The 72,089-nt window shown below is 43.2% G+C and overlaps 3 protein-coding genes across 5 annotated transcripts in view; 2 read left to right on the plus strand and 1 right to left on the minus strand.

The window, feature by feature from the left end:
• Positions 1 to 16,022: 16,022 nt before the first annotated feature.
• Positions 16,023 to 21,120, minus strand: LOC112219427 (calcium-binding protein P-like). Its single transcript, XM_024380661.2, has 2 exons — positions 20,692 to 21,120; positions 16,023 to 19,277 (listed from the first exon to the last, which is right to left on the minus strand). Exon 2 carries the CDS (start codon positions 19,265 to 19,267, stop codon positions 17,414 to 17,416), a length of 1,854 nt encoding a protein of 617 aa, XP_024236429.2. The 5' UTR covers positions 19,268 to 19,277; positions 20,692 to 21,120; the 3' UTR covers positions 16,023 to 17,413.
• A 4,585-nt stretch (positions 21,121 to 25,705) lies between these two features.
• LOC112219423 (protein phosphatase PTC7 homolog) lies at positions 25,706 to 48,867 on the plus strand. The gene is made up of 6 exons (XM_024380650.2): positions 25,706 to 26,886; positions 42,218 to 42,397; positions 43,799 to 43,997; positions 45,360 to 45,483; positions 45,599 to 45,728; positions 45,890 to 48,867. The coding sequence occupies exons 1-6, from the start codon at positions 26,685 to 26,687 to the stop codon at positions 45,946 to 45,948; spliced, it is 894 nt and encodes a 297-aa protein (XP_024236418.1). The 5' UTR covers positions 25,706 to 26,684; the 3' UTR covers positions 45,949 to 48,867.
• Positions 48,868 to 55,575: 6,708 nt separating this feature from the next.
• Positions 55,576 to 72,089, plus strand: part of LOC112219422 (TBC1 domain family member 10A) — a 17,413-nt gene continuing 899 nt past the window's right edge. Inside the window, exons 1-9 of one of the 3 annotated variants that reach the window (XM_024380647.2) lie at positions 55,576 to 56,363; positions 68,624 to 68,723; positions 69,024 to 69,131; positions 69,220 to 69,326; positions 69,407 to 69,521; positions 69,643 to 69,708; positions 70,270 to 70,459; positions 70,783 to 70,937; positions 71,217 to 72,089. The exon at positions 71,217 to 72,089 is cut by the window's right edge and continues 899 nt beyond it. In XM_024380647.2, the coding sequence (XP_024236415.1) occupies positions 56,161 to 56,363; positions 68,624 to 68,723; positions 69,024 to 69,131; positions 69,220 to 69,326; positions 69,407 to 69,521; positions 69,643 to 69,708; positions 70,270 to 70,459; positions 70,783 to 70,937; positions 71,217 to 71,624 (1,452 nt within the window). In that variant the 5' untranslated portion in view covers positions 55,576 to 56,160 and the 3' untranslated portion in view covers positions 71,625 to 72,089. The remainder of the gene's footprint in view (positions 56,364 to 68,623; positions 68,724 to 69,023; positions 69,132 to 69,219; positions 69,327 to 69,406; positions 69,522 to 69,642; positions 69,709 to 70,269; positions 70,460 to 70,782; positions 70,938 to 71,216) is intronic. The other 2 variants (XM_024380649.2, XM_024380648.2) reach the window with 2 other exon arrangements.

Consider the following 72,089-nt stretch of genomic DNA (forward strand, 5'->3'; position numbering starts at 1 on the left):
TCACGGAGAGTTGAGTTGTAGCAGGGTGTTGCATTCCCTCTTCATAGAGGTGTGTGTAACACCCCCCTCCCAGAGCCATGGCTCTTCCAGGCAGGGGCTGAAGATGGCAGGGGCAGCAGCTGCCAGGGCACTGGGTGGGGCTGCCATTGGCTGGGGTCACTCGGTAGGCCAAGAAATTGCTACAGGGGAAGTGGGTATGGCTACGACGCAGACTCATCTTCAGAGGACCAGAGATTCCACTATCCTGAAGGTCAAGGGCTTCACAACCAGTCTGACTGGTGTCGCTACAGAAGCGCTGCTGGCCCCGGACCTGGACCCATGAGTAGCATCCTCCTCACACTGGGATCAATGGTGCCTTTCTTCTTAGGGGACTGGATAAGGGGAATCTAGTCATAAACCACTTCCTTGGAAGTGGAGATCATCAGAATTGCTGGGCCAAAAGACTAGAGTGGACTGAATTCAAATAAATGTCAGGGAGGGGGGTTGTATATTATTATGTTGTAAAATCATGTGTCACAGACTGTCAAACTGGACTGTGCTAGATCCTTTTTCAGCTTTATCAACTGTAATAGCTGGATGAACTTAAGTAGCATGCTAAAAATAATGAATATTTTACCATTAACATCTACTTTGCTGTGATTTTAATACTTTTATAAGTCATATTTTGCCATTGCAATAAATGTGTGATCATTGACTAGCTTTTGTATCTGCAAATAGCAAACATACGTTTTTGTAAGCCATATTAAAGTAATTTCAAACTAGTTAATTTTATTTTCTATGAAATTCTTAATCTCACTGGGCACAATACAATGTCTATTCCACGTTGGTTCAATGTATTTTTGTTGAAATGATGTGGAAACAACATTGATTCAACCAGTGTGTTCCCAGTGGGATGGGATTGCAGAACTACCTTATTACTTATAAGGAAACTTTTATTCACAATGCCTGGTTAATCTACTCTGGTCCACTATAGTTTAATTTAATAAAATATATGAAGTTCTGGAAAAGAGACCACCTAAAAATTATCAGTTTCTCTGGTTTTACTATTTATAGGTACAGAAAGGGCAAAAAAGTATTTAGTCAGCCACCAATTTGTGCAAGTTCTCCCACTTAAAAATATGAGAGGCCTGTAATTTTCATCATAGGTACACTTCAACTATGACAGACAAAATGAGAAAAAAAAATCCAGAATATCACATTGTAGGATTTTTTATGAATTTATTTGCAAATTATGGTGGAAAATAAGTATTTGGTCAATAACAAAAGTTTATCTCAATACTTTGTTATATACCCTTTCTTGGCAATGACAGAGGTCAAACGTTTTCTGTAAGTCTTCACAAGGTTTTCACACACTGTTGCTGGTATTTTGGCCCATTCCTCCATGCAGATCTCCTCTAGAGCAGTGATGTTTTGGGGCTGTTGCTGGGCAACACGGACTTTCAACTCCCTCCAAAGATTTTCTATGGGGTTGAGATCTGGAGACTGGCTAGGCCACTCCAGGACCTTGAAATGCTTCTTACGAAGCCACTGCCTCGTTGCCCGGGCGGTGTGTTTGGGATCATTGTCATGCTGATAGACCCAGCCACGTTTCATCTTCAATGCCCTTGCTGATGGAAGGAGATTTTCACTCAAAATCTCACGATACATGGCCCCATTCATTCTTTCCTGGACATGGATCAGTCGTCCTGGTTCCTTTGCAGACAAACAGCCCCAAAGCATGATGTTTCCACCCCCATGCTTCACAGTATGTATGGTGTTCTTTGGATGCAACTCAGCATTCTTTGTCCTCCAAACACGACGAGTTGAGTTTTTACCAAAAAGCTCTATTTTGGTTTCATCTGACCATATGACATTCTCTCAATCTTCTTCTGGATCATCCAAATGCTCTCTAGCAAACTTTAGACGGGCCTGGACATGTACTGGCTTAAGCAGGGGGACACGTCTGGCATTGCAAGATTTGAGTCCCTGGCGGCGTAGTGTGTTGCGTAGTGATGGTAGGCTTTGTTACTTTGGTCCCAGCTCTCTGCAGGTCATTCACTAGGTCCCCCGTGTGGTTCTGGGATTTTTGCTCACTGTTCTTGTGATCATTTTGACCCCACGGGTGAGATCTTGCGTGGAGCCCCAGATCGAGGGAGATTATCAGTGGTCTTGTATGTCTTCCATTTCCTAATAATTGCTCACACAGTTGATTTCTTCAAACCAAGCTGCTTACCTATTGCAGATTCAGTCTTCCCAGCCTGGTGCAGGTCTACAATTTTGTTTCTGGTGTCCTTTGACAGGTCTTTGTCTTGGCCATAGTGGAGTTTGGAGTGTCACTGTTTGAGGATGTGGACAGGTGTCTTTTATACTGATAACAAGTTCAAACAGGTGCCATTAATACAGGTAACGAGTGGAGGACAGAGGAGCCTCTTAAAGAAGAAGTTACAGGTCTGTGAGAGCCAGAAATCTTGCTTGTTTGTAGTGTTGGGGATTAATCAGAATTAGTTGGGTAACATCGATAAGATGTTTTATTTTCATGATATGCTTATGAGTTATATCTCAAGAATGTATTTTGTTGTACTATAGTGGTGGCCATTTGCAATTATCTGTTCTCTGTCAGGACTAAGTTGCTTGGTCCGCAGAGAGGGGAGAGGTCAAGGTGTCATCATGTGTAAACATATCTTTTAAACCATGTGAAGGGTTATCCCTCAATTATCTCTTGGCTCCACTGTGTCTGTATGCCAGTTACTCCCTACTTTTCCCATCGGGGAGATAAGACCAGAATTACAAGCCACTCAACTCATGGCAACACAAAATAGGGTGGCACTTGACATGTTTCTAGCACGTGAAGGAGGGGTGTGTCAAATTATAGGAGATCACTGTTGTACATTTATACCCCAGGGAGATGACAATTTGACTATTGTAGTGGAACATTTGAAAGAGCTTAGGGGTGTTCTCGAAAGGGAACACCAGCCTGACATCAACTGGAATCCGTTAGGATGGGTTCAGTCAGTGTTTGGTGCTTGGGCTGCGACCATTTTCCACTGGTTCATCTATGGTCTAATATTACTGATTGCTCTGTTGCTCATTATCATTTGTGTGAAGAAATTGTTTAATAAAGTGGTTGATGTTGTTCTTACTATGCCCTTGCTTGCAAATGAAGTAGGTGTAGATGAGGAATCTGAGATTGATGGACAACAATCAGGTGAACACAGTGAAATATTCTCACTGGACAGTGTAGAAAGAGAGGGTTCACTGTATATGAATGATTTCCCTGACCCATTCCCTATTCCTGACTATATCTCTGATAGTGGGGAACCCAATTCTAAGCGTGAGGACTTAGAGGGATGACTGTCCTATAGGTTGTAATGAGGCCTGTGTTTAGACACGGGTTCTCTTGTAATTGTGGGAGCATTTATATGTTTTGTTATTTTTATTTTTTACTCAACAAATGTATTATTCTGTATGATTAAACAGGTGCAAGTCTGTATTATGGTATAAACATTGTAAACTCAGTTTCTGAAGGGTGAATACTTACATTGAAGGGATTTGATTCTTTATTATCTTTAAATTTTGATTATGGATTTTTTAATTGTATTATATACTCTGCAACTACTGTTAGTAAGGTGCCACGTTACTATTCTGATTCTTCAGAAGGGACTTAGTCCCTTGAGAGGGGCATGTTGGGGAATAATCAGAATTAGTTGGGTAACATAGATAAGATGTTTTATTTTCATGATATGCTTATGAGTTATTTCTCATAAGAATGTATTTTGTTATTCTATAGTGGTGGCCATTTGCAATTATCTGTTCTCTGTCAGGACTAAGTTGCTTGGGCCGCAGAGAGGGGAGAGGTCAAAGTGTCATCATGTGTAAACATATCTTTTAAACCATGTGAAGGGATGATTGATGGGGAACCAATTATCTCTTGGCTCCACTGTGTCTGTGTGCCAGTCACTCCCTACTTTTCCCATCGGGGAGAGGAGGATGGCAGTGTCTGGAACCATTCTATGTTCCCTCTCTCGTTGCCCCTATCTTGACGTAAAGGCTCACTTTCCTCTCCGTGAGCTTGTCCAGAATTGGTTGTATTTAGGATGGGGTATCTAAAATGACAATTTGATATATATCATTGGGTGGGGGTAATGTCTTGGTACCATTTTGTACCAAGGACGAGATAAGAGCTTTGTTTAGGAGACCAAACTGAACGATAAGTTATAGCCAATTCTGTCTGGCTTAAGGGATATTCCTCTCTGAAGTAAAGTCTTTCTTTGTGTAAGTTCCTAAGACCTGTGGTTTGTCATGTCAACTAGGGGGGCTGGATCTTTGCTATAAAGGATCCCAGTTGCCATTATGTTGACCACTCTCAACTTTTCATTAGAGATACTGAATTGTTGAAAGTCAAAATGCTATTGCAAAAGCTTAATTATTATTAAAGGTGAAGATTAGGCATAACTCTGACTGGTGTGTGATTTGCTCTCTCATCATTTGGTAATTAAGGAAATTTCCACGACATTTGGCGACGAGGATGGGATGTGAATCTTCACTCGGTGACCGCTCCTGACGACCTAGGTAATCGTGCACAAGGGATCCCTCAAACTCGGGATCTCAGGGAGACCACACTTCGGGAACGGAGCAGATGGACCAACCTAAGATCGGAGAGGCAGCGAGCCGAGAGGATACCACATCCCGAACATAGTAAAAAAAAAAGAAATTTAAGAGTTGAGGTGAGCAAACCACACTTGAAGTTGAGTTGATAGGACTTAAGCTTGGTGAAGCCCTAATGGAAGAAGGACCTCATTCTGTGTGTCTGTGTGATTGTCTAAGTGACCCTCAGAGGTGGTGAATTCCAATTATTTTAAATGTGCTAGCCAGGTATGCCCTGGGTTACTCTGTGTGAGTATGTTCTGTGTGGACATCTGACCAGTTCTGTGTGAGCATCTGACCAATCCTGTGTGGGTGATCAGTAAAATTCTGTGTGAAGTACTTAAGGAATTCCTGTTGTAACTGTTTTCTCTCTGTGTGTGTGTGTGTGTGTGTGTGTGTGTGTGTGTGTGTGTGTGTGTGTGTGTGTGTGTGTGTGTGTGTGTGTGTGTGTGTGAGAGAGAGTGTGAGAATGAGAGTGAGATTGTGTGTGTGTGAGACTAAGGAGCCATGGGCGCGCGCGAGTGCAAAGAACCAGGCTTCCGGACCCTCCTACTGGAGCCTTGAAGGTTATGGTAGATAAATGGGGTAGGGATATTCTGGAACAGGTACTTCTATGGCATAGAGAGGGTGGTTTTCCTTTGACAGGGACACTAATTGTGACGCTGTTAGACGAGATAAGACAGAGATTGGTAGAGAAGGAAGGTAAACTAGGAAAAAAGGATCAAATTGACTGGGTGAAATTCAGGAAATGGGAAAGGGAAGCTAACAAACGGAAGAAAAGACAGGACACATTTCGGGGAAAACCCTGTCAGAATATGGTAGGTCAGACTGAGGAAGGAGAAAAGAAGAGGAAAGATGAAACAGTGAGAAGGAATAGGAAGGATGATGATGACAGAGACTGTCCCCCTCCCTACTGTACTCCTCAAACTCTCTACCCAGTGTTGCCGGACCTCCCTCCTCCTCAGGCGCCTCCTGCTGATCCGCTGGATGCAAGACCACTACAACCTGCAGCCCCACCCCCTGTCTCTCCCAACACCACGGTGATTGATAGTCTGGCACGGAGCCTGGCTGAAGTCCTGACAGGGTCTGGAGTGACTCCGGCCAGTCTCACTGGAGGCGCAGTGGGGGGAGTACGCCAGAAGGGAAAAAAAATCAACAATCCTTTTCTCAAGGCTCCTCTAATCAGCTCCAGTGAGGAAAGTGAGGACGGAGGGCACCCCAGCTGACTCCCCCGTTGAAGGACCGTCTACGGGCCAGGACGGAGAGGCGTGTCTCTACCCCCTTCCCATACGACCCAGCATCAGACATGTATCATCAATACCCTCTGATGGCCTGTCCTAACCCTCAGCCTCGACCTGATGATGCTAATGCTGCTGCCGCCGCAGCATGGAACCCCATTGTGTATGTCCAGAGGACGTGGAGACATGATGAAATCAAAGACATTGTAGAGGACCTACCAGACTCAAGTAAGGACGCTGTGAAATATTCAGCAGAGATGAGGGTATTGGTGGGTCAGTACAAACCATCTGCTGCTGAGATAGCCCATATCTGTAAAAAGAAACTGGGACTCAGGTGGGCGGATGTACAGGGACAGTTTGATTGCAACTACCTGTGGGCTGAGAATGGCGCATATCAGGACCAGATAACGGCGCTGCTGACCAGGATTGTGGAGATGTATCCAACTAAGACTGGACTGCAATCAGAGAATGCACTATGAAGAAAGATGAGGGCCTGGAGGCTTTCAGAAAGAGACTTGAGACCTGTTTCAGGCTACACAGTGGTATCAGACCAAACAAACATGCATATGGGGATCTGCTGAAAGACGCCCTGGTGAGGGGTCTGACACCGGGCCTGGAGAAAGCTGTGAGGACTACCTGCATCAGTTGGGAGACTGAGCCATTAGCAACGGTGGTGCAGCACTGCAAGCATGCTGAGAGACAACAAAGTACTCAGAAGGAAGAAAAAATAAAGGAAGAAAAAGTAAAGACACAGAAACTACAGGCTGCTCAGATGACGTTTTACCAGGGAGCAGCCCCAGCAGGGACAGGACGAGGGGGTGGAGTGTGCAGGTGCTACAACTGTGGGAAGCCGGGTCATTTTTCTGCTGACTGCTCTGAGCCAACGAATCCACAGAGGAACAAAGACAGGGGCGGACCGAGAAGAGGGGCCCGAGAGGAGGGGGCAAGAAGAGAAGGAAAAGGAGCACATGCATGGACAGCCCCATTCCAACAACAGCCGTGGCAGCCACCTCCCAACCAATGGCAGGTCGGGCCACCTCACGGGGTCCAGCAACAGCAACAGTGGGGACCACAAGGAGTCCCTCCAGGCAGAGGACAAACTGGAGCCTGGCAGACAGGGCCGCCGGCACAGACGACCCTGTACAATCCAGGACAGGGACAGGAGGAGGAGTATTGACATGATGAGAAGACAGGGACAGTTGTGCTAAAATCCTCAGAGCAACAAGAGCATTTGTTTTTAAAGTGTCACACCCTTCCGAGAGTAGAGCCAACAGTGGAGGCTTGCATCAATGGTGAGTCATTAATATTTCTTGTTGATGCTGGGGCTGCTATGTCTGTCATTAATTGCAAGGCTATGATAAAACCTCCCATGTCTAATGAAATAGTCCAAACTATAGGGGCTTCAGGCCTCCCACTCAGAGAGCAGGTAACTATGCCTCTGCCTGTCTCCTTTTGTGAGGAGAAGTGTCAACATCAACTTCTCTACTCTGACCACTGTCCTGTCAATTTGATGGGCAGGGACCTCCTGTGTAAACTTGGCATCAACATAACATGTGGCCGAACCGGTTTAACTGTTATTCATGAGGAAGAGGAGGAAGTGGGGGAGCAATTGATGTTAATGTCTGAGTGTTGTGACTGGTATTATGCATGGGATGTTGATGATGAGGTGCCCAATATTGCTTGTGTTTTCTCAATGGCCAAAACCCATTGGGGCCACGAGGGCAGTTTTATGTCTGAAGCAGGCTTACATTGCACCTCCAATTTTTCACCATTGACAAGAGATCTCCATTATGAGAAACAATGGCTGTGTGATACATTACAGAATGAGTCAGTGCAGTGTGAGGGTTTATACTGTAGCAGTGATTTCTGTGATTTAGGGGTTAATCTAACCCCTGCACAGAAAGAGCTCTACCTGTTTGAGGATAGCGCACCACACGTGTCCCTGGCAAAATCAGACAGAGTAGAATGGGTGGATACTGGAATTTGGATGAAATGCTTGGTTGATGCTATAGACAGGGAGATGCGCCCTGATGGGTCAACTTATTCACCCAGCACACTGACAAGTTGTTACCCACTCAGTTGGGGAACACCAACTGAGAGGGGTGTGCAAGGTGTTGATCAGGTTTCTTTTTCTACCAATATCATGTTGTTGAGTGAAGACTCACCCCTCCTGAGAGGGGTCCCTGAATGCCTATGGGCAAGGGACAAGTATGATTTTGGGAGAATAGAGGGAGCTGAGCCAATGGTAGTCCCTCCTAAAGATTTCAGGCGCCCGTCTAGAGCACAGTATCCACTCAGTAGGGAGGCAATAGCAGGTATTACACCTGTTCATGCATCCTTGTTAGCTAATGGTGCTTTAATTCCCTGTCCAGAATCACCCTGTAACACCCCTATCTTACCTGTTAGAAAACCTTCAGGTGATTGGAGATTTGTCCAGGACTTAAGGCCTGTGAACGATGCAGTTTTTGCCCGTGCCCCGGTGGTTCCTAATGTTACTACACTGTTGGGGGCGGTACCACCCACAGCAGAGTGGTTCTCTGTGATTGATTTGACAAATGCATTTTTCAGTATTCCAGTGGCACCAGAATCTCAGTTCTGGTTTGCTTTCACGTTTCTAGGGAAGCGATTTACTCGGACCGTGGCTCCAATGGGTTACGTGGAATCCGCCGCAATTTTTTCAGCGGCTTTAGCACAAAATCTGGAGGGTTTTATACCCCCTGAGGGCAGCACTCTGATTCAGTATGTGGATGATTTGTTGTTGTGCTCCAGCTCAATGGAAACTTGTGAAACTGATACTCGTGCTCTGTTGATATTTCTCACTGAGAATGGCCTCAAAGTTTCAAAGAAGAAGTTATAGTTGGTTTCACAGGCAGTGAGGTATTTGGGTCATGACATCTCTCCCAATGGCAGGCAGCTGGGTAAAGAGAGGATACAGGCTATTCTCTCTGTCCCACAGCCGGTTACTAAACGACACATGATGTCATTGACTGGTATGGCAGGGTATTGTAGGGCGTGGTTACCTGACTATGCTGAGGTGGTGCAGCCGCTTGCTGACCTTATTTATGGCCACAAAATGGCTGTGAGTGACAAAATTAAGTGGACACCAGAGGGACTGACTGCTCTGACCAGACTGAAACAACTCATGACTACTTCTCCCTGTTTGGGGCTCCCTGACCATTCTAAACCTTTTAACCTCTTTGTTTGTGAGAAAAATGGTTTTATGTCATCTGTTTTAACACGGGAACATGGAGGAAAGCAGTGCCCAGTTGGGTATTATTCCAAACAGCTGGACAGTGTGGCCAGAGGTCTGGTTTGTTGCTTGAGAGCTGTGGCTGCTGCTACTGAAGCTGTTCTGGCTTGTGCAGATATTGTTGCCATGTGTGAACTCACTGTACACGTTCCTCATGCTGTACATGCTCTTATTTCACAGGCAAAGACGGCCCATCTAACACCAGCTCGAATGCTCCATTATCAGAATGTTCTTCTGACAATGTGTCATGTGACCCTGAAGAGGTGCACTGTGTTAAATCCTGCTACTTTGTTGCCCACCGAGGATGATGGAGAGCCGCACGACTGTGCTGAACTGTTGGAGCTTGTCTCTAAACCAAGGTCGGATTTAACTGATGTCCCTTTGCAAAACGCACATTTGGAACTGTTTGTAGATGGCTCTGCTCAGCGTTCTGAGAAAGGAGAACCATTGGTTGCGTATGCAGTTACTACTGCCTCAACCACACTGGAAAGTGCTAAATTACCCTCCCACCTTTCTGCTTAAGCAGCAGAACTCTTTGCACTCACTAGAGCTTGCATATTAGCTAAAGGCCAGTCTGCTACAATCTATACAGATAGCAGATATGCCTTTGGTGTGGTACATGATTTTGGTACTCTGTGGAAACAGCGCGGCTTCCTGACCTCCTCTGGTAAGGTAATCTCTCATTCAAAACTTGTTGATAACTTGCTAAAAGCTATTTTGCTCCCTTCTGAAATTGCTGTTTGTAAGTGCCTTGCTCATGCTAACTCTTCCGACCCTGTCTCCAAAGGTAATGCTATGGCTGGCTTGGCAGCTAAGGAAGCAGCTGTCTCTTTGGAGGCCCCTGTGTTACAGATGGTTTTACTTCCTGATAATAACCTCTTCTCTCCCACTGATATCTCTGACTTGCAATCCTCTGTAGGTCCTGTTGAGTTGAGGAAGTGGAAACGACTATGTACATATGACCAGGTGCAGAAACTCTGGCTGTTTCCCCTACTTAGCTATGTTGTCACATGGAAGGGACCATGTGTCAAAGGGGGGAGTTGTTGATTTTGTAAATACATTTTGGTTTGCACCTGGGTTTTCTGTGTTTGCTGAACAATTTTGTGCAAAATGTGTGATTTATATGACTAACAACATAAGAAGAGGGATTCCCATGCCACTGTCGGCTCATCCGACCCCTGAAGGACCATTTGAACACATAATGATGGATTTTATTGAACTCTCTCCTTGTCAAGGTTACAAATATTGTCTGGTGATAGTGGATGCTTTCTCCAAGTGGGTAGAAGCATTCCCATGTCGACATTCCACTGCTATGGCAGTAGCCAAGAATCTCATTAGGGAGATCATCCCAAGGTGGGGGTTACCATCTAAATTAACCAGCGACAATGGCTCCCACTTTGTAAACCTGGTGATACAGAACTTGTCTGAGAGTCTGCAGATAGACCTCAGGACCCATTGTAGCTATAGGCCGCAATCTGGTGGTTTAATTGAACGCGCTAATCAAACCCTGAAATCTAAGATGGTGAAGCTTATGGCAGAGACGGGGCTTTCTTGGGTCACTGTGATCCCCCTGGCTCTGATGTACATGCGAGGGAGGCCCCACAGAACCACTGGACTGGCTCCTCATGAGGTTCTGACAGGTAGACCAATGAGGATGATTAATTCTCCCTTCCCACAGAACAAGCTGACACTGATGGGCTGTGACGATGACATGGTAAGTTATTGTACTGCTCTAAACAATGTTCTGAAGGCTATTTTCCCCAGGGTGAAAGCGGCTCTACCCCAGCCACTGGTGGGGATTCTGCACAAACTGCAACCAGGTGACTGGGTGGTGGTGAAAGACCTGAGACGAAAGCATTGGAACCAGCAGAGGTGGACTGGACCATACCAGGTGATGCTGATTACCCCCACTGCTGTTTGCGTAGCTGAAAGGTCTACTTGGATCCATGCCAATCACTGCAGGAAGGTGCCATACTGCCCACCAGACCCTGAGGATGGAGGACCAGAGACGCCGGAAGTCACTGACTAGAGGGGAGGATCAGGCCCATACTCTACGCATCATGTTTCTTGCTCTGGTCTTGAGCCTTCTCATTACAGTTGCCATATGGACAGTGACTCAAGGACAACCGGTCCTGGAAAGACAACATGGTACGGACTCGACTGATAACCGTTCAGTCCCACTGCGGGACTTAAATAACAGCCACTCCAGCTCGAGCCAACGGCAGGCTCAGGACAGGAGTCCAGCAAACAATAGCCGCTCCCATATCGAAAGAAGAAGAAGGTCAATGCATCCACTGGATGAGCATCACAGTAGGAATCACGAGGGAAACACTTGGTGGTCACTGCTTAACTATACAGTAAAGACTGAACTGATGTTAGGAAATACCTCATGTTATGTATGTAGCTTGTTTCCACATTCAGCGATCTCCCCATTCTTACAGTATTCAGTAGAGGTCAGCATTAATGACACTCTATGTGCACTAGAGGTGCTCTTGTCCAATGAGAACACAGGGGGTCAACCTTCACTAGGTAGAACACAGGGATAAATGCATTAATTTACCGGGGGGATTTGATTGTTCACATTGGTGTAGTAGAATCATCTTAGAACCTAGATCCCATGTACCAGAACCTATTCAAGTCCAACCCCGGCGAACCCCATTTAGGACCTGTCATTGTCACAATCCAAGCAATATTTCCATACCACAATTGAATATATCCTATCTGGGAATGTCAACATGTGTCAATTATAGTGTTTTCCTAATAGGATGTAGCTGGAAGAAGGGAACATCCAGCTCTGGATACCCCATTAGACTGAGGGTGGGACACACCATTTGATGCTGAAACTGACGAGCGTTCTCCTCATCAATTTGGCTCGGCAACATTTACTGATCATTACTGGATTTGTGGTGATAAAGCTTATCTCTACCTACCCACAAATTGGACAGGGTGCTGTATTTTTGGAAAACTAAACATCTCCCTTGTGGTAATGCATAAAACTAATTCCTCTATTCCAAGCAGTTTAAGACTAATTAAGAGGGACATCTCGCAATACAATAATGTCCCTAGTGACTCTCGGCGATCCTCGAAATTGGAAAAGTTCTGGCGTGGTTTAATCCCCTGGTATGGGGCATCGGAGAATGCACATGCATTGGATAGGCTAGGATATCATTTGGAATCCCTGGTAAATTTGACCACTGCAGGGTTTTCTATGATAAGACCAGAATTACAAGCCACTCAACTCATGGCAACACAAAATAGGGTGGCACTTGACATGTTTCTAGCACGTGAAGGAGGGGTGTGTCAAATTATAGGAGATCACTGTTGTACATTTATACCCCAGGGAGAGGACAATTTGACTATTGTAGTGGAACATTTGAAAGAGCTTAGGGTGTTCTCGAAAGGGAACACCAGCCTGACATCAACTGGAATCCGTTAGGATGGGTTCAGTCAGTGTTTGGTGCTTGGGCTGCAACCATTTTCCACTGGTTCATCTATGGTCTAATATTGCTGATTGCTCTGTTGCTCATTATCATTTGTGTGAAGAAATTGTTTAATAAAGTGGTTGATGTTGTTCTTACTATGCCCTTGCTTGCAAATGAAGTAGGTGTAGATGAGGAATCTGAGATTGATGGACAACAATCAGGTGAACACAGTGAAATATTCTCACTGGACAGTGTAGAAAGAGAGGGTTCACTGTATATGAATGATTTCCCTGACCCATTCCCTATTCCTGACTATATCTCTGATAGTGGGGAACCCAATTCTAAGCGTGAGGACTTAGAGGGATGACTGTCCTATAGGTTGTAATGAGGCCTGTGTTTAGACACTGGTTCTCTTGTAATTGTGGGAGCATTTATATGTTTTGTTAATTTTTTATCTCAACAAATGTATTATTCTGCATGATTAAACAGGTGCAAGTCTGTATTATGGTATACACATTGTAAACTTAGTTTCTGAAGGGTGAATACTTACATGGAAAGGATTTGATTGTTATCTTTCAATTTTGATTATGTATTTTTAATTGTATTATATACTCTGCAACTACTGTTAGTAAGGTGCCATGTTACTATTCTGATTCTTCAGAAGGGACTTAGTCCCTTGAGAGGGGCATGTTGGGGATTAATCAGAATTAGTTGGGTAACATAGATAAGATGTTTTATTTTCATGATATGCTTATGAGTTATTTCTCATAAGAATGTATTTTGTTATTCTATAGTGGTGGCCATTTGCAATTATCTGTTCTCTGTCAGGACTAAGTTGCTTGGGCCGCAGAGAGGGGAGAGGTCAAGGTGTCATCATGTGTAAACATATCTTTTAAACCATATGAAGGGATGATTGATGGGGAACCAATTATCTCTTGGCTCCACTGTGTCTGTGTGCCAGTCACTCCCTACTTTTCCCATCGGGGAGAGGAGGATGGCAGTGTCTGGAACCATTCTATGTTCCCTCTCTCGTTGCCCCTATCTTGACCTAAAGGCTCACTTTCCTCTCTGTGAGCTTGTCCAGAATTGGTTGTATTTAGGATGGGGTATCTAAAATGACAATTTGATATATATCATTGGATGGGGGTAATGTCTTGGTACCATTTTGTACCAAGGACGAGATAAGAGCTTTGTTTAGGAGACCAAACTGAACGATAAGTTATAGCCAATTCTGTCTGGCTTAAGGGATATTCCTCTCTGAAGTAAAGTCTTTCTTTGTGTAAGTTCCTAAGACCTGTGGTTTGTCATGTCAACTAGGGGGGCTGGATCTTTGCTATAAAGGATCCCAGTTGCCATTATGTTGACCACTCTCAACTTTTCAATAGAGATACTGAACTGTTGAAAGTCAAAATGCTATTGCAAAAGCTTTATTATTATTAAAGGTGAAGATTAAGCATAACTCTGACTGGTGTGTGATTTGCTCTCTCATCATTTGGTAAATGAAAGACAGGGTCTTTCAGCATGACAATGATCCCAAACACACCGCCCGGGCAACGAAGGAGTGGCTTCGTAAGAAGCATTTCAAGGTCCAGGAGTGGCCTAGCCAGTCTCCAGATCTCAACCCCATAGAAAATCTTTGGAGGGAGTTGAAAGTCTGTGTTGCCCAGCAACAGCCCCAAAACATCACTGCTCTAGAGGAGATCTGCATGGAGGAATGGGCCAAAATACCAGCAACAGTGTGTGAAAACCTTGTGAAGACTTACAGAAAACGTTTGACCTCTGTCATTGCCAACAAAGGGTATATAACAAAGTATTGAGATAAACTTTTGTTATTGACCAAATACTTATTTTCCACCATAATTTGCAAATAAATTCATTAAAAAATCCTACAGTGTGATTTTCAGGATTTCTTTTTCTCATTTTGTCTGTCATAGTTTAAGTGTACCTATGATGAAAATTACAGGCCTCTCTCTCGTCTTTTTAAGTGTGAGAACTTGCACAATTGGTGGCTGAATTAATACTTTTTTGCCCCACTGTATTTGTTTGGGTAAAATGAACATTTTTATTTTATTCTTTAAAATACTGACAACATTTCTCCCAAATTCCAGATAAAAATATTGTCATTTAGAGCATTTATTTGCAGAAAATGACAACTGGTCAAAATAACAAAAAAGAAGCCGTGTTGTAAGACCTCTAATAATGCAAAGGAAATAAGTTCTTATTAATTTTTAAACAACACCATACTAATGTTTCAACTTTGGGGAGACAGGGTAGCCTAGTGGTTAGAGCGTTGAACTAGTAACCAGAAGGTTGCATGTTCAAACCCCCGACCTGTTCTGCCCCTGAACAGGCGGTTAACCCCCTGTTCCTAGGCTGTCATTGAAAATAAGAATTTGTTCTTAACTGACTTGCCTAGTAAAGTGAAGAGTTCAGAAATCAATATTTGGTGGAATAACCCTGATTTTCAATCACAGCTTTCATGTGTCTTGGCATGCTCTCCACCAGTCTTTCACATTGATGTTGGGTGACTTTATGCCTCTCCTGGCACAAAACATTCAAGCAGCTCGGATTGGTTTGATGGCTTGTGACCATCCATCTTCCTCTTGATCACAGTCCAGAGGTTTTCAATGGGGTTCAGGTCTGGAGATTGGGCTGGCCATGACAGGGTCTTGATCTGGTGGTCCTCCATTCACACCTTGATTGACCAAATTTCACAGTGGGTGTGAGACCTGGGGAGGCCTACAAGCCACAGTATTTTGGTCTGACAACACTGCATCTTTTTTATTATTTTGACAAGTTGTCATTTTCTGCAAATAAGTGCTCTAAATGACAATATTTTTATCTGGAATTTGGGAGAAATGTTGTCAGTAGTTTATAGAATTAAACAAAAATGTTGCTTTATTATGTTAATGTTAATTATTATGCATGTGGCAGTAGTTAAGTTCAGGACCATATAGTGACATGGATAAGTATAGGGGAGGGGATCAGAAAACAGAGATGAAAAGGCCTTCCCTCTGCATTTGGATTAAAATACTTGAAATTAAACTCAACAGTATAGTACTTCAAGTATAAGCATTGTGTGCCAGGCTTCAGCAAATATTGGAAAAATATTGGAAGTTTTTTTTTCTTATCACAGAAACACACAAAAATTGCTTTAAATTAATAATAGGCGTAGTATTCCGTTCATAATCAAATACATATTTTTAGTGAATGAGATGAGTTTAGGTATTTGTGCTCTGTTGTAAAGATAGCTTAATTATCATTATTCATTTCACGCTGCCAACTGGCAGGCACAAACCATGTCTGTTCGATTTCCTCACTCAGTAATGACTGTTCTGTAACAATTTCCCTGAGGCAACTAGTTTCCTAGTAACATATGTCTTTAAAAGCTTATATGTGCTCTGTGATATAATTATGGTAACTGCCCTCATGTTTTCCTAGACGAGAATGACCGCACATTTTCAATGAGCACAAAAGGAAGTGCGATTGTGTTTTTTAAAATTCTTTTAGTTTTTAGTCATTCTGTACTTGGGAAATGGAAGAAGACATCAGTCATTTCAGCAAGATAATGGTAAAATTCCCCATTGAGTTAGAGCATGACAAAGTGGTTAATTTAAAGACACATTAAAACAATGCATGTTGTTCTCTATGTTAAAACCAATATAAATGAGTTAATCACTAAATAGATCCTTGAAAAAAAAGGAAAAAGAAGAGTAATTTATATCCATTCGCCAAGCGAAATAAGTGCACTTCTGATAACCAGGGGACAGGAGGACATGGAGAGGAAGACTAGATGGGGAGGTAGAGAGATGGGACAAGAGAGCACAAAAGAAAAATAGGAACAGAAATAGGGATTGATTAATAACAAAACTCTGACCATTCCCTACTTAATTATTATAAGTATTTACAAAACAGGCAACTTTTAAAACCAAATACTGCAGACCACATAAGATCGAACATTTAGAGTACAAATTCAAATATCATGTGAACTATTATGTAATAGTTCAATAGCCCCAACAGTACACATTTTTATTGTAGCCCCGGACAAGCACACCTGTTTCAACTTGTCAACTAATCATCAGGCCCTCAATGAGTTGAATCCGTTATGTTTATCCAGGGCTACAACAAAAATGTGTGTGGTTGTGGGTTTGGAGTTGGGAACCACTGATGTACAGTATAACGCACATGGAAATGCATGAATAAAATGGATTTAAAATGACAAATGGTCAACATAATGCTTGTCTGTGCTTTCTGTGGAACCACTTTGGCAAAAAGACACTGAACCCCTAATCGGATGATAGTACCTTATATGGTGGCAAAAAAGTGCTGTAATAATGTTTGTTTATCTAGTGTATCTGCATTTAATTAAAGTCATATGGTGTACTGATGAGACTTGCTACTTTTGCTTTTATACTTCCCCTTTGTCTACACGACTGACTCATGGTTTTGGACTTACAGACAAAATGCTGTTATTCCATATTTAGCAGTAGACTGAACTAAGCTGTAAGAGACAAGCAGGACAGCTGGTTTCGGTTTATTTTAGAAATAGTGTTGAGATATCGAACACTTAAAGTACAAATACCATGTGAAGAATCATGTACAGCAGTGGTTCCCAACTCCGGTCCTCGAGTACCCCCTTACAGTACATATTTTTATTGGTCCTCATTTTGCTGGAAGTTCACTGGAAGTTATTTTCCACTGGCTTCCTTTCCTTGTCCCCTTTCCTTCATGACCACAGATTAGTTAAAGGATTGGTTATATCTCCACCTACACCTTGTTTAATTAACCTATCCTCACAAGAAATCAGTGGCATATTGAGGAGGGGTGACTAGGAAATGAAGCTATTCCATACAACTGGGACATGGCTATGTGTTCCTGTCTTACTGCAGCAGGAGAGTGCTGCTCAGGACCATGAGGAAGGTGGTTATCAGCTGTACCAGCCCCTGGCTAAGGAGGTTACTGTGACTGTTCTCATACTTGTTGTTGTTGTTGTTGTTGCTGTCGCTGCTACGTTCAGCTGTCTGCTTCTCCAGGAAACGCTCAGAGTAGTTCATGTACAGCTCCACACACTTACGGTTCTTCAGCTGCTCCACCAATGCAGGGTAGCCAATCTCCTCAATGCTCACTGTGAGGCCGTCATCCTCCTCCTTACCCATATCCTCTCCAGCTATCTCCACAGGGGCTGGGGTGAGGGGCTTCACTGTGTCTGTTCCCCCCTGGTTGCTAGCTGGACTGCTGTTCCCCACCTCAGGAGTGATGGGCAGGCTTTGGCTGTTGGCTCCCTGGGGGTTGTTCCTCTGGTTGTTAGGTGTAGCCTGGGAGTCGCTGGCCTGATCCTGCAGAAGGTCGTTCCTCTTCATGCAGGTATCCATGAAGCTGTCGTAGGACTCTGCCCGCGGTGGTACTTTGTAGGTATAGTCCCGGCCATAGTCGTTTTCATCTGTGGAGCGTTCACCGTATTTGCTGTACATGTAGTTGTTGTAGGACTGCTCCTCCTGAGTGTTGCGGAAGTTGAAATGTGGGCGGGGGAAACGCCCAAGGCCATAGCCTACTGCCATACCTGCCACGGCCCCAACCCCTGCGGCCATAAGAGCCTTCTTAGCAAAGCCCTTGGACTGAGTAGATGGGTAGTGCCCCATATTCTGAACTGAGCGTGAGAATGGAGAGCCACCTCCCATACCCCCATGCCCACCTCCATAACCATAGCGGGGACTGAGGATCTTATTGTTTGGGTTCCAGTTGGGTTGGTAACCTCCTCCCATCCCTCTACCAGGGTAGCCCCCTGCCTGCCCCCAGCCAGTATTTCCCCCTCTTACTGGGTAACCTCCAGCTGGGTATCCCGGATTGACTCCTCCTCTCCCTGGGTTCTGGTTGGGGTAGCCACCTGCTGCAGGGTAACCACCTGCTGCTGGATTCTGGTTTGGATAACCCCCAGGATTTGCCCGGCCTGGATACTGCTGGTTGGGATAGCCACCAGCAGCTGGGTAACCTCCAGCTACAGGGTTCTGGTTTGGATATCCCCCAGGATTGGCTCTGCCTGGATACTGCTGGTTGGGATAGCCACCTGCTGCAGGATAGCCACCAGCGGCTGGGTAACCTCCAGCTGCAGGGTTCTGGTTTGGATATCCCCCAGGATTGGCTCTGCCTGGATACTGCTGGTTGGGATAGCCACCTGCTGCAGGATAGCCACCAGCGGCTGGGTAACCTCCAGCTGCAGGGTTCTGGTTTGGATTTCCCCCAGGATTGGCTCTGACTGGATACTGCTGGTTGGGGTAGCCACCTGCAGCAGGATAGCCACCTGCAGCAGGATAGCCACCTGCAGCAGGATAGCCACCTGCAGCAGGGTAGCCACCTGCAGCAGGGTAGCCACCTGCAGCAGGGTAGCCACCTGCAGCAGGGTAGCCACCCGCAGCAGGGTAGCCACCTGCAGCAGGGTAGCCACCTGCAGCAGGGTAACCACCGGCTGGGTTCTGGTTCTGATTGGTACCTCTCCCTGGATAACTACCTCCTGCTGGGTATGAGTTGGGGTTCCTGTTGGGGCTCTGTGGTTGTCTGGGGTAGCTTCCCGTCTGCGTGTTTGATGTTTTTGATGGCTTTTTTTCTGAACCCCTGTTGTTGGATGAAGACTTTTTGCTGCTGCTACTGCTGACACTTCTCTTGGCCCATGTAGAGTCAGTATGAAGTAGAGCCAGGAGGGCCAGAGACACAAAGGCCAGCTCACATAGCTTCCCCATGATGAATGCCCTGGGGGAAAAGATTATGGCGTCATTTACATATTTGGACTAACACAGAACCCAAACCGGCTGCGCGTGTGCGCCCTCGGGCATAGATTTATTTTGTCCCCCTACACCAAACGTGATCACGACACGCAGGTTAAAATATCAAAACAAACTCTGAACCAATGACATTCATTTGGGGACAGGTCGAAAAGCATTAAACATTTATGTCAATTTAGCTAGTTAGCTTGCACTTACTAGCTAATTTGTCCTATTTAGCTAGCTTGCTGTTGCTTGCTAATTTGTCCTGGGATATAAACATTAGGTTGTTATTTTACCTGAAATGCACAAGGTTCTCTACTCGGACAATTAATCCACACATAAAACGGTCAACCGAATCATTTCTAGTCATCTCTCCTCCTTCCAGGCTTTTTCATCTTTGAATTTATATGGTGATTGGCATCTAAACTTTCATAGTATTACCAGACAACCGGCAACAGGTTCATCTTTCAATCACCCACGTGGGTATAACCAATGAGGAGATGGGACGTGGGTACCTGCTTCTATAAACCAATGAGGAGATGGGAGAGGCAGGACTTGCAGGCTATCTGCGTCAGAAATAGAAAGGACTTCTATTTTAGCCCTTGGCAATGCAGACACTCGTTGACACCGCAGCTGTGTAGGTGCAATAATTGAATAACATAGATTTCTACATTTATTTTGCAAAGCTCGGGCACGCGACGCGAGTGGTGTGGTCAGCCTGTTAGTCCAATAATCTTTCTGAAGCCTTATTCCCTTATTTCTGTTTTGATTTAAAACTGAGCTAACACAGTCAGGTCACTGACACTCCCGTCGCTGACGGTAACATGTATTTGCTTAATTATACGTCTAAGCCTACCGTGTTGTTTCCAGAAAAAATGTTGACAATATTCTCCTTAAAGTAACAGAAAATAACATGTAGCCATAGCTGCGGGAAGATGTTTGAAGGGGGGTTGCTGAAAGAAACATCGCCGGTGTTACAGACGGATATATCGGTCCGCTAATACAGGACTAGTAAAGGCCCAGTCCACTACCTTTGTGAAGAAAAATAATAATTTCTAAAGAATTTATATTTTTCGGCTTTTATTTCAAGCTAATCAGTAGGCTAAATGTAATCAAATTGGCTACCACGGTGCCATAAAAGACAACACATATCCACGGGAAGATGTACTTTTTATGTATATACAATATGTCATCTCTTTTATCTCAGATATAACTGGAGCGTGAAGGAATATTAGGCTATTCACGCAGTTCTATTTTTTGGAAGCGGACCCGTTATTTGCATATTATAATACGGTTTTATTCAATAAAATGGCGCTATAGCGCTTTTATGCACGACAGCCCAGGCTGTATGTCACCTGCTACTTATTTACAACGAATGGGAATATCGTAAAATAACATACCGTTGCTGATTCGAGACGATTCTGTTCCTTTTGAAGAAAGTAGTGTTTTCAATCTAACTGTTTCTGTTATGATTCTGTCATTCACTCAATGCTTTCATCCAGAAGGGAGGGATCTATTTATCATGGATCACCGCACATAGTCTATTCGTCCCTGTCATAGCACTCATAGCGGTGACAATATTAACACATTCTGTCCCTGTTTAAAGCCATTTAATACAGACTTCAGTTCACTCTATATTTTATCAACATTTAGGCTAGGCTAAGCAATCAATTTGAAATCCGCTGTAATGTGAATTTACGGACAAATCCCATTCGCTTCCAATGCATGATTCAGCTAATGTCCAATGCATTCAACCATTTTAGTGCTAACAACTTCTTATAGGAATGCTTACTCAATTTATTGCCATACTGCTACACTTTTTCCACCAACACCCACTACGGATATTACTCATACTTTCCATACTTTCCATAGGCCTGCTACTGTAGCCTGTATGTGTCATACAAAGAGAAGTGATACAAAATCACAGTGGAACCCAAAACAACTGCGTTGTTCTTGCTGTGGCCGCAAAGCCTATCCAAAGTTGACATGTTGTGAACACCAGGTGGGGACAAATGGATGTATAAGAGTTCATATTTTTGGGTTCAGGAATGATTCAAATCAAATTAAAATCAAAACAAATTCTATTGGTCGTGTACACAGATTTGGAAATGTTATCGCTGGTACAGCGAAATGATTGTGTTTCTAGCTCCAACAGTGCAGTAATACCTAGCAATAAAAATAGTAAAATAAAAACACAATAGGCCTCCTACACACATAATCCAGAAAAATTAAGAAATATCAGGACGAGCAATGTCAGAGACTGGACTATAAATATATATACATATAATGTATGTATATGCATACAGTACCAGTCAAACGTTTGGACACACCTACTCATTCAAGCGTTTATCTTTATTTTTTAAAACTATTTTCTACATTGTAGAATAACGGTGATGACATAAAAACTATGAAATAACACATATGGAGTCATGTAGAAACCAAAAAAGTGTTAAACAAATCTAAATATATTTTATATTTGAGATTCTTCAAAGTAGCCACCCTTTGCCTTGATGACAGCTTTGCACATTCTTGGCACTCTCTCAACCAGCTTAATGAGGTAGTTACCTGGAATGCATTTCAATTAACAGGTGTGCCTGGTTAAGGGTACATTTTGGGAATTTCTTTCCTTCTTAATGCATTTGAGCCCATCAGTTGTGTTGTTACAAGGTAGAGGTGGTATACAGAAGATAGCCCTATTTAGTAATGATCAAGTCCATATTATGGCAAGAACAGCTCAAATAAGCAAAGATAAAACAACAGTCCATCATTACTTTAAGACATGAAGATCAGTCAATCTGGAAAAAAAAAACAAGAAGGAGAGTGATGGAGTGCTGCATCAGATGACCTTGCCTCTACAATCACCCAACCTCAACCCAATTGAGATGGTTTGGGATAAGTTGGACCGCAGAGTGAAGGAAAAGCAGCCAACAAGTGCTCAGCATATGTGGGAACTCCTTCAAGACTGTTGGAAAAGCATTCCTGATGAAGCTGATTGAGAGAATGCCAAGAGTGTGCAAAGTTCTGGGATTCTTCCGATGGCATTGAGGAGAACACCACATCAGTCACTGGCTTTATCAATAAGTACACCGAGGACGTCATCCCCACAGTGACTGTACGTACATACCCCAACCAGAAGCCATGGATTACAGGCAACATTCGCACTGTGCTAAAGGGTAGAGCTGCCGCTTTCAAGGTGCGGGACTCTAACCCGGATGTTTACAAGAAATCCTGCTATGCCCTGCGATGAACCATCAAACAGGCAAAGCATCAATACAGGGCTAAGATTGAATCATACTACACCGGCTCCGACGCTCGTCTTATGTGGCAGGGCTTGCGAACCATTACAGAATACAAAGGGATGTACAGCCATGAGCTGCCCAGTGAAACAAGCCTACCAGACGAGCTAAATCACTTCTATGCTCGCTTCGAGGCAAGCAACACTGAGGCATGCATGAGAGCGTCAGCTGTTCCAGACGATTGTGTGATCACGCTCTCCGTAGCCGACGTGAGTAAAACCTTTAGACAGGTCAACATTCACAAGGCTGCAGGGCCAGACGGATTACCACTTGTGCTCCGGGCATGTGCTGACCAACTGGCAGGTGTCTTCCCTGACATTTTCAACATGTCCCTGATTGAGTCTGTAATACCAACATGTTTCAAGCAGACCACCATAGTCCCTGTGCCCAAGAACACAAAGACAACCTGCCTAAATGACTACAGACCTGTAGCACTCAAATCCATAGCCATAAAGTGCTTTGAAAGGCTGGCAATGGCTCACATCAACACCATTATCCCAGAAACCCTAGACCCACTCCAATTTGCATATTGCCCAAACAGATCCACAGATGATGCAATCTCTATGGCACTCCACTCTGCCCTTTCCGACCTGGACAAAAGGAACACTTATGTGAGAATGCTATTCATTGACTACAGCTCAGCGTTCAACACCATAGTACCCTCAAAGCTCATCACTAAGCTAAGGATCCTGGGACTAAACACCTCCCTCTGCAACTGTATCCTGGACTTCCGGATGGGCCGCCCCCAGGTGGTGAGGTTAGATAACAACACATCTGCTACGCTGATCCTCAACACTGGAACCCCCAGGGGTGAGTGCTCAGTCCCCTCCTGTACTCCCTGTTCACCCACGACTGCATGGCCAGGCACGACTCCAACACCATCATTTAGTTTGCAGACAACACAACAGTGGTAAGCCTGATCACCGACAACGACAAGACAGCCTATAGGGAGGAGGTCAGAGACCTGGCCGGATGGTGCCAGAATAACAGCCCATCCCTCAATGTAACCAAGACTAAGGAGATGATTGTGGACTACAGGAAAAGGAGGACCGAGCACACCCCCATTCTCATCGACGGGGCTGTAGTGGAGCAGGTTGAGAGCTTCAAGGTCCTTGGTGTCCACATCACCAACAAACTAGAAGGGTCCAAACACACCAAGACAGTGAAGAGGGCACGACAAAGCCTATTCCCCCTCAGGAAACTAAAAAGATTTGGCATGGTTCCTGAGATCCTCAAAGGGTTCTACAGCTGCAACTTCGAGAGCATCCTGACTAGTTGCATCACTGCCTGGTACGGCAATTGCTCGGCCTCCAACCGCAAGGCATTACAGAGGGTAGTGGGTACGGCCCAGCACATCACTAGGGCTAAGCTGCCTGCCATCCAGGACCTCTACACCAGGCGGTGTCAGAGGAAGGCCCTAAAAATTGTCAAAGACCCCAGCCACCCCAGTTATAGACGGTTCTCTCTACTACCGCATGGCAAGCGGTACCGGAGTGCCAAGTCTAGGAAAAAAAGGCTTCTCAACAGTTGCCATAAGACTCCTGAACAGGTAATTAAATGGCTACCTGGACTATTTGCATTGTGTGCCCACCCCCCAACCCCTCTTTTATACTGCTGCTACTCTCTGTTTATCATACATGCATAGTCACTTTAACTTTACATTCATGTACATATGTACATGCTACCTCAATTGGCCCCACCAGCCAGTGCTCCCACACATTGGCTAACCGGACTATCTGCATTGTGTCCCGCCACCCGCCAACCCCTCTTTACGCTACTGCTACTCTCTGTTCATCATATATGCATAGTAACTTTAATCATATTTACATGTACATACTACCTCAATCAGTCTGACTAACCGGTGTCTGTATGTAGCCTTGCCACTTTTATAGCCTTGCTACTGTTTTTCACTGTCTTTCTACTGTTATTTTTATTTATTTACTTACATATTGTTCACCTAATACCTTTTTTGTACCATTGGTTAGAGCCTGTAAGTAAGCATTTCACTGTAATACCTGTTGTATTCGGCGCACGTGACAAATAAACTTTGATTTGAAGTTGTCATGAAAGCAAAATGTGGCTACTTTATAGAATCTGAAATATATTTGGATTTGTTTAACACTTTTTGGGTTACAACATGATTCCATATGGTATTTCATAGTTTTGATGTCTTCACTGTTATTCTACAATGTAGAAAATAGTCAAAATAAAGAAAAACCCGTGAATGAGTTTGTGTGTCCAAACTTTTGACTGGTAGCTCTCTGTTCACAACGTTCACATCAGCAAACTTCTATAAACGCAACAAGGAAAGTGTTGGACCCATGTTTCATGAGCTGAAATAAAATACATTTCACAGAAAAAGATGAAGACATGTTTCCTGATGTGAACATTGTGAACAGAGTGCCCCCATGGTAGTGGTGGGGTTATGGTATGGGAAGGCATAAGCTACTGACAACGAACACAATTGCAATTTTATTGATGCCAATTTGAAGCAACAGAAATACTGTGATGAGATCCTAAGGCGCCATTGTTGTGCCATTCATCCGCCGCCATCACCTCATGTTTCAGCATGATAATGCACAGCCCCATGTCACAAGGATCTGTACACAATTCCTGAAAGCTGAAAATGTTCCAGTTCTTCCATGGCCTGTATAATCACCAGACACGTCACCCATTGACCATGTTTGGGATGCTCTGGATCGACGTGTACAAAACACAGGCCACAACCAACAGCCTGATTAACTCTATGTGAAGGAGATGTGTTGCGCTGCATGAGGCAAATGGTGGTCACACCAGATACCGACTGGTTGTCTAATCTACGCCCCTACCTTTTTTTTAGGTTATCTGTGACCTATAGATGCATATCTGTATTCCCAGTCATGTGAAATCCATAGATTAGGGCCTAATGAATGTATTTCAATTTCCTTTGAACTGTAACTCTGTCATTAATTTTCACGTTTTGACAAATAGATCTTATTCGTGCATCTAACTGACTGATCTCTCCTTGAATGATAACAAATACTTTATTGAAGAATCCCTATTGTTGACCAATCAACAACGAAGGGGCGTAGACTTCGGCTCGAACATCGCTTGCCTCCAGAAAAATGTTCCTGTTCCCGAACAGCGGGGAAAAAACTCACCGAAGTCCAAAACATCGTTATAATATATGCACAAACTCTACGAACTGTTTCGGCTGGGAAACATGCGGACGACTTCAAGCGTCGGGGGCACAATGAGGTTTTCCTCGAAGAGGGCGAAGAAGTTTAGCTCGCTCGGGAGCGCGGCGCTGGCTTTCCCGTTGTAATCCGTATGGAGTCCCTGCCTCATAGCCTACGTCTTGTATTTGAGCCTTTGAATTGCGACTCCACCTTGTCCCTGTTTTTCCTCTTTGATTGCTGGAGGTCGCAACTGGTCTGTTTGTAGGCTACACATCCATTTCCCAGTCTCCTTGCCATGATTAAATGCAGTGGTTCACGCTTTCAGTTTTGCACGAATGCTGCCATCTATCCAGGTCATACATAAAGTCGCTTGAAATGTGCCTTTCGTCTAATTAGGCAAGGAGTTCAAGGATGGCTTTGTTTTGCAATCCAAACTACTCTGCGCACGAAGCACTGATGTAGCCTTTATCAGAGGGTCTGAACTCCCGGTGTTCCTGACAAGTAAATAAAGCGCAACTCTCTTAAAATGGATTTGCTGCGGAGAGCAGGGAGAGCCTGCATTTGCGTGCGCATTAGTTGTGACGTCGGGCAAACGAATCACAAGACTGGAGGACCAGTATTGAGCTGTGTTTCGGGTGTATTTGTGTGTGACTGTGGAAACATGTCGGCAAGGATGGTGCACACCGGAGGACCCGTGTCAATGAAATCCACCAAAACTTAAAGAGCCAGTGCAAATTGTGCAATTTCACCCTATAAAGAATTGGACAAACGCCGGCGACCAGTTTTACGATTGTATTATCGGTCTACTGACTCGTGCGTTTTATTCAGTGGCAGAATTATCCAAAACGAATGTTGGAAGAATAGTCTCCAAAAGTAGACACGGGACGTCGAAAGTGGAGAGAAGGTCTCGGCAGGTAGAGACGGCCGCTCGCTCTTGGAATGTTATCCGTACTCTCCTATGGCAGACTGGTTGCGAGGGCTGTCCTTGGCGGACTCTCTCAAACTGATGGTCGGGACTACAGTCTGGTCACCGCTAGCTGCGGGTTTGGGAAAGACTTTCGTAAGGGGATCTTGAAGAAAGGGATGTGTTACGGGGATGACGCTTGTTTCATTGCCCGGCATAGGTCCGCTGATGTATTGGGTAAGTATTTTAATACTCCGTTTATCTGTTTGGTGAAGACACCGTTGAAGTAGCCAAGCAGTCGTGGATGTTAACAAAAGACACTTCAATATGCTAAGTTTTTGGGGGGTGTAATAGCATTTTTCAGATTTGACCTTCATGTAGCCTAGCACATGTCACCCACAGTCATGTCACGAAAACAAAAGGGGGTATCCCCTACCCTTTTCCGGACTGAACCTCTGTCTTAAGTTGGCCCCGTTTTACAATACTTCTACGGTACAGCTGTGGTTTGTAGGACTATACGCGACCGAGAAACATTGCGGCGCCTGGACTTGCCAAACATGTATACTTTGTTGAAGAAAAAAAATGTATACTTTGTTGAGTAATTGTAACGACCTTTCACCTAGAAGTCTGGAAAAGCCCCCCCATTGCTACTAGTGGCGATAATGTGAACATGTAGGCTACATAAAGTAATACTATGTATACACCATCTATTTTATCAGCGTGACAAAATGTGGATGTTGAATTTAGAAATAGTGTAACATTTGCTACTAATTGTTCGGATATTCGATGCACATAACAATTGGATCGTTGCGCAAGCGTTACACTAAAGGTATTATTATGCTAATATGACAATTTCAGGAGAAGTGAATATATCTTAATATTCATTAGCTATCAGTTGTTGTGGATTTTACAAGTATTTCACGAACGCTTAGGGGGAACTGTCCCGTGCTTTTTAAAGGTCAGAACGGTTGAGCATGGAGGCAGCCATGTTGCCAGGACAATTTCACGTTTCGTGCTCCATTCACAACCAAGTGGGAAGTTGGTAATTACCGGATGGAGGCATTCACGTGCTTTGAACTCGTTGAGAACGCCGATTGGCTAATGGCCAACAAGCTGTGTCAACCATAAACTAAAAGTACAGCTATCATGCTCCCTCTGGGCACAGTTCGTTAATTCAACATTGGTTCAACGTAATTTGATTTAAATGACGCGGAAACAACGTTGTTTCAACCAGTGTGTGGCAAGTGGTTTTGGAAACAAATTATAGTGTTCAAAAACCACATTAATAGAGATTTTTATAAATAATGTTTTGTTGTATTTAACTGCCGAAAAGGTTGTTATCAAGGTCATTAGTAGGTGAGATCAGCATGTGGAAGGAGTCACAGCTCAGGGATGATAGTTTCCCACTAGTAATTACCAGTTGGAGGGGCATTCAAGTGGATTTTTTCCAGTCGTACATGGGTAAATACCACCTTCCCATTTGGTTATGAACACAGCTTCATAGATGCATGGGGAAGTGCATTTGTCCTTACATCAACCACCATATGCGTTGTCATTTTACCAATTCATTCATTGGAACAAAAGTGTCTATTTGAAACCCATTGAAATTAAATCACGAGAATGCAAGGCATGTGCACAATGGTAAGAATGGACAAATATCAACCAACACTTAATTTGAGAAGATTAGGCATATGCTTCTCGGTGTTGAGCCTTTTGTTACTTGCAGAAAAACACATGCCACGTGGTTGAGCTGGGGGGGATGAACAACTAACTGGCAGTTTTATGGATGACATTTATATCTCTAACACTCTTATTGTACATCATTGAATAGAGTTGGGTTTAGGCTAATTCGTCTTAGCTTGGTTTAAAGATGCACAAATCACTCTGCCATTTCCTGGTTGCTAAAATTCTAGTAGTTCGCCTAGTTTCAGTTTGTGACAAAACATGTATAGTTTAGAGAATCATTGTACCATATAAAAACCGCTGTGAAATATATATTTAACAAAACCAAACATTCTGTATTTTCAGCTGTTTAAAAAAAATAAAAGAACAGATCTACCGCTTCTTAGACTTGCTTTCAATGAGAATGACAAATATATAACTCACATTTCTATGTGAATTGTCGGGTCAACCAAAAAGTTACATATTGCCGCTTTAAGTTGCCCTGTTTTGATAAGATGTAGGCCTAACCAATGTTTTCTCAAAAAAAATCCGTTACTGAGCAAATTTCAGGTCTGCTGAACGCAAACTTGAATGTTGTGAAAATCCTGTGCAATTTACGACGTGTGTTTCCTGTGAACACTGAGGCTGTTCCTGCTTTAATTTACTGTTTTAAGTGGCCAAGTAGGCTACTGTGGCTATTTGATCATAATGTAGGCCTACCAGAGTGGCCAAAAATAAAAACAATAGCCAAAATGCATTGCTTAACATGGAAATAGCTGTTCTATCATTCAGCATATAGTAGCAGCGTGGTGTGGTGTTCAATGTAGGCTTACATTCCATGAGCCCAGAACTACACGGCAGGACCTGGTCAATGACCTGAAGAGAGCTGGGACCACAGTCTCAAAGGAAACCATTAGTAACACACTACGCCGTAATGGATTAAAATCCTGCAGCGCACGCAAGGTCCCCCTGCTCAAGCCAGCGCATGTCCAGGCCCGTCTGAAGTTTGCCAATGACCATCTGGATGATCCAGAGGAGGAATGGGAGAAGTTCATGTGGTCTGATGAGACAAAAATAGAGCTTTTTGGTCTAAACTCCACTCGCCGTGTTTGGAGGAAGAAGGATGATACAACCCCAAGAACACCATCCCAACCGTGAAGCATGGAGGTGGAAACATCATTCTTTGGGGATGCTTTTCTGCAAAGAGGACAGGATGACTGCACCGTATGGAGGGGAGAATGGATGGGGCCATGTATCGTGAGATCTTGGCCAACAACCTCCTTCCCTCAGTAAGAGCATTGAAGATGGGTCATGGCTGGGTCTCCCAGCATGACAACCCGAAACACACAGCCAGGGCAACTAAGGAGTGACTCCGTAAGAAGCATCTCAAGGTCCTGGAGTGGCCTAGCCAGTCTCCAGACCTGAACCCAATAGAAAATCTTTGGAGGGAGCTGGAAGTCCGTATTGCCCAACGGCAGCCCCGAAACCTGAAGGATCTGGAGAAGGTCTGTATAGAGGAGTGGGCCAAAATCCCTGCTGCAGTGTGTGCAAACCTGGTCAAGAACTACAGGAAACGTATGATCTCTGTAATTGCAAACAAAGGTTTCTGTACCAAATATTAAGTTCTGCTTTTACTTAAAAATCATACAATGTGATTTTCTGGATCACATTTTTTAGATTCTGTCTCTCATAGTTAGTGTACCTATGATAAAAAATTACAGACCTCTACATGCTTTGTAAGTAGGAGAACTTGCAAAATCAGCAGTGTATGAAATACTTGTTCTCCCCACTGTAAGTGTGGTATTTTTTATTTATTTTCGCGCCAGGGGAGTTCGCTCAGTAACGTCATTGGTTGATCGAGCCTGCTGTCTGATCAAAAACTTAATGGTGCCATGATTTGTAGGGAATTATTGTGGCCTTTGTGTTTCGTCGATTGCACAATCACATTAGTATAGAGTATATATAGTTGTCCTTGTTCAATAGAGCCAATGGACTTGACTCAACGATATTCCTACAGTGCGTTCTGCAAAGTATTCAGATCCCTTGACTTTACAGCCTTATATAAAATATTTTCTCCTCAATCTACACACAATACCCCATAATGGCAAAGCCATAACAGGATTGTGGAAATTTTTGCAAATGTATTATTTACATAAGTATTCAGACCCTTTGCTATGAGACTCAAAATTGAGCTCAGGTGCATCCTGTTTCCATTGATCATCTTTGAGATGTTTCTACAACTTGATTAGAGTCCATCTGTGGTAAATTGATTGGACATGATATGGAAAGGCACACACACCTGTCTATACAAGGTCCCGCAGTTGACAGTGCATGTCAGAGAAAAAAAACAAGCCATGAGGTCGAAGGAATTGTCCGGAGAGCTCAGAGAAAGGATTGTGTCGAGGCACAGATCTGGGGAAAGGTACCAAAAGATGTCTGCAGCATTGAAGGTCTTTAAGAACACGGTGGTCTCCATCATTCTTCAATGGAAGAAATTTAGAACCACCAAGACTCTTCCTAGAGCTGGCTGCCCGGCTAAACTGAGCAATTTGGGGAGAAGGTCCGTGGTCAGGGAGGTGACCAATAAACCGAGGATCACTCTGACAGAGCTCCAGAGTTCCTCTGTGGAGACTGGAGAACCTTCCAGGACAACAATCACTGCAGCACTCCACCAATCAGGCCTTTATGGTAGAGTGGCCAGACGGAAGCCACTCCTCAGTAAAAGACACATGACAACCCGCTTGGAGTTTTCCAAAAGGTACTTAAAGGACTCGCAGACCATGAGAAACAAGATTCTCTGGAATGATGAAACCAAGATTGAACACTTTGGCCTGAATGCAAAGCACCACTTCTGGAGGAAACTTTTCACCATCCCTATGGTGGTCCCTGCTAGGGCTGTGGTGGTCATGAGATTATGACAGCCGGTGATTGTCATTCAAATAACTGCTGGTTTATCTGTAATTTACCATTAATTAACAAACACTTTAAGCATCGCCGGCTTCCATGCATAGCCTACAAGACACTGATGAGGACCTTTGGAACATCTACATTTAAAAATAGTCTAATACATCCATTTTAATATAGTCTACACCATCACAATAAATCCATTTATTTTAGGCAGGTTTCCGAAGACCAGGAGAGCATATTCTGAGTCGTCCTTATGTTAGGCTCTAATCTGGCTATGCCATATCGCTGTGGGCTACACTAGTTCATTTAGCAGTTAGAATTTGCATATAATTCTTGTGGCATTATTTTAAATGATTGTATACTAAAAACAATACGATAGATCATAGCTGAATAAAATGGAAAGAATATTTTTCCCAAAACAATTTGAGTGCGCTCACATTCTGTGATGAGCGGTTAAGGAAGAAACAGGTCCTCCTATATGTTTGGTTTAGAGTTATTTATGCAACTTTAGATGTGATATAGCCTAAGTTTGTATGTTTGGATTTCTAATGCATTCTAAAGCTGCATAATGATTTGAAAAAGTCTAATGAAAGGGAAGCGCTCTGCTGTTTCTTTCGCTGGCTGCAAACACTTCATCAATCTCTCATTCACAATTTGACAAACACTTGATATGCCGCCACAGTATTCTCAGTTTAAACTGGTCTGTACATATAGCCTACTAATATACAGTACCAGTCAAACGTTTGGACACCTACTCATTCCAGGGGTTTTCTTTTCTTTTTACTTATTTTCTACATTGTCGAATAATAGTGTTGGCATCAACTATGAAATAACACACATGGAATCATGTAGTAACCAAAAAAGTGTTAAACAACTTAGTAGCCACCCTTTGCCTTGATGACAGCGTTGCACACTCTTGGCATTCTCTCAACCAGCTTCATGAGGTAGTCACCTGGAATGCATTTCAATTAACAGGTGAGCCTTGTCAAAAGTTAATTTGTGGAATTTTAGCCAATCACCTGTTGTGACAAGGTCCGGGTCGTATACAGAAGATAGCCCGATGGACCAAGTCCATATTACGACAAGAACAGCTCAAATAAGCAAAGAGAAACAACAGTCCATCATTACTTTAAGACATGAAGGTCAGTCAATACAGAAAATTAAGAACTTTGAAAGTTTCTTCAAGTGCAGTTGCAAAAACCATCAAGCACTATGATGAAACTGGCTCTCATGAGGACCTCAACAGGGAAGGATTACCCATATTTATCTCTGCTGCAGAGGATAAGTTCATTAGAGTTACCAGCCTCAGAAATTGTGGCTCAAATAAATGCTTCACAGAGTTCAAGTAACAGACACATCGCAACATTAACTGTTCATAGGAGACTGCATAAATCAGGCCTTCATAGTCAAATTGCTGTAAAGAAACCACTACTAAAGGAGACCAATAATAAGAAGAGACTTGCTTGTGCCAAGAAACACGAGATATGGACATTAGACTGGTGGAAATCTGTCATTTTGGTTTGATGAGTCCAAATTTATGGTTCCAACCACCTGGTCTTTGTGAGACGGAGAGTGGGTGAACGGATTATCTTGGCATGTGTGGTTCCCACCGTGAAGGATGGAGATGTAGGGGTGCTTTGCTTGTGACACTCTCAGTGATTTTATGTAGAAATCAAGGCACACTTAACCAGGAATGCTACCACAGCATTCTGCAGCGATACGCCACCCCATCTGGTGTGTGCTATCATTTGTTTTTCAACAGGACAATAACCCAAAACACACCTCCAGGCTGTGTAAGGGCTATTTGACCAAGAAGAAGAGTGGTGGCCTCCACCATCACCTGACCTCAACCCAATGGAGATGGTTGAGTTGGACCACAGTATGAAGTGCTCAGCATATGTGGGAACTCCTTCAAGACTGTTGAAAAACATTCCTCATGAAGCTGAGGAGAATGCCAAGAGTGTGCAAAGCTTTAAATGCAAAGGGTGGCTACTTTGATGAATCTGAAATATATTTTGATTTGTGTAGCACTTATGGTTACTACATGATTCCATGTGTTTTATTTAATAGATTGGATGTTTTCACCATTTACACACAATACCCCATAATGACATTTACACCCAATACCAAATAATGACGCTGCACATCTATTTTCAAGTCTCTCCAGAGATGTTCGATCGGGTTCAAGTCCGAGCTCTGGCTGGGCCACTCAAGGACATTCCGAGAGACTTGTCCCGAAGCCACTCCTGCGTTGTCTCGGCTGTGTGCTTAGGGTTCTTGTCCTGTTGGAAGGTGAACCTTCACCCCAGTCTGAGGTCCTGAGCGCTCTGGAGCAGGTTTTAATCAAGGATCTCTCTGTACTTTGCTTCTTTATCTTTACCTCGATCCTGATTCGACTCCTAGTCCCTACCTCTGAAAAACATCTCCACAGCATGACGCTGCCACCACCGAGCTTCACCGTAGGGATGGTGCCAGGTTTCCTCCAGATGTAACACTTAGCATTCAGGCCAAAGAGTTCTATCTTGGTTTCATCAGACCAGAGCATCTTGTTTTTCATGGTCTGAGATTTCTCGGTTTGGCTGGGCGGCCAGCTCTAGGAAGTCTTGAAGGTTCCAAACGTATTCCATTTTAAGAATGGAGGCCACTGTGTTCTTGGACCTTCAATGCTGCAGAAATGTTTTGGTACCCTTCCCCAGTTCTATGCCTCGAAACAATCCTGTCTTGGAGCTCTACGGACAATTCCTTTGACCTCGTGGCTTGGTTTCTGCTCTGACATGCACTGTCAACTGTGGGACCTTGTATACAGATGTGTGTGCCTTTCGAAATCATGTCCAATCAATTTAATTTATCACAGGTGGACTCCAATCAAGCTGTAGAAACATCTCGAGAATGATCAAAGGGTCTGAATACTTATGTAAATAAGGTATTTCAGTTTATTAATTATTTTTTGCTAAAATTTCTAATCCCGTTTTAGTTTTGTCATTATGGGGTATTGTGTGTAGATTTATGGGGATTTAAAAAAATTTTTAAACCAGTTTAGAATAAGGCTGTGTAACGTAACTGTGGAAAAAGTCAAGGGGTCTGAATACTTTCCCAGATGCACCGTATGGAAAGTTGAGAAATACATATAGGAGGCCTAGCCTATAGAAAGCTCAAGCGATCCTATTTTCATCAACTGTTTTCTCATGCAAGCAATTGCATATCCTATAGAAATGTTGTGCCACAGGATCACTTATTTTATTTCATGCATCAACCAGCGATGAGGAACTGGCTCTCGCTGCGCAATAGATTATCCTATTCCGCTCAAACTCTGAATGCCAGAGCTCTCGTGAATTGTTTGCGTTGATTTTCGATTTGATTGTCATTAATTTCAGAGTGATTAAAGGGACAATAGAGCGCAGAGCACTGGCCATGACCAACAGGCTGTTAGCAAGTTTGGTATTCTACTGAGGACCATCAGAGGCATCAGAGCACAGTTTTGGAGAAGCTTAGTTACCGTGACTCAACGGTCACATGGAATTTGAATCATGGAATCATGACTCTTGACTGCAGGTGTAGCGGTACTACGGTCACCGTAACAGCCCTAGTCACTGCAGACCCCATGGATCGTGTGTGTGAGAGAGACTATCAAAGTTTCAACGCACATATGGATAGAGGGGTGCTGAAAAGGAAGGCAAATGACAAACAAGTTGTTTTGCTGTGGGAAGTTGGCTAGCAATATAAGCTGTCTTTTAACACAAGGTGGTGTTGTTCAGTGTAAGTTCGTGATTGATTTTGCTATAATGAGGCTTGCTAGTACCGCTACTAGCCTAGATGAGCTAGCTAGCTTTGTTTACTATACCCAAAACGTACTATAGCCCAAAGTTATAGCTAACGTTAGCTAGCTTGCCTCAGTGCATTTCACTAGGAGCAAATCTAAAATGCTTTGACGAAGAGTAAATGCATGACTTTGGCTTTCTCATATTAGTCGTAGAGTAACTACCACTGTTTTGTAGCTAGCTAGCGTGTGTCTGGAGGTGTGTAATATTAACCATCATGCTGCTACAGTAGGAATACAAATGCTACACAATGATTGCCCATGAACTATTAACTTGGGGAGAAGCTAGGCAGAGGACACCGAATCCCCTTGCCTGCGTGTGTTGTTCGGGCCATAAGAACAAATTATCCCTCACACGATGGACAGTACGTTGGATACTGTTAGGCTCTAATTTTTCAGAGTAAATAACTCAGACTCTAGGGAAGCTTAACCAAGTTTAATTCTTCCCAAAGGGTCGTTACAGCTGCAATTCAGACAAAAAACATGTTCTTATCATCACAAGTGTATATACAGTTGAAGTCGGAAGTTTACATATACTTAGGTTGGAGTCATCATTTTGGCAAGTCGGTTAGGACATCTACTTTGTGCATGACGCAAGTAATTTTTCCAACAATTGTTTACAGATAGATTATTTCACTTATAATTCACTGTATCACAATTCCAGTGGGTCAGACGTTTATATACACCAAGTTGACTGTGCCTTTAAACAGCTTGGAAAATTCCAGAAAATGATGTCATGGCTTTAGACACTTCTAATAAGCTAATTGACATAATTTGAGTCAATTGGAGGTGTACCTGTGGATGTATTTCAAGGCCTATCTTCAACCTCCGTGCCTCTTTTCTTGACATCATGGGGAAATCAAAAGAAATCAGCCAAGAACTCAGAAAAACAATTGTAGAACTCCACAAGTTTGGCTCATCCTTAGGAGCAATTTCCAAACGCCTGAAGGTACCATGTTCATCTTTCCAAACCATAGTACGCAAGTATAAACACCATGGGATCACGCAGTCGTCATCCCGATCAGGAAGAAGACTCGTTCTGTCTTCTTCCTGAGCGGGATGAACGTACTTTGGTGCGAAACGTGCAAATCAATCCCAGAACAACAGCAAAGGACCTTGTGAAGATGCTGGAGGAAACCAGTACAAAGTATCTATATCCACAGTAAAACGAGTCATATATCGACATATCCTGAAAGGCCGCTAAGCAAGGAAGAAGCCACTGCTCCAAAACCGCCATGAAAAAGACAGACTACGGTTTGCAACTGCACATGGGGACAAAGATCGTACTTTTTGGATAAATTAAACAAAAATGGAACTGTTTGGTCATAATGACCATCGTTATGTTTGGAGGAAAAAGGGGGAGCCGAAGAACACCATCCCAACCGTGAAGCACAGGGGTGGCAGCATCATGTTGTGGGGGTGCTTTGCTGCAGGAGGGACTGGTGCACTTCACAGAATAAGATGGCATCATGAGGAGGAAAATGATGTGGATATATTGAAGCAACATCTCAAGACATCAGTCAGGAAGTTAAAGCTTGGTCGCAAATGGGTCTTCCAAATGGACAATGACCCCAAGCATACTTCCAAAGTATTGCAAGGTGGCATAACGACAACAAAGTCAAGGTACTGGTGGCCATCACAAAGCCCTGACCTCAATCCTATAGACATTTTGTGGGCAGAACTGAAAAAGCCTGTGCGAGCAAGGAGGCCTTACAAACCTGACTCAGTTACACCAGCTCTGTCAGGAGGAATGGGCCAAAATTCACCCAACATATTGTGGGAAGCTTGTGGAAGGCTACCTGAAACATGTGACCCAAGTTAAACAATTTAAAGGCAATGCTACCAAATACTAATTGAGTGTATGTAAACTTCTGACCCACTGGGAATGTGACGAAATAAATAAAAGTTGAAATAAATCATTCTCTCCTATTATTCTGACATTTCACAATCTTAATAAAGTGGTGATCCTCAAATTTATTAGAAATACAGTGTAGACATTGTTAATGTTGTAAAATGACTATTGTAGCTGGAAACAGACGACTCACGAGTCCTCAACTGTCAGTTTCATTAAATAGTACCCACGGCAGAGGAAGATTGGGGAAAAAGTGTTATGGACAGGCGGATATAAGTTTGAGGTGTTCGGGTCCTAAAGAAGAACATTCGTGAGACGCAGAAAAAAATTAAGATTCTGGAGGAGTGCTTGATGCCATCTGTCAAGCATGGTGGAGGCAATGTGATGGTCTGGGGGTGCTTTGATGGTGGTAAAGTGGGAGATTTGTACAGGGTCAAATTGATCTTGACGAAGGAAGGCTATCCCTCCATTTTGCAATGCCAATAGCCTGTGGACGCCTCTTAATTGGAGCCAATTTCCTCCTACAACAGGACAGTGACCCAAAGCACAGCTCCAAACTATGCAATAACTATTTCGGGAAGATGCAGTCAGCTGGTATTCTGTCTATAATGGGGTGGCCAGCACAGTCACCGGATCTCAACCCTATTGAGCTGTTGTGGGAGCAGCTTGACCGTATGGTACTTAAGAAGTGCCCATCAAGCCAATCCAACTTGTGGGAGGTGCTTCAGGAAGCATGGGGTGAAATCTCTTCTCATTACCCCAACAAATTGACAACTAGAATGCCAAAGGTTTGCAAGGCTGTAATTGCTGCAAATGGAGGATTCTTTGACGATAGCAAAGTTTGAAGGACACTATTATTTAAATTTAAAAGAACATTATTTATAACCTTGTCAACGTCTTGACTATATTTCCTATTCATTTTTCACGGAAAACAAGGACATTTCTAAGTGATCCCAAACTTTTGAACGGTAGTGTATATGTCATACATTACTGTTCCTTCATACTGCTGTGTAAACTCACCTCGGTTTCCGGAGCAAATAAACTGTCTTGAATACAAGCCATGTCTACTTATTTGCTACATTGACTGACTAATCGGTTTTATTTTAAACATTTTGTTTTAGCAATAAGATTGTATCTAGTTACTTCCAAATACATTTAACGAATATCACAATGAATTGATCCAGAAGTTGAAGTCACCACTTTATTGGTTTCTGATGCAGCTGGAATCATTTAGTCACTTGTCAGTACACTTGTAAAACATAATGTATAAAACATTTGATTAAACTCCATATGTAAAAGATCGAACAATATCTATACTACAATGCAGTTGTGATCATATTAAACATTCTATATTATACTACAACATCAATCAAACTGTTCCAGGCAGGGTCCTGAATGTTCTTCTGCTAGTGAACTCTGTCTTGTGTTGGGCAATGGCAGCTGGTCTGGCAGAAATTCATGAGCTCCATGATTCATAAGCTCCATGACACTTTGGCTCTTGCCAGCCTCGCGCAGTTTTTTTCCCCCCCTCTTCCGCGTCAGATGATCTTTAGCTTGTTCCCAGCTGAAAGCTTTCATCCAATGGTTCTACAGGATCTGTACTACTAAAGCTGGTGTCAGCAGCAGGATTAGTCTGCAGGACAATATTTTACTATCCCCATCAATACACACTCAAACAAGGTACTATATCCCACCCATCCCCCTCGTGTCAATAGATCATGCGTACTAACTAGAGGTTGACCGATTTAATCAGAATGGCTGATTTAATTAGGGCCGATTTTCAAGTTTTCATAACAATCGGAAATCGGTATTTTTGGGCGCCATTTAAAAAAATATTATTAATTTTTTTAACACCTTTTATTTCATCTTTATTTAACTAGGCAAGTCAGTTAAGAACACATTCTTATTTTCAATGACTGCTTAGGAACGGTGGGTTAACTGCCTCATTCAGGGGCAGAAAGACAGACTTTCACCTTGTCAGCTCAGGGGATCTAATCTTGCAAACTTACAGTTAACTAGTCCTACGCAATAATGACCTGCCTTCTCCATACTATAATATATTCCCTGTGAATCTGGTGATGTTCAGAGAAATTATACTGAACAAAAATATAAATGCAACATGCAACAATTTCATTGATTTTACGGAGTTACAGTTCATATGAGGAAATCAGTCAGTTAATCCATGGATTTCACATGACTGGGAATACAGATATGCATTTGTTGGTCATGGATACCTCTGTAATTTATGCCTGCCCGTATCATAACCTCACCGCCACAATGGGGGCACTCTGTTCACAACCTTGACTTCAGCAAACCGCTCGCCCACACAACGCCATACATGTGGTCTGCGATTTTGAGGCCGGTTGGACGTACTGCCAAATTCTTTAAAACAACGTTGGAGGTGGATTATGGTAAAGAAATTAACATTCAATTCTCTGGCAACCGCTCTGGTGGACATTCCTGCAGTCATGACAATGGCACACTCCCTCAACTTGAGATCTGTGGCATTGTGTGTGTGTGTGTGTGAGACAAAACTGCACATTTTAGTGGCCTTCTATTGTCCCCGTCACAAGGTGCACCTGTGTAATGATCATGCTGTTTAATCTGTTTCTTAATATCCCACACCTGTCAGGTGGATGAATTATCTTGGCTAATGAGAAATGCTCACTAACAGATGTAAACACATTTGTGCACAAATTGAGAAAAATAAGCTTTGTGTATGACATTTCTGTCATCTTTTATTTCAGCTCATGAAACATGGGACCAACACTTTACATGTCGCATTTATATATATTTTTCAGTATATGAAAGTGTGTTTTAGGCACCAACAAACAGCGTTGCATAGCTAGCAGAGGGGGCTCTCCTTGTATGGGCCCTCACTGTGGAATCTTGAATTTATGTTTGTATGGAGTAGTTGGCTGGATGTCCTTTTTTTCCCTGGAAACCTGTCCTCTGGTACTGGGCTCTCTGTGAAGGAGAGAGAGCGAGAGGGAGGTAGGGAGGGGGAAGCTTATCGAAGTATGCAGTGTGTGTTCATGGCTTCTCTCTTCTTCTCTGCCCTCACCCTCCTTTTACCTAAGGTCTTCCACCCTGCAGCACTGCAAAGAAAGTGAATCTTTGTGAAATATTATTCTCACCTTCTCTCTCCTCTGACTGAGTCAGCTCGACAAAGACTGAAGGTTTTGTTATTGAGCAGCAGACCAAGCCCATCTGAGGGAGAACAGGGCCCAGTAGAACTGGTCTTTTGGGGCTGTGCAGGGAGGAGTGACGAAACTGCAGTGTGCACTGATGCCAGGCCCCTTCTGTCAGTCTGTGTGGCTCATTTGACCCAGTCTCCAGATTGATACTGATGTAACAACAGACCTGAGACCAGCCAAGTTCAAAGGTCAACAGTGTCCGTCATGCTGCCAAATCCCCAAATTACTCTTAAGCACTGAAGCTAAGTAGACCACAAGACGTATCACTATTAACCTACTCCATGGTGCTTATCAGACTGTCTCTCAGGCTCAGGGAGGGGCAGAGTAGGCTCCCAGGAAGAGGATGTGGTGTCCATGGAGGCCCTTACCCTGGTAGCAGCACTGGCTGTTATGGGAAACCACATTGTGTGGTTAATTGTATCGTGAGGCTCCAAGGTGTGTGGGCACCGGTCATACCTCCACCTTGTGGCCTACATTGAGAATGTTGTTGCAGCCCTGAATATTGCCTCATGGGCTACAACCAGTTTAAAAGGGAGAGTCTTAGGGATGTTATTTTCCGAGTCATTTTGTTTTTGTGTACTGTGTTCTAGAGATGCTTAACCGGCAGGTCACATGGCTGTAAATCAAGGCAGGGGCCCCTGAGTTCTCCTTTTAGGCCAATTTTAATCAAGTGGCTTAATTCTATTTATTTATATTGTCAGTCTCGTACCTTTTGGGCCGTCAGTAGTGATGGCTTGTTGCTATGTACCATTGCTTGGTGTTTAAGGATCGGCTATTTCTCTTTTTTTGCTGTAGTTGAGGGTTGACACAGACTGTGCTGAGAGAGAGAACCCCTTTTGTGCAGGGTTTATGGAGTGGACAACGTTGGTGTTATTACAGCTTTGATAGTATAAAATGACTAGGGCAATACTGTTACTGTGGAATTGCATACAGCGTACTTTCTCTGTCCATTGCCGTTGTAATATACTGGGAAGCCAAAATGTTCCCAAACTGGAGATTTAAATGATGGAGAATCCTGCTGGTTTAGAGACCCCACCACTCGCCATTGTACAGAACTAGTTCCTGTCTGCTTGTCTCAAAAGGACTGTTTGAAATGCACCAATTTAAGATTAGAATTTTGATTACAACATGCGCTTAGGCTCTAGTTTTTTCAGTTAAGAATTTACTCCAGGCAGACAATGTAGTGTATAGCCTATAGGCCTAGTGTTTACATTTGTTTGTATTTTACCCCCTTTACACTTTTTGATCTTCACTCATCGCTGCAACTCCCCAAAGGTGCTCGGGAGAGGCGAAGGTGGAGTCATGCATCCTCCGAAACGTGACCCGCCTAACCGCCCTCCTTAACACCCGCCGGCTTAACCGGGAAGCCAGCTGCACCAATGTGTCGGAGGAAACCCTGTTCAACTGGCAATGAGCCAGGTAAAGCCTGCCCCCCCCCCAGACAAACCCTCCTCTAACCCGAACGACACTGGGCCAATTGTGCGCTGTCCTATGGGACTCGCGGCCGGTTGTGGCACAGCCCGGGAATAAACCCGGGTCTGTAGGTATGCTGTGATGCAGTGCCATAGGCCCCTCGGGAGGCCCTAGGCCTAGCGTTTCAATTAGAAGTATTTTTTTAACGTAGAAATTCGGGTTCACATTCCGGACCGATCCGAGGTCCCTGTACTGAACTTTTTGGTACGAGTAAGTGTACTGTTACACCCATAGTGGTTAGCTATCTTGGAGGTATTTAGTGTTGTGTGCACTTAGTTAGCTGCCATCCCATAGACTACATTGCGTATGAAGTGTGACTGTCTCATTTGTGGATGTATGGAGAAAATGACCTTTAATTTTTTTGTCACTCCTGTTGGCTCCCCCACGTGGGGGTGCATGCTTTCTGATGTGCTCAAAGTTAAGTTGTTGGAAACTGACAAGCATTGCGATTCTACAAGGAGAAATAGTAGATTTGTCACTACCGGGTCGGCACACAGCACTTACCGCTTTTGTTCTAGCAAGAGAACGAACGGCCTCCCACTGTGATAAGTACCTATCGGCAGGGAGATTCTCGGTGTGTTTTAATGCTTTACTGTGGAATTGCCCATAACCATTCACTGTTCTGATACTTATACACTTATTTTTCTCTGTGTGTCTCAGGTGTGGCGGATGGTGTAGGTGGATGGAGGGACTACGGGGTGGACCCGTCCCAGTTCTCTGCCACCCTGATGAGGACATGTGAGCGACTGGTGAAGGAGGGCCGCTTCACCCCCAGCAGCCCTGTGGGCATCCTCACCTCTGGCTACTATGAGCTCCTACAAAACAAAGTACCCCTGCTTGGTGAGTACACATACTACATTCTCACTCACTCACAGGATAATGCATATGGGGGGGACAGGTGAGTAATACACACTAGAGGTTGAACGATTATTCGGCATGGCCGATTTCAAATTTTCATAACAATCGGTAATCTGGAAGTCTCATCGCGCACCAGCGACTCCTGTGGCGGGCCGGGCACAGTGCGCGCTAACCAAGGTTGCCAGGTGCACGGTGTTTCCTCCGACACATTGGTGCGGCTGGCTTCCGGGTTGGATGGCGCTGTGTTAAGAAGCAGTGCGGCTTGGTTGGGTTGTGTATCGGAGGACGCATGACTTTCAACCTTCGTCTCTCCTGAGCCCGTACGGGAGTTGTAGCGATGAGACAAGATAGTAGCTACTAAACAATTGGATACCACGGAATTGGGGAGAAAAAGGTAAAAAAAATATTAAAAAAAATAATAATAATATTAATAATAATTCAGTGTTGTAATTGACATTATTACAAATATATATAAAAATCGTCCGATTTTTAATCGGTCGACATCTAATACACACACAGTGTAATGCATGTGGAGGGACAGGACAGGCCAGGTGAGTAACACACACACTCCAACTAACACATGCCCGCTGAGCTGCACTATCAATCCATCCAAAAAGATCATTATAACAAAGCTTTCCTCCCTAATAATGTGGCCCTAATTAAAAAATTCTCTGCTCCCCAAGTAAAATAGAGTAAAGTTAAAGGTACTGTTGTTTTTTTTTTACTTCCCTGTGTTCTAATTCTAAAGGTGCTGGAGATCATTCTTTGATTATGAACTGGACCTTGGAACTGAAATGGTGCCGTCCTTCAGTCTGCCAGTTCCAAGGTCCAGTTCCACAGAGGTCATTGGAACAAACACCTAACCAAGTCTGTAGCCCCCCTCCTCAGTTACCATTTCAGAGCACCTAAAAGGTCAGTGGAAGGAACAGTTACTGACGCTGCTCACGGGTCCACATGTTTTTTAATGGCACTGGTGTGTAAAAACTTGACAGACTGAGGCCACATTTTTCAACTGAGACCACAGGCAAGGCTGCCTGCTCTGAGACACTACAGTCCACCAATTTACACGATGTTTGCCTATGAAAAGTGACCTGCTTCTTATTTTAGGATAGTGTGATAGCAGCTAAAGCCAAGGTCTGTGCTTGACCGTCCCTTCTGAAGGACAGTGGTAGATAGAAGCTGCATAGTGGGGACAGGGGAAGGACATCTGTTTTTAGTCTGTGCCAGACTGACTGGTCCAGCATGTGATCTCACACACCCCTTCCCTGCTGTACCGGATAACCCCACCTTTTTTTTTAATACAAGGAGAAATGGATATCAGGTGATGGCTAACCACCATATGTTAGTATATTCCCTCTCTTCTGCCCCTCTCCACTTCCCCAGGTAGCAGCACAGCATGTATTGTGGTCCTGGACCGAAGGAGCCACCAACTGCACACGTGTAATCTAGGGGACTCTGGTTTCCTGGTGGTGCGAGGGGGAGAGGTGGTGCACCGCTCCGATGAACAGCAGCACTACTTCAACACCCCTTTCCAGCTGTCCATCGCCCCCCCAGGGGCAGAGGGAGTGGTACTCAGTGACAGGTCAGTCTCCTCCACCTCCTTCTCTGACCCTCCACCTGGTCTCAAATTCCCATTCGTATTGAGAGAACTGGCTTTATGGCCCCGCCATAGACTTTAAAATGACTTAACACCAAATCAAAACTGTGTAGAATGTTATTCTGTTTCTTGACTGTGTCCAGCTTGCTAAAGCTAGACAGTCTGGAGAGCATTCGAAATTCCAACAACTATAGATAGTTTACTATTTTGGCCTAATTTTGATGGTGAGGAAAGATAACACATTTTCAGTGCAGTCCCCTGGGCCTCGTGGAAGACCGATTCCGTAACCCCCTGGGGGAAAAATGAGTTTGACCATCCCTGCTTTAGATGATATACCTGGAGCAAATTACAGGTTGTCATTGGAAGTAAGGTTAAAATCGTATCTAGAATTTCCCTTCTCGTCAGTTCACAGAAGGATTTGAAAGGAACGGTGGCTAGATAACGAATAAGCTTTGTCCTCATTCTGGGACTGTATTATTGGCTCAATAACAGCCATGTGACGCTGTGCCCTTGTTTAGTTAGTTTAGGCCAAACAACAGCCCACCCTCCAATAGCCCTCAAGCCATTTTCAGCCTGGCCTGGAGACCACGTGAGCTCCTAGGTGCTGGCAGGGTATGTTTTCCTTCTCTTTTTTTATTGAGGGGCCATGTGACAGCAACCAACCCCTTACTTCAGCTGTTCTGCCAACAGTGTGTAGTACCTGGGCCCATGCCAAACACGTGCGTGCACACACACATGCCAGTAGCAGACGGGGCGGACCCGCCAGACACCTTTCCGCGGGGCTTGTTCTTGTTCTCTGGAAAAATAGGGATTATTTTGAGCTCCTCCGTGTGTTTCTACATTTAAATGAGACCTTTATTGTTTTATATTGCAGTCCGCACTGCAAGATGTTCGGGCTCTCCTATAACGATCGCATTCACACGCAAACTTGCACAATGTTACTTTATGCTTCCATGCATACGTACTTCTCAGCAGACACACACTCTCACATGTTCACATTTGCACTCTGTCTTTCTGGTATGGAAGGGGTTTAATAAGGGGCAATTCCACAGTTTCAAGGGCAGAGGGTTACGTCCGGCTCCCCTACCCTGTCTAGGAGCCAGAGATCATGCTGGGCCTCGCGGGCGGGTGGGTGGGGCTGGAGCAGGGCAGGCTGCACTGTGTGCCAGGAGGAATCTGCTGTCTTATTACCCAGCCATTATATCCCTCTGAGGCACAGTCACCTTTTGACCAGATTCCTCCTGATCATGTTTGTGAGGATCATGTGTACTGTCTATCTGGTAGCAGCTCTCTGGTGCCCTCTGGCTGGCCCTAATTAATAGTGCTGTCCTGTGTTCTCCTCCCCAGCCCTGAGGCCGCTGATAGCGCCTCCTTCGATGTCCAGCTGGGTGACATCATCCTGACCGCCTCGGATGGCCTCTTCGACAACATGCCCGACTACATGATCCTGCAAGAGCTCAAAAAGCTCAAGGTAACCCGTCGCAGTGCCTCCTAGCTGCTTTCACACCTACCTAAATCTACACATTCACCTTAGTAAATACCTGCACACATTTCTTTGTCCTAATGCTAATGCTTGTATTTCTCAGAGCGCCAACTATGACAGCATCCAGCAGACGGCACAGAGCATTGCAAAGCAAGCACACGAACTGGCCTATGACCCCAACTACATGTCCCCTTTCGCTCAGTTTGCCTGTGACAATGGCCTGAATGTAAGAGGTACGTATCAGGTTCTTGGGAAGTCCTTTCTGTCCCTAAAAACACCTCCAGCTCCACTGTATTTTTATGCCCACCGTCAGCTTGCAGATTGGGTTATTCAAGGTTGACTTTGATCTCTGGAAAACTAATTGACACGTTCTCTTTTGTCCTGTGTCCTGCAGGGGGGAAGCCTGATGACATCACGGTGCTGCTGTCCATTGTGGCAGAATACACAGACTAAGTGTGTGTGATGCTTATTGGATCCGTTTACTTCCCGCCATTCAAGTCTTCCACCTGCCTCCTTCTCAAGTGCACTGGTTCCTGTCGGACGGACTGCAGCCCCCCCCCATATATCCCCTCACTGACCTTCCTATCTCACCACCACAACATGGAACACAAACTCCTCACCACAGAATGTAGCTCGATCTGTATTCTTCCATTTTGTTTTGGTACTGTATTAGTGAGAGGAGGCAGGCAGCTAAGACTTTCTCGTGTTAATCGTGATGCACACGGTGTAGAACAGCACACTGCTTTCTTCCCATTCTCCCATATCTTATTTCAAAACATCACTTAATTGGGACTGAGACCGAAGTGCAGTCCTGAATGCAGGGGGTTGCTTTTGCGGGGAGGGACACGATACGGGGATAGAGTTGGGCTTGGTCACCCTGAAACAAGCAGTGGTATTATAAGTAAAGTAAGCCATGGTTTGTGGTTGTTAGGGAGATTTGAATGTCTGTGTTGTAAATGTCGTAGCTGCGTGATGATCTGTTCCAAGGCTTCTATGTGTGTGGCTGGATACTAAGACTGGGGAATTGAGCGGGTTGTGTTGTTGTGGGTTTTAGAGAGGGTTGTGACTTGTAATAAGAAAGGATGTAGATACAGTATGAGTTTGGTGTTGTTGTCTTGGACTTGTATGAAGGGGTAGCTGGCCAGTACCATTTACTAGCGCCTCTAGCAGGGATTTCTCCAGAGTGCCACCTATAGGCTAGTCTGAAATGTCACCACATTGAGGTTACTGAAAAGTTCTGTCAGTGCACACAGCCGCATGGATTTGTAAATATTGTTTGTTGTGAAACAAGGCAGTGTGTCTTCACTTTGACGCTGATAAGGATGCAAAGGATGATCATTTTTGCTTTGTGACAGATGTGTACGAACGAGCATTCGCAATCTATAAAGGTAAATATTCTCAATCCCTCCCTTCCGTGGGCCGAAAGAACCACGACATTGACATGTTTGACCCGGTAGTAGTGTCAGAACTATGACAGCATGTCTGCGTGGCATGTCTTTGTCGACGTGTGTGCGTGCGTGTGTGTGCACTAAGTGGGTGTAGGTTCTTGTTTGAATGTCTTTGCTGTTGATACGTGTTAACTTGCAAAGCTAATGCTAGCATCTGGGAATGCTTTCAACCGTACCAATAGGGCAGGTATGAATTATATATATAAAAAACAAAGATTTATTTTTATAACTTTAATGTTATTAGTTTGAGAGCCATGATGTGACGGTTGAAATGTGTCATCCAACATATGGATTCGTCGTGTGATTCTTTTGTGACGCCTTATATAGCTCCATGGATGGTAAATATGAATCATACCATCTTACTACTCAGTAGGAATCATACCATCTTACTACTCAGTAGGAATCATATGTGGTCTGTGGTGGGTGTCATCTCTAAAAAATATTTTTTCTAGATTTGTTCTGTCTCCCAATAATGATTTACTTGCTGCTTTTATTTTGTCAGTTCAATGTGTTTGACTGTACATTATTTATATGAATGGTGTGTGCGCCATTTTGTTATTTTTGATCATCCTGTACTGGTCTTGGCATGCTGTTTGTTTTTCTGCATAATAGCAGAATACACACACCTCTCTTCATTGTTAGCCAGTGTTTGTTCTGTTATGATTATGAAGCCAGTGCACCAAAGAGGAGTATTCACTATCTTTTCCCCATTGATTTCATCTGGGTTTGGACTAAAACATGCACCAATACTGTAACATAAAATGTCTCTGTATTTTCACATTGAGAGCATATCTGTCAATCTGTTTGACAGGTAATCTGTCATTTTGCTTGTGGGGAATGATGCCCAGTTGTATTTTTGGTGCAAAACAGTCAGAAGACCACTAAGGTGTCTTTTTATTTGTGCCTAAAATGCAATGTGACCAGAACAGGGGCTTGGTTGTATTGGCATCTAGTTCTATGTGACAGGGAGTCTGTGAGCAACAAACTACAATGCAGGCTTTTGAATCCTTAAAGAAACCAAAGAAGGAGAGCCAAACTTCGCAAGCATGACCAGGGTACATTTTTTTTTTCTAATCTAAAACCTGCAGTCAGGCTAACATGGTGTAATGGAGACCAATTAAGTTGTCACTATTTATCATCTTGCGTATTTTTGCATAAAAATAATTTGAAAGAACATCACGCAACCATACAGGAAAGATCAATGGGTACAATTAAATGTACGTTTGTGTACTAAAATACTATTTCAATTTGGTTTAATGGTTTAATTTTCTGTAGCCTTTGACTTCATTTCATGAATATCGTCTGTCCTATGCATTCTGTATTTGCATGACAAGCGGTCTTTGTCCCAGCTATTTGAACTACTGGAATTTGCTTACCTGCTAAGGTGCCACTGTCGCTCACAGCTTGCCTCGCCTCCAAATGTCTGATCAACTCCCCTTAATTTAAAGGTTGTCCTTCAAACACTTAAAACATGCACCGACGTTCATTGGTCATTCTCATATTTCCAGTTTGCTCTTTCCGACAGTCTGTGGGGGTGCACTGTGTTAATGAATAATTACCTGATCTGATTTTGAGGGAGTCAACGTCTATGGTTTAAGGAGACACTGTGTTGAAGCAGGAAGGGCGATGCAGGTTGAAGTGCTTTTTATTGATAATGGTGAGCACCGATTCCGCCTTAACAAATAGATGTATCTTGTATGTCGCTCAATGTCAATTAAGTCCCTCTAATTCTGTCCACGCTCTTGACAGTTTTTCAATGGTGCTTCTGCTGTCAAGACGAGGTCTGTGTGTTTTTCTCTAAGCAATGTTTGTGGGTATGAAAGCTACATGTGTGTGCGCAGTGTAATAATGCAGGACTAGGTTCTGTAAATGTGTTTTCAAAGTTGCAAAAATATTTAAATAAAGAATATAGTATTTATACTAAGATGCATGCCTCTTGAGTTTTTGTGACTATGCATTGAGTAAAGCCTTTATCTGGAATTTCATCAAACCATCGCAAGACTGCATTTATCTTTTATCACATAATACCTCGTTTTTATACAGTATTGCTTTCCCCCTGTGTTATATGAAACAATATGCACAGCTGTTGATTGCAGCCTTCACTGTGATGGCATTGCCTCTGACACATTTCACTAGCAGTGTGAAACATTGCCTAGCTTGCAGATTAACTTGCCCTGTTGAGGTCAGTTCTATATAGCTGGGATATTTTTCACATGTATTCATGGAAAGGTGCTTGATTAATTTGCCTTAGTCATGGTCAAATGCTGGTCACCTTCCCAACCCATCAGGGATCGCATGACTGTCAATCAACCCCTTGCAATGTTCTTGAATGCCTCCCAAGCATTCATCAAAGGACTTTGGTATAAATGTAAGATCTAACCTGACCATCATCTTTGTGATCTTCCCTCACGTGGAAGACTGCTTATCAAAACCCAAAGCCATTGGTCCGGATTAGTCACCATTTTATTTTTGTTTCATGTTTTTTTTTTTTTGCAATTATGCGCCCAACCAATGAACCCACAGTTTGAGTGAGAGGATTAAGGCAGGGAAAAACCCTCAGAATTACTGCAAATAAGGCTGACCTCATTTCCCCGCAGGTCTTAAGAAGCTTTCCCCTTCTTTGCGAATCCACCAGATTTCTAGAGTTCTGAATGAAACAGATTGGACCCTGTTGTTACAAAAGACAATACAATTCCTGTGTATTTCCCACGTACAGTTAACTTTGTGCAAATACATTAATGAGCATTGGCATTGTGTCTGAGTGTGCGTGAGGCAAAGCTTATGATTTTTTATTTGTGTGCTCCTGCAGCAGCATGTGACTGAACATGAGGGTGAAAATGAGATGGAAGGATGCCGAAGGGAAGGGACTGAAATCTGCCCCGTGGGTGAATGTATAACACTAAATCATTCTCTAGAGCAGCGGTTCCCAAACTTTTTATAGTCCCGTACGCCTTCAAACATTCAACCTCCAGCTGCGTACCCCCTCTAGCACCAGGGTCAGCGTACTCTAAAATGTTGTTTTTTGCCGTCATTGTAAGCCTGCCACACACACACTATACAATACATTTATTAAACGTAATGAGTGTGAGTTTTTGTCACAACCAGGCTCGTGGGAAGTGACAAAGAGCTCTTATAGGACCAGGGGCACAAATAATAATATAATAATAATCAATCATTTGGTTTTATCTTGCCATCTTACATATAAAACCTTATTTGTTCATCAAAAATTGTAGATAATTCACCACAGGTTAATGAGAAGGTTGTGCTTGAAAGGATGCACATGACTCTGCAATGTTGGGTTGTATTGGAGAGTCTCAGTCTTAAATCATTTTCCACACACATGTAACCGATGTGAAATGGCTATCTAGTTAGCCGTGTGCGCGCTAATAGTGTTTCAATCGGTGACATCACTTGCTTCTGAGACCTTGAAGTAGTTGTTCCCCTTGGCTGTCGTCAATGTGTGCAGAGGGCCCCTGGTTCGAGCCCAGGTTGGGGCGAGGAGGGGGGAGGAAGCTATACTGTTACATTGATGCTGTTGACCCGGATCACTTGTTGCTGCGGAAAATGAGGAGATCAAAAGGGGGGTGAGTGTAACTGATTTGAAATGACTAGCTAGTTAACGGGGTGTGCACTAATAGCATTTCAATCGTTGACGTCACTCGCTCTGAGACCTTGAAGTAGTTGTTCCCCTTGTTCTGTAGGGGCCACGGCTTTTGTGGAGCGATGGGTAACGATGCTTCGAGTGTGGCTGTCGTCGATGTGTTCAGAGGGTCACTGGTTCGAGCCCAGGTAGGGGTGAGGAGAGGGACGGAAGCTATACTGTTACACACAGTCTATGCTTGAATTTAGTTTTCATGCTAGTGAGGGCCGAGAATCCACTCTCACATCAGTATGTGGTTGCAAAGGGCATCTGTGTCTTAACAGCGCGATTTGCCAAGGCAAGAAACTCTGAGCGCAGCCCTATCCAGAAATCTGGTAGTGGCTTCTGATTAAGTTACATTTTCACAGAACAGCTTGTTGCAATTTCGATGAGGCTCTCTTGTTCAGATATCGGTAAGTGGACTGGAGGCAGGGCATGAAAGGGATAACGAATCCAATTGTTTGTGTCGTCTATTCCGGGAAAGTACCTGCGTAATTACGCACCCAGCTCACTCAGGTGCTTTGCTGTATCATATTTGACATTGTCTGTAAGCTTGAGTTCATTTGCACACAAAAAGTAATACAATGATGGAAAGACCTGTGTGTTGTCCTTGTTAATGCAGACAGAAAAGAGCTCCAACTTCTTAATCGTAGCCTCAATTTTGTCCCGTGCGTTGAATATAGTTGCGGAAAGTCCCTGTAATCCTAGATTCAGATCATTCAGGCGAGAAAAAACATCACCCATATATAGGCCAGTCGTGTGAGAAACTCGTTGTCATGCAAGCGGTCAGACAAGTGGAAATTATGGTCAGTAAAGAAAACTTAGCTTGTTTCTCAATTGAAAAAAAGTGTCAATACTTTGCCCCTTGATAACCAGCGCACTTCTGTATGTTGTAAAAGCATTACAAGGTTGCTGCCCATATCATTGCATAATGCAGAAAATACACTAGAGTTCAAGGGTCTTGTTTTAACAAAGTTAACCATTTTCACTGTAGTGTCCAAAACATCTTTCAAGCTGTCAGGCATTCCCTTGGCAGCAAGAGCCTCTCGGTGGATGCTGCAGTGTACCGAAGTGGCATTGGGAGCAACTGCTTGCATGTGCGTTACCACTCCACTATGTCTCCCTGTCATGGCTTTTGCGCCATCAGTACAGATACCAACACATCTTGACCACCAAAGTCCATTTGATGTCACAAAGCTGTCTAGTACTCTAGTACAAAGCTGTCTAGTACTTTTATCCCCTCATGTTGTCCTGGTTTCAGAAGAGGATGTCTTCCTTAATTGACCCCCCATAAACATAACAGACACATACCAGGAGCTGTGCCAACCTGCCACGCCTGTTGACTCATCCAGCTGTAAGGTATATAATTCACTGGCTTGTATGCGAAGCAGTAATTGTTTCAAAACATCTCCTTCCATGTCACTGATACATCGTGAAACAGTGTTGTTTGATGAAGATATTGTCTGTATGTGTTTTTGGGCCTTTTCCCCCAGCATTGTCCCAGCCATATCCATGGCAGCAGGAAGAATTAAGTCCTCCACAATAGAATGGTGCTTGCCTGTCCTAGCCATTTGTTAGCTCACCATATAAGAGCTTCTAGCCCCTTCATATTAATGGTATCTGTTTGTTTTATACATGTCTTACTACTCAAAAGTCGTCTTTATTCTCGCTCAAAAACTCCTGTAGCTTATTTTTCAAATTGTCATGTTTTGTTTCTAAATGTCTGCGCAAGAGTGAAGGTTTCCCGCGAGAAAGTAACGGTTAATGTGATTGGATGTTAATTATTTGACTAGGCTACCTGTATTTTACATTGTCTTGTTATTTCGCTGAACACTAGATGGTTTAATTAGATTTTTGGCAGTGAAACGAGGCTACTCAGGCGATTTTAAAAAACTCACCCAAATGTATAGCCCCCTTGGAAAATATAAATGTACTGTTTGAAAATGTAAAAAAAGAAAAGTTCATCACATTTTTATTTGGCGTACCCCCGACGGCATTGCGCGTACCCCAGTTTTGGAATACCTGCTCTAGAGTCCTCTCTTTCTGTCTACCCCTCTCTCCCAATCATTGTCTTGCACGTCCCTTTTTATATTTAATTCAGTCTTTAATATCTTTCTCAGTTCATCACTCTATCTTCTCTATTTTCCCACACGTTTCAGACAATATGGCATATGAGCCTTTGTGACCTTGAACAAACTCACATGCCATTGTGTCACCACCCTAACAGCCCCCTATCTGCAGGTTATGTATTGAATACAGATGCCAAACCAATTTCCATATCCACCCACATGGTGAACAATGCTAAATGTGATGTGTGTTGTGATCTGAGCTCTTCACAGACCAGTGGAGGCAGAGTGTGAAAGGACTGCCCTGAAACCACGAGACATACATGTGCTAGCCGACCTATTGTATTTGTGCCAGTGCCAGGGTGCCACACACTGGGGTCAACTCAGGGGTTTTCAGTCCTCCACACATAGGCCCACTTATACTACCAAATATAGACTGACATCTCAAATTAGAGGCAACTCAAAAGTGAGTTGTGTGTAATCATAACTGGGATAGTGTCCAGGATGATTAGTGGTGTTTCCAGCCAAACAGCCTTGAGCATTATAAGTGATTTATTATTAGCTATTATTATTTGGCTATTTATAAGTAGGTTTATTTATGAATAAAATGCATTTTCATTATATTCTTCTATTCCTATCAGGCATTACCCAAGACAATTGTTCAAACATTAACCTTAAAGGTGTCTCCCATATTTGCGCCGGAGGGTCTTGATATGAATAAGGTTAGCTATTTGCACTTGCACAGAAGAGGTTTAATATGGTCCTCCCCAAACCCACACATTCTCTGAGGCGGTTGAGGCCCTCATGGTAGGACAACATCAAGAGGGTTAACAGCAAACAAAGTCTGTTGACAGTTTGACAGTATCCCTTACCACCTGCACCTGTCATTTTGGAAGGTTTGAGGCCAGACCCCCATTTTGAGAATCATCCATTGAGTTAAAGTGTTATCATTCCATTTCTGTGGAATCAAAACCTCATTGCACTCAAAATTCATTAGAGACACTGAAAAAGAGACATTCACTTTCATCTCATGGAGCAGTAATTTAGGACATGTTAGCTAAATACATCGATAGGTGGCGACAAATATCAACTAACACTATTTGCTGACAACAGCCATAGACATTAAAACCAAACACCCGAGATTTATGGGCACGTTCCAGGTCATCTTTGTTGTAGTTGCGCTGCGCAGATGATCTCACGAGCCCTGGACAAGTGTTTGGCTTGTCTGGAACCACATTCATATGATATGGCTGTCATTGTAAATAAGAATTTGTTCTTAACTGACTTGCCTAGTTAAATAAAGGTTAAATAAAATAAAATAAAAATATGAACACATGCAAAATATGTCTATACCATATTGATGTTGTTTCCGAGAACTAAACGTATCCAGTCTTTGTCATGTACATATATATGTATATATTGAAAAAAATATAAGCGCATCATGCAACAATTTGAGTTACAGTTACAATCAGTAAATTGAAATAAATTCCCCTTGCACTAATCTATGGATTTCACATGACTGGGAATACTGATATGCATCTGTTGGTCACGGATACCTTTTTTTTAAAGTTAGGGATGTGGATCAGAAAACCAGTCAGTATCTGGTGTGATCACCATTTTCCTCATGCAGCGCAACACTCATTTGCATAAAGTTGATCCGGCTGTTGATTGTGGCCTGTGGAATGTTGTCTCACGCCTCTTCAATGGCTGTGTGAAGTTGCTGGACATTGTCGGCAACTGGAACATGCTGTCGTACACGTCAATTTAGAGCATTCCAAACATGCTCAATGTGTGACATGTCTGGTGAGTATGCAGGCCATGGAAGAACTGGGACATTTTCAGCTTCCAGGAGTTTTGTACAGATCCTTGCTACATGGGGTCATGCATTGCCATCAATAAAATGCAGTTGTGTTCGTTGTCCGTAACTTATGCCTGCCCATACCATAAGCTCACCTCCCCCATAGGGGCAATCTGTTCACAACGTTGACTTCAGCAAACTGCTCGCCCACACGACACCATACACGTGGTCTGTGGTTGAGGCCAGTTGGACATACTGCCAAATACTCTTAAACAACGTTGGTTGGTGGCTTATGGTAGAGAAATTAACATGAAATTCTCTGACAACAGCTCTGGTGGACAGTCCTACAGTCAGCATTCCAATTGCATGCTCCTTCAAAACTTGAGACATCTAAGGCATTGTGTTGTGTGACAAAACTGCACATTTTAGAGTGGCCTTCTACTGTCCTCAGCACAAGGTGCACCTGTGTAATGATCATGCTGTTTAATCAGCTTCTTGATATGCCACACCTGTCAGGTGGAGGAATTATCTTGGCAAGGGAGAAATGCTCACTATAAGGAATGTAAACAAATTTGTGCACAACATTTTGAGATAAATAAGCTTTTTGTGCACATGGAACATTTCTGTGATCTTTTATTTCATATCATGAAACCAACACAATTTATTTTACCAGGCAAGTCAGTTAAGAACAAAGTCTTATTTTCGATGATGGCCTAGGAACAGTGGGTTAACTTGCCTGTTCAGGGGCAGAACGACAGATTTGTACCTTGTCAGCTCTGGGTTTGAACTTGCAACTTTCCAGTTACTAGTCCAATACTCTAACCACTAGACTACCCTGCCACCACAATACATGTTGCGTTTATATTTTTGTTCAGTATATATGTATAAGCAATAACGCCTGGGTGTGATATGTGGCCAATATACCAAGGCTAAGGGCTCTTCTTATCACAAAGCCCCAATGTGCCTTATTGCTTCTATAAACTGGTTACCAGCGTAATTAGAGCAGTAAAACATTTTCTTTTGTCATAGTACACGGTCTGATATACCACGGCTGTCAGCCAATCAGCATTCAGGGCTCGAAAACCCAGTTATAAATAAACGACCTCGAACATGGTCTTTGCTGAACTGACTGTCAGCTGACGCTAGCAAGCAGTGTCTCGGTCTAATTAATCCGCGCTAGGCCTGTCAGAGTGAGTTATTGATGAGAGGTTGATGCATATTGGCTTTCAATGGTTTTATCTGGCCAGTCGTTCAACAACACCATCTTGCTTGCTAGTAACGGTAGACTTAGACTGCTTTTTGTGTTGCTCTGATTTGTGTTGGTGTTGTTGACAAATAATGGCATGTTTCTCACTGCTAGCGGTTAGCTACCGTTAATGCTAACCTAGCCAGCTAGCTTCTTTAGCTGTCTATCCTGTTCATTGATTCTGACTTTCCATTTTATTTTTCGTTAACGTTAATTGTTTGGTTTGCTAACTGTAGCTAGTCGAGTGGTTTTTGATTTAGACTAGTTAGCTAACTATATCGCTCTAATTTACCTCGACGATGCTATGCGGGTTACGATAGCTAAGGACATGTTGACGACCATAAAAAAACTTCACTTCAGACAGTAGCTAAGCTTTTCACTGAAATGTTTGACTTAGAATTAAATAACTGGAGGTTTACTTGACTAATGATATTAGAAGAAGTTAAGCTAGAGAGAGGGTGGTTTAAATGGCAAGAATTAGAATTGAGCCAGGTAATGGACTTCAGTCAGCAGAGTCCATCAAAAGTTTGCGGGGCACCAGAGAAAGCCTGGCACTGACAGATGAAGGCAACTCTTTCGGCTCGGACTCAGAACTAAATGGCTATACCAGCGAGAGACAGACGGATAAATATGGATTTATTGGGGGTGCACAACAATATTCAGAACAATCGTAAGTATGACCCGTCTGTTTATAATTTTCCACCAGCAACGAAGTAGTCTAGATCTGTGGCTGGACAAAATTGTCAAAGTGCATCTTCCTTCCAGATTAGGCACTCGTTTCATCTGACTAAACGCACCACTTTATTGTTTGTAATTTTCTAATATTCACTTCACATTTGAATCAGTAGTAGCCTGTTATTTGCGGTATAACTCCAGTGGATACTCTCCACCAAAGACACCGAGAATGGTAGACGCTCTTATCCAGCGCTACTTACATTAGTGCATACATATATTTCGGTACTTTTTCATAGTCTTCCACCGTGGGAATCGAACCCACAACCCTGGCGTTGCAAGCGCCATCATCTACCAACTAAGCCCCACAGGAGGACTTGGAGGTCAACAGAAAGTTAGTCCTCTCTTGTTCTGTGTTACTCAGAAGATGTAATTTGTCAAATGACCTGCCATATTCTGTCTAGTCCCTTACTAACCTTTAGTAACACCTGCCTTGTCCAGAATGACCCCCTACCCGACCCTTAGCAGGTTTAGTTTGCTGCTCTGTGAACCTCCTTGAGGAAGCTGTGTACAGAGTGTCTGGTCAGACAAGATGGATGAGAAAGCCTCTGTCATGTAAGTCTCTGCATCACTCAGAGTAACTGATCGAATGAGGGTTGATACACCCGGGGACCGTGGAAGAACTGCAGGTCCTTTTTCTATCTTTTCACCCTCTCAGCAGCTACTCTTCCTGGGGTCCAAACAGGCTTGAAACAGTTACATCACCACAAAACACAACCACTTGGATCATAAATAAAACAATGTATCATACAATATTACTCTAATCTTAAACATTTACAATATAGAATCCAGAATACCAGTACATCTGGTTTTGTGTGTCTCCTCAGTCTGCGTTGTGCCATGAGGTGTTGTTTTATCAGTTTCTTAAATGTGTTTTTACTGCTCGCTTGAATTACTTGACATGGAAGAGTTACATGTAGTCATGGCTGTATGTAGTACTGTGTTTACCAGAGTCTGTTCTGGACTTGGGGACTGAAGAGACCCCTGGTGGCATGTCTTGTCGGGTATGTATGGGTGTTTTGATCTGTGTTAGCTGTTTGGAAAGCGCTTCCAACACCAATACCCCTCTCAAAGACATAGTGATGCGGTCAATCTCTCCTCTACGTTGAGCCAGGAGAGATTGCCCACATTTACATGCGCACAGTATTCTGGATAGTAGCTCAAATCCTGCCTAAAGTCTTATTTGGAGTAAGCTGTTTACATGGACCTTTTGATATCCCGCTCAGAATATCCCTGTAACCATGAATAAACAGAATACCCAACCTCTCTAATGCTCTTGTGGCTGAATGGAAGCAAGTCCCTGCATCAATATCAATATACCAACATCTATTGGAAAACCTTCCCAGAAGAGTGGAGGCTGTTTATAGAAGCAAAGGAGGGACCAATTCCATATTAATGCCCATGATTTAGGAATGAGATGTTCAATAAGCAGGTGTCCACCTACTTTTGGTCATGTAGTGTATCTTAAATATGTGGGTTTTTGGCAATGTTTCTTAAACTTTAGATCAGACAGAACATTTTCTCAAACTAAATATGTGTTGATGTTAGTTGGCGGGGATCTTTACTTTAGCAGTATTGTGTTTTGATGCATTTCTAATACCTTAAGACTTTTTCTAGTAGATGTTTTCGAATACCCCTTTTCCATCTGTTGCTTATCCAACATGTTTGGGATGGAAAGGGGTAGGAAATATATGCCTTCATTTCTCATACTTTTAGCTTTAATTTGACACCCAATTTGACATGCTCCTATGAACTTTACATGTTGGTGCTCATGGGTCCTTTTACATGGAAATGCCCATTCATAAACACACAGGCTTTACTCAATGCTAGTGGTAGATCATTAGTAAAAAATATACAAACGTAAGGGGCCAAGACAGCTACCACGAGGTATGCAAAACTCTTCCTGGTTTATGTTAGAGGCTTTAATTAAAGAACACCCTGTTTTCCTTTAGATGGGTAAACGCTCGATCCACGGTGTGGTAGATGTAAAGTCATACATTTTTTTTAGCAGCAGCCTATGATCGATAATGTAAATAGCTGTACTAAAGTCTTAACAAAACAGTTCCCACAATCTTATCAATTTCTTTCCGCCAATCATTTGTCTTCATGCCGTACATGTTGATTGACCTTCCCTGTAAGCGTGCTGAAAGTCAGTTGTTAATTTGTTTACTGTGAAAAAGCATTGCATCTGGTTAAACCATTTTTTCCCCCCCAAAAGTTTACTACGGGTTGGTAGCAGGCTGATTTGGTCAGCTGTTTGAACCAGTGAAGGGTGCTGCTTTGCTATTTTTGGTTAACGGTATGACTTTTTCTTCCCTGCAGGCCAGAGTGCTCATACTTTTCTGTAGGCTTAGATTGAAGAGATGGCAAATGGGAGTAGCAATATAGTCCACTACCATCCTCAATCATTTTCCATCCAAGTTGTCATTACCAGTTGGTTTGTCATTATTGATGAACAATATTTTCACCTCTTCCACATTCACGTTAAGAGTTAAAAACGACAATGCTTGTCTTTCATAATCTGATCAGTAATGCATGGCTTTGAAAGTTGAGTTTGTTGGCACGTCATGCCTAAGTTTGCTAATCTTGTCAATGAAAGTCATTAAAGTATTTTGCAATATCAGAGGGTTTTATGATGAATGAGTCATCTGACTCAATGAAGGATCGAGCGGACTTTGCCTTTTTGGCCAAAATGTCATTTTGACTCATCCATTATATAATTTCTCTTTTAGAAGAAGCATTTTCATAAATGCGTGTAGTTTACAAAACACAATGCAGTTGAGGTGACCAGGCCATGTGTTTGCTTAAATGTTGTCGCAGGAAGAGAACCTCCTAGACTAACACAAATTCAGGGTTCTATGGTGACATGTTGAAAAATGTAGAAGCGCACAAATAAATTTAGGAGTGCAATGAAAAATATTTGCGGAAAGATGTGAATTGCCAGCAATTACAAATACAGGGTTTCGGCGCACTAGTTTTTAAGATTGAGATATAAGCCTACATTGGGGGTATATTTATCCTAGCTACTTTTGAAGCTCAGCTTTTTTAAATTTTTTATCTGTGGCACCACGTTTGCTTGTTTTGTTTGGGGCACTAGTGCTCCCAAATAAAAATTCCAGGTAGCAAAATATTCTTTCTGTGCTTACAAAATGGTAGCACTGTAGAGCCCTGAAATGGGAATAGGGACATTATAATCACAGGCAAACTCCTAGTAAGGAGTTTTTTTATTTTTTTATTTTTTAGGCTACTACCAAACTTCCTTCTAATTGCTAATCGAGAGATAGGCTTGTCATTTCCATGTAAAAGAGCACCAACGTGGAGTTCATAGGAGCGTGTCAAATGAAAGCGAAGAGTATACAGTGGGGCAAAAAAGTATTTAGTCAGCCACCAATTGTGCATGTTCTCCCACTTAAAAAGATGAGAGAGGCCTGTAATTTTCATCATGGGTACACTTAAACTATGACAGACAAAATGAGGGGGAAAAAATCCAGAAAATCACATTGTAGGATTTTTAATGAATTTATTTGCAAATTATGGTGAAAAATAAGCAAGATTTCTGGCTCTCACAGACCTGTAACTTCCTCTTTAAGAAGCTCCTCTGTCCTCCACTTGTTACCTGTATTAATGGCACCTGTTTGAACTTGTTATCAGTATAAAAGACACCTGTCCACAACCTCAAACAGTCACACTCCAAACTCCACTATGGCCAAGACAAAGACCTGTCAAAGGACACCAGAAACAAAATTGTAGACCTGCACCAGGCTGGGAAGACTGAATCTGCAATAGGTAAGTAGCTTGGTTTGAAGAAATCAACTGTGGGAGCAATTATTAGGAAATGGAAGACATACAAGACCACTGATAATCTCCCTCGATCTGGGGCTCCACGCAAGATCTCACCCCTTGGGGTCAAAATGATCACAAGCACAGTGAGCAAAAATCCTAGAACCACATGGGAGGACCTAGTGAATGACCTGCAGAGAGCTGGGACCAAGGTAACAAAGCCTACCATCAGTAACATACTACGCCGCCAGGGACTCAAATCCTGCAGTGCCAGACGTGTCCCCCTGCTTAAGCCAGTACATGTCCAGGCCAATTTGAAGTTTGCTAGAGAGCATTTGGATGATCCAGAAGAAGATTGGGAGAATGTCAGATGAAACCAAAATATAACTTTTTGGTAAAAACTCAACTCGTTGTGTTTGGAGGACAAAGAATGCTGAGTTTCATCCAAAGAACACCATACCTACTGTGAAGCATGGGGGTGGAAACATCATGCTTTGGGGCTATTTTTCTGCAAAGGGACCAGGACGACTGATCCGTGTAAAAGAAAGAATGAATGGGGCCATGTATCATGAGATTTTGAGTGAAAACCTCCTTCCATCAACAAGGGCATTGAAGATGAAATGTGGCTGGGTCTTTCAGCATGACAATGATCCCAAACACACCGCCCGGGCAATGGAGTGGCTTCGTAAGAAGCATTTCAAGGTCCTGGAGTGGCCTAGCCAGTCTCCAGATCTCAACCCCATAAATCTTTGGATGGAGTTGAAAGTCCGTGTTGCCCAGCATCAGCCCCAAAACATCACTGCTCTAGAGGAGATCTGCATAGAGGAATGGGCCAAAATACCAGCAACAGTGTGTGAAAACCTTGTGAAGACTTACAGAAAACGTTTGACCTCTGTCATTGCCAACAAAGGGTATATAACAAAGTATTGAGAAACTTTTGTTATTGACCAAATGCTTATTTTCCTCCATAATTTGCAAATTCATTAAAAATCCTACAATGTGATTTTTTTTTTTTTTTTTTTTCATCTCTTTAAGTGGGATAACTTGCACAATTGGTGGCTGACTAAATACTTTTTTTGCCCCACTGTATTTTGGGGAAATAAAGGTGTAGATTTTTCAACCATTTTTGTATCTTTAAAATTAGGCATCAGTAATGGCTTTGATTTCTGGTCAAACAGATTGTGAAGGAGTCTTGGACAACATATTGCAGAAAGTCTTAAAATATAATACAATACATCAAAACACAATGCTGAAGTAAAGACCCCTGCCAACTAATATGAACACATATTTATTTTTGGGAAAATGATTTGCCTTCTGTTAAGTTTAAGAAGATTGCCTTGGGCCTTGTTATTCCGTTACCAAAACTCCATCTTTAAGATATTTTCTAATGTCTCCCTCATCAGGAGGGAGGATAATGAAAGTTCACAGAACTAAGAAGTAAAGAGATGTGGCCTAAACATTTTTAAAGAACACATCTTGATTATTTCCAACTTATGGGCGCTTCACTATCTATATATACAGTACCAGTCAAAGGTTTGGACACCTACTCCAGGCTGTATCACAACCGGTGCTTATTGGTAGTCCCATAGGGCGTCCTTTAGTGGTTTCTTTGCAGCCATTTGACCATGAAGGCCTGATTTATGCGGTCTCCTCTGAACAGTTGATGTGTCTGTTACTTGAACTCTGTGAAGCATTTATTTGGCCTACAATCTGAGGTGCAGTTAATTCTAATGAACTTATCTTCTGCAGCAGAGGTAATTCTGGGTCTTCCTTTCCTGTGTCAGTCCTCATGGGAACCAGTTTCATCTTAGTGCTTGATGTTTTTTGCGACTGCATTTGAAATTTTCTGAATTGACTAACCTTCATGTCTTAAAGTAATGGACTCTCTTTTCTTATTTGAGCTGTTCTTGCCATAATATGGACTTGGCCTTTTACCAAATAGGCCTATCTTCTGTGTACCACCCCTACTTTGTTACAACACAACTCTTCTTGAACTGCACTGTTTTGTGGCTTGTAAGTAAGCATTTCACGGTAAGGTCTACACTTGTTGTATTTGACGCATGTGACAGTTTGATTTGATTGGCTCAAACGCATTAAGAAGGAAAGAAATTCCACAAATTTAACTTTTAAGGCACACCTGTTAATTGACATTTATTCCAGGTGACTACCTCATGTAGCTGGTTGAATGCCAAGAGTGTGCAAAGCTGTCATCAATGCTAAGGGTGGCACCTTTTGAAGAATCTCAAATATATTATATAAATATATTTTTTTCAAATATCTTAATAATTGTTGTAAAATTCAAGGTCATACACTGCATTTCAAACGATCAGCAGTAATCTAATGAATTAAGGGCTTGGGAAGTTACACCTAGGCTTAATCGAAGCCATCCACAACCATGGAACCCACTAATTTATTTTATGAAAATAGTTTTATTGTTTCAATAAACACTGATTTGGTCTTTCAAGTCTATGAAAATGCCCTTTTTTTTTGTTACACATTTTAACTAGTTCTATTCATAATGCACATTCAATAATATTGACAAACTTCTTGTAGCAGGCATTAAGGCCAGGGTCCCCCAACTGGTGGTCTGAGGGTCGAATTTGGCCCACGTGGTTTTACTTAATTTTTTTTATACTGAACTAAAATATAAATGCAATTTCAATTGTTTTACTGACTTACAGTTCAAATAAATTAATTATTCCCTAATCTATGAATTTCACATGACTGGGCAGGGCACAGCCATGGGTGGGCCTGGTAGGGCATAGGCCCAAACACTTGGGAGCCAGGCCATCCAATCAGAATGATTTTATTTCCCCACAAGGGCTTTTATTACAGACACAAATTATCCTCAGTTTCATCAGCCGTCTGGGTGGCTGGTCTCAGACGATCCTGCAGATGAAGAAGCCGGATGTGGAGATCCTGGCGTGGTGCACTTGGTCTGCGGTTGTGAGACCGGTTGGATGTACTGCCAAATTCTCTAAAACAATGTTTGAGGCGCCTTATGGTAGAGAAATTAACATCAAATTCTTTGGCAACTGCTCCAGTGGACGTTCCTGCTGACAGCATGCCATTTGCACCCTCCCTCAACTTGAGACATCTATAACATTGTTGTGTGACAAAACTGTACATGTTACTGTGGCCTTTTATTGTCCCTAGCACAAGGTGCACCTGTGTAATGATCATGCTGTTTAATCAGCTTCTTGATATGCCACACCTTTTAGGTGGATGGATTATTTTGGCAAAGGCAATGCTCACGAACAGGGATGTAAACAAATTTGTGCACAATCAGATTTTCTTTTGCGTATGGAAAATATCAGGTCTTTTATTTTAGCTCGTGAAACATGGGACTAACACTATATGTAGCGTTTATATTTTTGTTCAGTATAGAATTTATTGTTGGACATAAGACTGTAAAAATACCAAAATCAGCTCAAAGAGTTTTGTTTTGGAAATCTGTTCCCAAGTATTCCCACGCATAATAGTGGTGATCATATACAAATTGTTTGATTTTTGCGTTCAAATTGCAATCTACAAATTGTTTGTAGTTATGTTCTAACCATCAGCTCAAGAAATAATTGGCCCGCAGCTGAATCTAGTTGATTATCCTTGCATTAGGCTATGGAAAATTAACATGGGTCTCATCAATAATCTCTCAAGCCCATGTGCTAGTGATTTAGCCAGCTATTCTTTTGTCAAGTTTGGCCAACTTGGCTCTATTTGCTAGCTAAGGTTGAACAGTTAGAAGGGTGTGTTCATAACAATTTGTCTGTCTCCCAACTGTTTGAAAAGCATGTTGACCTCGCCACTTTGTTCAGATGTTGAAATCAAGTGGCCTACATTATTTCTCAATGAGATTCCTTTCTATAATTGTTTTATACTTATTGCACATTTATAAAACAGACTGAACAGCTAGTATAAGTCTTTGGCTAAAAAGCTGCTAGCATTATGTGGTACCCTGACAAACTGAGCATTTTCCAGAATCAATGTTCATTGATACACTTGTTTTAGGTGTCTGCCCTGCTCGCAACTTGAGTAGTTGAGACACAAAAAGGGTATCGTTAGAACTTAAACTTCTCTATTACAGTCCATATGTTTTGGTGTCCATGTGACCGATTCTGTTGGACCAAACACTGAGTTGAAACCTCTTGTCAGAGGGGAAGATGTGACCTCAACTTTGTTGGTGTGAGAGGGGTTTGGTGTGTGTAGCGGAAGAGGCGACTCGAGAGGTTTCACTCTCGCAAATTTGTTTCTCCAAAATGAGGCGTGTGTTTCTATAGGCTTATTTTGGTCCTAAGCTTGTCGCCTGCCTTCCCGCCTTTGGGGCAACGACTCTCATTGTTAGGACGGAGATATGAGCATCTTGTCATTATATACAGATCTCTGGTATAAATCGGAGGGTACACACTAGAGCGAAGAAGATGATACCAAAAATACAGCATGAGAACAAGCGAACATAAGAGCTCATAAAGAACAACCTTGATTCTTGCTATACAGGCATTTTGAATTAATCAAATTTATCGCCAAGCCCTAACTTATAAATTGACTTAACTCATTCTGTTAACAAATCAGTAACCGAATTACAAAAAAAATCAGTAAAGGAATTCCTGCAGTTGAATTTTCTACAATTGCATATCATAGTAGTCACAAACAACAGTTTAATCAACTGTTACTGTCCTCCCTTCCACTGGCATTCTGTTATGTTCAGCGCATAACTGTTTTATTTCTGTCCGTCTGGTGGTGTGATTGTTAAACAGTCTGGACAACCCCTCGCTCTCTCTGCGTCCCCACTTAATGTTACCTCTCCCGGCTCTTACTGACACCTACCCCTCTCTTACATTAACTGTAACCAGCATCCGAACCAACACTGGTGTCATTAGACCTTGAAAAGTAGTTGAAATTTGATCAGTCCACCCTAGCCTTGATTTCAACATGCAAACCAGAATTTTTGACCGGGCCAGGCCGGCCTTGATTTGAACGTCTATAGACAGTTTTGGTCTGGAACAAATCTTAACCCATCAGATGTCTGTTTGGACAGTACAGTGTGTAGAATAATACCCACATTTGCAAAGCAGGATATTGCAGATTTCTACATTTGTGTACCTATTATACATTGCCATAAAGAGTGACATTCAAATCCATAATTATGCATTTCTTTGTAGTACAGATCAGGGACCATGATGTAATTCTGTTACTGGGTGTAAATCCACTTGACTTTTTTTCCCAAGGTGTCATGTCATAGCTGACACCCCATTCTTTCTGCGGACCTCGTTGAATCTTAATTTGGAGCAGATATTTAGCGTTGAAGGTGAGATTATACTGAAATTTCGTTACCGAACTTTGTATCTGCACAGTTCTTCCAGTAAACGTGTTTTTTGTAAAATGTTCAGTGTAAATTTGTTAATGTGTCCTTTTGCGTGGAGTTGTATGGTTTGTTAAACTTTGAAATCAATGGTTTTGTTTGGCATACATTAACATTTTAAGTGAAATCTGTTAACTTGAAATTGCCCATCAACACTTAGAACGGGGTAGTTTTTTTAATAGACTATAGTAGACCTGGGTGCTTTGGTTTAATTCATTGGCCTCTTCTGGTGATTGTCAGCCATTTTACATTTTTTTGTGACACTCTCAGCCAAGTCATTGTTGGCTGTACTGTTACAAATGCAGGCGTTTAGGACAGTCCAACAGATTATTCTCAGTGGGCCCTTTGGCTGCATAAGTGGAGTCCATGAAGACTCGAAGTCCTGCAGTACCTTGAATAATCAGTTCCAGACATGTCATACCATGTAGGCTAATCTACAAAAGATGTAAATGTTTTCTCCATTGTAAAAATCAAGATCACCATACAGACTCTTAGTTCATTGTTTTCTAGTTGTTTACTCTTTTCTAGTTGTTTACTGCTGCCATGGTGACTTGACAACCTTTTGTGTATTATGGCTTTGTTCTTCCCTCATTTTGCTTACCAGTGTGGTATGTTAGACTGGGTACTGCTGCAAAACAGAATCCTGGCCTGATGGGTCACCTCTTGTTCTGAACAAATGCCTTCGAACTCGTCTGCTTACAGCCTATTGTGATGTGCATTTCTCTCCAGTGTTTAGGCTCCCAGTGAGTGGTTGCTGAGCAAGAGTAGGAATGGCGAGGTAACAGAACTTCCCCTTACTTCTGTCAGAATTTCCTGTTTTTGTGTGCTTTGCGGGTCGTGGCAAGTGTCCCACTGTTTTGTCTGAGGATGGATTTCCTGTGAGGAGTAGGAAGGGATCAGCCGCTGCCCCGCCCCTTCCCCCAAGAGTGCCAGGATGTGATGAAGTATACCACATCCCAGCACAGTGCTGTTTGTATGGTGTTTTGTATTTGAGTGAGTGATCAGAATAGGGTTGGGCTGATATGATTTGATTGATGTTTGACACCTCTATTGTGATGTGCAAGACTATGCTCTATTTGAACTTTACACATCAAAACTATGCAGTTTAATCAGTTAGGCTGTATCAAGATGTTGAACATGAAGTCTAAATTAACTAAGCCTTCTGTTTTTTGCCACACAGTGAATATTTCATGAGAATCTGACTAATATTGTAAATGAGCACAAAATGCAGTCTGGAATGATTTAGTCGTTAACGGCGCAAATTATTTTATCGGATATCGCAACATTTGGAGTAACATATCGCACAACCCTAGCTCAGAACGATCATCTTTGGACTACACCTGTCCCTGTTTACCTAGTCTCCATTTCTGCGATCAACCTTGACCCGGGATACCTGTAATATGATAGTCTTCACTAATCCAGCAAGGTTAATGCTAATCACTCTGCTTAGCCCTGTGCTAGCTGCTATTTCTCCACCTTGTAAAGCAATTGCTTGTGAGGCACTGCTGTGTACACAGCATGAGTGACCACTCTTCTGCTCTGTGGTTTTAAGTCTAGTATCTCATGTGATCTGATCTGGCCTGCTGGACGGAAAGAGAATTTAGGCCTAAGTGTTCAGCCCATTTGGTTGGATGTAGACTAATGACTGCAAGGCCGTCCCTAAAAGGAAATAAAACAAATGTAAACATAAAGCAGACTTGTCAGACAGAGCCTTTTAGGCTAAGAGCTTGTTAGTTTTAGCCTGTCCAATCTGTCATGTGTTATTGTTAAGTCTGCTACAGAACCCACAACAAAGAGGCTTATCTAGCTGTTCGGTCCTGCTCCATTGGAAGGGAAGGACATGTTGTCCTTCGCCTAATGCTGCTACGGTTACCACAGTTGCCACTACCTTGACCACAGTTGCTACCACTGACAAAGTGTGTGTCTCAAATCAATTCCATTTAAGGGGCATTATTGGCATGGAAACATATGTTTACATTGCCAAAGCAAGTGAAATAGATAAACAATAATGAACAGTCAACATTACACACACAAAATGTCCAAAAGAATAAAGACATTTCAAATGTCATTATGTCTATGTACGATGTAATAATGTGCAAATAGTTTAAGTACAAAAGGGAAAATAAATAAACCTAAATATAGGTTCTATTTAAAATGGTGTTCTTCACTGTTTGCCCTTTTCTTGTGGCAACAGGTCATACATCTTGCTGCTGAGATTGCACACTGGTATTTCACCCAATAGGTATGGGAGTTTATCAAAATGTGACTCTTCACAAGGCTATGCTCACTGAGTCTGTACATAGTCAAAGATTTCCTTTAATTTTAGGTCAGTCAGTGGTCAGGTATTCTGCCACTATGTACTCTCTGTTTAGGGCCAAATAGCATTCTAGTTTGCGCAGTTTTGTCAAGTAATCGTTTTGTCATGATTTGGTTGGTTCTAATTGTGTTGCTGTTCTGTCTCTCATATTCATGTAGCCCTACAACAGACAACCTAGTTTCGTTCATTCCAGAGAAAACCGTCTATGCTTAATTAATGAGTGCAAAAAAATCTGTCATGGTGGTTTTCACCCCTCTGCATCCACCTTGGTAATTTGACCACAGTTAGTCCAGTGTACTGGGTGTGTCCATCAGCTGGTTACAATAAAGATGCTCTTCCTCTGAGCGACTCTGAAACACATGCAGCCCCTTTGAACCGCCCTCTCCTCCTACCAAGGGAAGGAGCCCAAGCCCAGCAGTCCTCCAGAACCATGTCAGCTTTCTCTTTTTTTTCATCTGGAGAGACGCAACAATGGCAGCTATTGTCCTTGTCTCATCTTTTTCTATTCTGGTTTCAGTGGACACTACGATCATATGGCTCCAGTTTTCTAGTCGAAAGAGTTGTTTCTGTAAGAAAAAGAGCACGCTCTAATGATTTTCGGAAGCTACAGGAAGCAACTTCCTGTGAGGGATGGCTCTTCCTCCTTCCCTGACTCGCCTCATTTCGTTGGTGTCTGCATTGTGTTTTAGACACTGGTGTGTAGCTGTAGACTAACTCTCTATCTGTCCCCTGACTCCCACAGAGCTGAAGACATCCCTCCTGAAGTGCTGAGACAGAGAGAGGCCAAATGGCTGGACATGCTCAACAACTGGGACAAATGGATGGCCAAGAGACACAAGAAGGTCAGCAAGTCCAACATCTGCTGCTCAACACCGGCTGATAGGCTACCGAAAGCCCAATGCTGACCATAACCGCTTTCTTTATCGAAAGCATGTTAACCTTGCAAGCTGTCATGTGTCACCCCTTCTCTTATTGAGTAACTGTTATGCAGTAAGCACCAGAAAATATGTAAGGAAAGTAATTGAACACATACTTGAACAATCTACCCCCCTTGCCTGATATTGAATGAATTCCCATGATTTTTAATCTCACTGTACATGATTGAGTGCTACTGTCACAGCCACTAAATCCCTGCCCTCCAGATGAAGCTGCGCTGTCAGAAGGGCATCCCCCCCTCGCTGCGAGGCCGGGCGTGGCTCTACCTGTCAGGAGGAAAGGTGAAGAGGGAGCAAAACAAGGGCAAGTTCGAGGTCGGTCACTAACCATCATCGCTACACACGAATTCATACAGTCTTGTACTTTTTCGCATGTGAATTCAGCTAACTGTGGTTTTTAAAGGAGCTGGACAGGCAGGCAGGAGACCCTAAGTGGGTGGATGTGATCGAGAAGGACCTCCACAGACAGTTCCCCTTCCATGAGATGTTTGTGGCGAGAGGAGGCCATGGGTGAGTAGCTCATTTGACGTGGACCAATGGCTATTTTTCAGTACATGTTTGTTTTTTGTAACCCAAAATCGTGTGTGTAGGCAGCAGGACCTGTACCGTGTCCTCAAAGCCTACACACTGCACCGGCCTGAAGAGGGTTACTGCCAAGCTCAAGCTCCCATTGCTGCTGTGCTGCTAATGCACATGCCTGCTGAGGTCAGTCCACGCATACCATCCCTGTATATGCAAAAAATGTTGAATAGTCTGTTACTCACACTACAGTAATGTGGCATACACCACAGCCGTGCTGAATTCATGTTTGTGCTTTATTTAACAGGATGCATTCTGGGGTCTGGTGCAGATTTGTGAGAAGTACCTTCCTGGATACTACAGTGTAGGGCTGGTAAGACTGACCACAGGTGTACCACACTGATATGCTAACATTTATTTACGCTAACACAAGGAACCAAGGTCACATGTTGATGAGAATCCCCAGTTTGTTGGTTGTGACAGAGAGGGTTTTATATTGGTGTTTAAAGATCAGGCTTACCGCGTGCAGTTCGTTGGGTTTTCCCAAGGGCAGAGCTGGAGAGTAACTCGGAAGAGCTTACCTATCACTAAAATACAGTTAAACATTAATTCAGCATGTTTATCATTGTCTGGAACTTCTGTGTCTTGGAAAAGAAAAGCTGCACAATGTTAGGTGACAGTCATGTTGAATGCAGGTATCATATTACTGGGCATGTGCTGCTGTCATTACATGTCCTGTAGTCTGATGTCTGTGACCAGCTAATGACAAATAGCCCTGAGTGAGTGGGTGACCAGGCAATGTGGGCCGGTTAATGAAACTGTTACTTTTTTTTTTAAGAGGAAGGAGTCTGTTCTCTCTGCCTCTCAACCCCTCCATTTCTTTCTCCCCCCCCCATCTCTCCATTCTGATGGGGGTTCCTGTGTGCTCCTGAAGGAGGCGATCCAGCTAGATGGGGAGATCCTGTTTGCTTTGCTGAAGCGTGTGTCTCCTCTGGCCCACCGCCACCTGAAGAAGCACAAACTGGACCCCATCCTGTATATGACGGAGTGGTTCATGTGTGCCTTCTCCAGAACCCTGCCCTGGGCCTCTGTGCTACGTGTCTGGGACATGTTCCTTTGTGAGGGTGAGATGCAGAATGTCATTTAACAGGGTCTTTGTAGTGCAATATGTTTAATGCATGTGGCTATATGAGACATGTATGACATTGGTAACGTGCAATGCATGTCGTATGCTGATTCCACACAGTAAACACACACTTACATTTTGTCCACATGAGAGCATTCTCAGAGGCACGCTCTTTAGACAGACTGACATGGACACACACCCCAGCATACTCATAATCACCTACATTATAGACACATTCAAACATACAATAAAACACACAAATGTGTCATACAAGACTCTTCAGGACACTGTGCGACTTCATCTGTTTGTCTGGTCGTCCAGGAGTGAAGATCATCTTCCGGGTGGGCCTGGTGCTGTTAAAGTGCATGCTGGGCTCTCAGGACAAGCTGAAGACTTGTCAGGGACAGTACGAGACCATGGAGCTGCTCAAGACCATAGACACACGCTACATGCTGGAAGGATTCCTAGTGCGGGAGGTAGTGATGCGCAACCAACATCCACAGCCAGACTTCTAGAAACATCCATACTGGAAAATATGTCATGGTTTTTAAGCCACTTTGAAAATTGCTGACATGAATGTGAGGATTCTCAGGGCTGTGTTAAGGGCTATGGTGTAAACTGAAAAGACCCTGCTGCCACCTAGTGGTACTTTAATAAAACTGATATTACAGTCATGATTTCTGCTACCTTATCAAGCAAGCTGACAAGAGTTTAAGACTGCTAGGTTAACCACTGCCGCTTATGGTCTGTCACAGATTATAGAGCTGCCGTTGTCAGAGCGGGACGTTGAGAAGGAGCACCTGGCCCAGCTGCGGCGCTGGAAGGAGACCCGGGGTGAGTTGCACTGCAAGTCCCCTCCCAGAATGCACGGCGCCAAGGCTATCATGGCCGCCGAACCACCCAGTCGCCAAGACCTGCGCCAGAACCCCACCATCATAGTCGAGTCGTCCCTGGCAACCAATAAGAATGTGGAGGGCCAGGAGGAGGACAAGGCGAGGATAAAGACCAAAGAGCAGAAGAATGGAAAGAAGACCGGCACCCCGGTGGCATCCAACCCTGAACCCAGCGACATCTCTACCAAGCCCACCCCACCCATCAAAGACGCACCCTTGCAGGGCTCCAATCAGAGCCTGATTAGCACAGAACATGACACCTACCTGTAGCAGATGGAAAGAGCTTGGACCAGCTGGGGATTACAAAACCTGTTTACTGCTCACGGACTCCAGATCTCCAGTATACCCTTAACCTCTGACCCCTTCCCACTCTCACCTTCTTGACTGACTCTTTCCATTATAGCCAAATGCATCTATAGAAAAACACTCCATAAGAATGGAAGCCTCTGGCGTATCTTCCATATTGCCCTGGGTGCTACAAGTGTAGACTTTTTTTTTTACACGTATGGGGATGTGAATTTAATCATCAGTTGGCAGAGTGCAGCACTTCGTTCAGTGGACCATACGGATATACAGGCACTTTGGCTGAGGGTAGATTGTATAGCCTGCTGCTGAAATCAATCACGTCAGTTGATCTCAATCTTTTCTTATTTAATTAAGTCTTTTAGGCTGATTCAAGATCAGGTGACATAACTATGAAGTCTGTTTAGCCAGGAGTCCTGGCCCTGTCCCAGC

Source organism: Oncorhynchus tshawytscha, linkage group LG20 (genome assembly GCF_018296145.1).
Source record: "Oncorhynchus tshawytscha isolate Ot180627B linkage group LG20, Otsh_v2.0, whole genome shotgun sequence".
NCBI classification, from domain to species: domain Eukaryota; kingdom Metazoa; phylum Chordata; class Actinopteri; order Salmoniformes; family Salmonidae; genus Oncorhynchus; species Oncorhynchus tshawytscha.

Bases quoted from the DNA above. Each gene is read 5' to 3' on its own strand.
- LOC112219427 (XM_024380661.2), bottom strand. From the start codon at position 19,267: ATGGGGAAGCTATGTGAGCTGGCCTTTGTGTCTCTGGCCCTCCTGGCT.
- LOC112219423 (XM_024380650.2), top strand. From the start codon at position 26,685: ATGTTATCCGTACTCTCCTATGGCAGACTGGTTGCGAGGGCTGTCCTT. The intron at 26,887-42,217 runs GTAAGTATTTTA...TGTGTGTCTCAG, and splicing joins TAGGTCCGCTGATGTATTGG to GTGTGGCGGATGGTGTAGGT. The intron at 45,484-45,598 runs GTAACCCGTCGC...TGTATTTCTCAG, and splicing joins AAGAGCTCAAAAAGCTCAAG to AGCGCCAACTATGACAGCAT.